The sequence below is a fragment of the Malania oleifera genome, chromosome 7, assembly GCF_029873635.1.
Source record: "Malania oleifera isolate guangnan ecotype guangnan chromosome 7, ASM2987363v1, whole genome shotgun sequence".
NCBI classification, from domain to species: domain Eukaryota; kingdom Viridiplantae; phylum Streptophyta; class Magnoliopsida; order Santalales; family Ximeniaceae; genus Malania; species Malania oleifera.
The window spans coordinates 72,254,048-72,326,136 of record NC_080423.1 but is presented as its reverse complement, the minus strand read 5'-3'; the positions used below and the strand labels follow the sequence as shown (position 1 = coordinate 72,326,136).

The following is a 72,089-nucleotide window of genomic DNA, read 5'->3' as shown; positions in this document are numbered from 1 at the left end:
TTACGGGCTGAACCCAACCAGTCTCCCTTACGGGGCAAAGACTCCCCAACTCAATTAACGAGTTGAACCCAACCAATACAATAAAAATATTTTTGTACATATTACAATGCTTCTGAACACAAGTAGAAATGTACACATTAAAACTCAAATACATACACTCTAATATGAAATGAGTTATGCTTAGTAGAGAAATGATGTTTATCAAATAATATTTGTACAAATAAAATATATGGACATAAATGATTATTATGTTTCCCAACAAAGATTTTTACAAATAAAAGTATTTGGAAAATTTGGAGTTTAAGTTCAAGAAAATATTTGTGCTATAAATAATTTCTCCCAAGAATTTTTATCAAGTAAAATAATTGAGAGAAACAAAAGCTACTCTCAAAAATGTTTTTAAGAAATCAAAGTATATGTGAGAGTGAGTGCTCTACAAATAAATGCCCACAATAAAAATACACTCTTCTAAAATGATTTTTGAAATGAATAAATGAAAAAGAGTTTGAGAGAGATTTTAAAACATATGCTCCAAAGAAATTATTTTTGTAATTAAAAATGGTTTGGGGGAACTTTGATTAAAAAAAGATTTGAGAGAAAAATTATAGCTAATCAAACTTGCTAATCAAAGCTTATGAAAGGGTATTTATAGAATTTCAAGAAAATATGACCATTGGGGATACAGTTGGAATTTTTGAATTTTTTTAATTAAAAAATTAAACCTATTTAGCGCTTAAAATTATCGCAACCCGAGAGGTTCGGTTGACCAAGGGAAAGGGCTGGTCAACCAATCTGTGTAAACTTTGAGTTTTCAAACAAAGCTGGGTTAACCAGAGAAGCATGATGGTTGACCATTGCACGGCAATTCTGAAACCTTTTTCGGTTCAGTCGACCAAGGCAAAAGGTTGGTTGACCATTTATGAGGTTCGGTCGACCAAGGCAATTTTGAACTATAAGGTCGGTTGACCAAGTAGTTAGAAAAGTAAATTTTCATGGTTTGGTCGACCAAGGAATGTTAGTTCGAAATCGGTCTATCGACCAATACAAGTCAAACATTGACTTTTAGCCTACATTGTGTTTGGTCGATTGAGGTGTTTATAACTGAAATCAGTCGGTCGACTGGGCCTAATTGAAAACTCAAATTTGGCCCTAATTTTGACCCTAACTGATGAAACCTTTTGTATGCTTTTGGTTGTTAATAAAAAAGTTTTTCTTTTGCCACATTGGGTGTCCTAAGGTCTGTCTACGGTCAATCTGAGCATTTAATCATATCATGCAGATGCATGCATTATTACAGACCAATTAATAAAAAATTAAATGCAATACAAATAACATCAAAATGTCTTCTTCTCTTGCACTTCATTTTCCATGGAATTCGCCAAGAATGTGTGAGCTTTATGTCCTTACTAGCTTCCATTTTCCAGTATCTTATGTTCGTTCTAACATGTAAATATGTTCACACACTAAATGCACACATAAGATACATGTGCTTTGTCAACATCAAAATAGGGATCGGACTCAAAAAGTCAACAATCTCCCCATTTTTTATGATGACAAATGCACCATATCAAAATAGGAACAACCAAAAAGGATCGCCCTAACAATATGCACAATGTAAAAATATAGACAATACAACACAAGCATAGCACAAAAGAAGACATTACAAAAAATATGCATTTAAATTTTTGCATTAAGCACAAGCTCAAATAATTGTCCCTATATGACTTGCCGTTAAAAACTTCCCCATTTTTGGTCACAAACATTTTGCACATAAAATTCTCCCCTTTTTGGCATCAGCAAAAAGGGCTAAATTAAGTAGAAAGGTTTGATCATTTAGAACAAACTTGGCTTAAAAGAGAACTCCCCCTTTTTAAAATAATTTTTCTTAGAAAAACTCTCCCTCTTTTTGGCATAAGATTTGGGCATAAAGAAATTTTAAAACTATTTAAAAACATTTGGCAATATCGCACACAAAATATTTTATCTGGTCATTTAAGATCAATGAACCAGTTGAGCAACACCCTTTTTTAAAAAATAAATAAATAAATAAATTTCATGACATCAAGATTTCAATACAATACTAGCACAGGCATGAAAGCATTTAAGCACATAAGCAAGAGATAAAATATATTCTATATAATTTCATTTCTTGCTTATAAATAAATATATATATATATATATATATATATATATATATATATATATATATATCCCCTTATGATTTTCAATAAACACCGGGTAGCTATGCTTGGTGAAAAATAAACTTTAATTGAAAGACCAAGCAAGCAATGTTTTTCTAGTTTGGCATTCAAGAACAGTACATTTCAATAAATACCCAAAAAAACAACCACATGGATCCTAAATATATAAAACAAATTTTAAATACAGGGAACATATGGCAAAACCTAAGACATTGTAGCTAAGAAATATATTATAGATTTTCAATAAAATTATCATCATTAAGCACAGGCCACAATAACTTCAAAATCATATCTAAGCCTTAAAATGTTGGCGAGCATAACTATATATGAATTTATTTTCAGATGCTCCCCCTATCAATTTGACTACGTGCTTAAATATTGTCAACTACTTATGCTGATACTAATTGTAAAAAATTCATTAAGTGTTTAATCAGTATAAGTATTGAAACAATTTGGACTCAAAAAGTAGAAAAAATAATACTATGAATCCATGGGGCAAGTGACCTAAATCATTTTTCAAGAATGGGGCTTAAACTCCCCAGTATAATCTCGAGCACACATAAGTGCATTTATGTTCAAGGATAAATTTCATTTTAAGCACATCCATTATATGTTCACCTTACTTAATAAAACTTAGCATGCAATAAATTATAGACATTAAGCACTTATTCATTTTTCCTAAACGTGGGGCTTAAGCTCCCCCTGTATATTTGCGTGTACACATACTTGCATTATAGTTCAAGGATGATAGTCATTTAAGAACATTCCTCATATATTCATCCTTTCTAAGGATTTAAGTATGCAGCAAATATTAGGCATTTAGCACATAGCATGACATATTGCTTTTCAAGTTGAAACACGATAGCCAATCAGGGCTATACTCAAGGTAATGCAATAGGGGTTCAAAGCAAGGATAATACAACTCAGAATACTCAACGAGTGTGTGACAAAATAAAAGACTCCCCCTAAGTCATGCAATTGCCTTAGTCACATGCACTTCAAATTTACGACGTGATTACTAACCATGTAGGTCCAATATGAAGTTCATAACTTAAAGATTTTGGACCAAACAATGTCCATGAACTAAGTTATCCTAGGACAGTAAAATGTGTACGTGTTTTCAATTTAGCGCAAGCATATACGATTCAACATGTACTTGCCTATTCAATTATCCAGCATGCATTATCAATCAAGTATAAAGACTTAATATTCTTTTATGATTCACTCATCCTTTTAAAAATATTTTAACGTGCATTAAATTATTATCTTAATACATGGTTTCATTTATGGGAAAATTTTTACCAAAATTTGGACGGCATGCCATCTGTAAATTGGATATTTTCTCATTTTTCCATGTACCTAAAACCTGATAGATTCACGCAATTAATTTATAATTTAGTTCAAGCATGTGAGAACCTATGTCCATTACTAGCATGCAATTCACATCACTGCATCCGCCATGTAGGAGACATTCAATACATACATGCATTCAGTAGTTCAATCAATATATCAAATAAAATATAAACTATCCATCAGAAGATATGATCTTTAAGAAAATAATGGATAGTGACATACAACTCAATAAAAAATCATCCATCAAATATGATTAAGCATTTACGTGAAGGATTGATTGAAAGCATTGAGAGCAATGATTGCAATTAAAACTATCCATTAAAGGATTTAGACATTTCACAATTTATGGATAGTGATTAGCAGTTCAAGGACCATCCAATATGAAATAATAATATATTTATAAAATTAAGCACATTGCAATGAAGAGCTTATTGGATGAAATTTTAAATTTTATGCTCCCCCTTAGTTATGCAGTCGGGGAATTTTATATTCAATTATCAATATTTTGCATGACTGATATTTTCTGTTATGGGGATGAGCTTATGAGTTCCTTATATTTAAACTAACATTTAAAAAAAGATTAATCGTTTAGGCTCATTACTATGCGAAGGACAAATTATGCTATATTTAAGATTTTTAAATTTAGACATATATATATATATATATATATATATATATATATATATATATAGCATTAAGAATATAATGACGTTTAAAATCAATTTGTCCATTTAAATGGGATTTTATTTAAACATGCTTATGAGATTTGATTTAAGAATTGATAGTTTTGTATAAGCATGTTATAGCCAGTGTTATTATGTATTAAGCTTAGATTGGATATATCAAAAAGACTCACATATTGGCTAGATTTTCTTAGGACTCTCAGTATGACAATACTACCTATTAAGGTTTAGAATTTTAAGCATTATACACTAATTAGGCATTTAAAGTATTCTAACCCTATTTACAACAATTTCTAAGATCTTATGAGTATAAAATTTCCTTGAAGTATTTCTCATAAGATGACATGATAGCATTAACCAATATATTATGATTCATAAAGATTTAACACAACACATATCATACAAATCATGACATAGAATTTTCAATAAATTTGAAGGAGAAAGATGTACCTTTACAATTTACTCCTCCATAATTGTTTATGCTCAGAGTGGTGTCTTTTTCTCTCTCGATTTTTCAATATTCTTATGATTCTCAAAATCCTTAGCACTTAGAAAGATATAAACTTGTAAAAGCATTAGAGACTAAGGCACAATAAAAGTATGCATGGCACACAAGATGGTATGCATTAAGAAACAGGTCATGCACATTCAAGTCATTTTCAGGTTTGGGAAACTTTACATTTTAAAAACATTTTTATGTGATATGAAAGACTTCGATAAACATTTTCAAATCTTCCAATCATTTGATTCTACAAAAATCATTTTCAATATTCAAACAGTAAAATCTACACAATGAAAACAGTGAAAGATTTGCAAATTTTTAACCCTCAAAATAGGGAAACGCTAAATATGAGTCATTGCAATCTTTATGCAAATGCGGTTAAGGTTATTGTAATCGGACTCTGATACCAATTGTTGGAATTGGTGTGATCCTAAGAAGGGAGGTGAATTGGAGATTTAAAAATATTTTGGCTAATTTAAATATTTGTCAATTCACCACAATTCATATCTCATTTAATATTAAAAGCGTGCATATAAAACGATGAAGCTATCAGTGCAGACATACACATGTATCTCATTTAAAATAAATGTGCATGCAAATAATTATAACGATAAAATGAAAGCATACACATGCAAAAATTTAAGTGCAAAACTATAAATGAGATAAAGAGAGAGTGACACAACATTTGTTATCGAGGTTCGGCCAAACCAGCTTACGTTCGCGCCTTGGGCATACCTCCCAAGGATTCCACTATCCATGCTCACTTAAATGGATGAAGCATAAGTCGTTACATTCTCTCCTTATGCGGTGAGGTAAATCCCAACTTAATTACAAAGCTGAGCCCAACTGGTCTCTCTTACAGGGTGGAGACACCCCAGTTCAATTACGAGTTGAACCCAACCAGTCTCCCTTATGGGGCAGAAATTCCCCAGCTCAATTAACGGGTTGAACCCAATCGATATTATAAAAATATTTTTGTATATATTACAATGCTTGTAAACACAAGAGATGTACACATTAAAGCTCAAATACATACACTCTAATATGATATAAGTTATGCTCAATAGAGAAAGAGTGTTTATCAAATAATATTTGCACAAATAAAATATATGAATATAAAATTATTATTATTATTTTCTCCAACAAAGATTTTTGCAAATAAAAGTATTTGGAGAATCTGGAGTCTAAATTCAATAAAATATTTGTGTTATAAATAATTTCTCCTAAGAAAAATTATCACGTAAAATAATCGAGAGAAACTAAAGCTACTCTCAAAAATGTTTTTAAGAAATCAAAGTATATGTGAGAGTAAGTGCTCTACAAATAAATGCCCAAAGTAAAAATACCCCCTTCTAAAATGATTTTGAAATGAATAAATGAAAGAGAGTTTGAGAGAGATTTTAAAACATATGCCCCAAAGAAATGATTTTTGTAATTAAAAATGGTTTGGGGGAACTTTGATTAAAAAAAGATTTGAGAGAAAAATTATAGCAAATTAAAGTTGCTAATCAAAGCTTATGAAGGGGTATTTATAGAATTTCAGGAAAATATGACCGTTGGGGACATGGTTGGTATTTTTAGATTTTTTTAATTAAAAAATTAAAGCTATTTTGCGCTTAAAATTATCGCAACCCAAGAGGTTCGGTCAACCAACCTATGTAAACTTTGAGTTTTCAAATAAAGCTTGGTTGACTAGAGAAGCATGATGGTCGACCATCACACGGCGATTTTGAACCCTTCATGGGTTCGGTTGACCAAGGCAAAAGGCCGGTTGACCATCTCTGAGGTTCGGTCGACCAAGGCAATTTTGAACTACAAGGTCGGTTTACCAAGTAGTTAGAAAAGTAAATTTTCATGGTTTGGTCGACCAAGGAAGGTTAGTTCAAAATCGTTCAGTCGACCAAGATAAGTCAAACATTGACTTTTGGCCTATAGTGTGTTCGGTCGACCGAGGTGTTTATAACTAAAATGGGTCGGTCAACCGAGCCTAGTTGAAAACTCATGTTTGACCTTAATTTTTACGCTAACTAATGAAAACCTTTTGTATGATTTTGGTTGTTAAGAAAAAGGTTTTCTTTTGCCATGTTGGTTGTCTTAACGTCTATCTATGATCAATCTGAGCATTTAATCATATCATGTAGATACATGCCTTATTATAGACCAACTAATAAAAAATTAAATGCAATACAAATAGCATCAAAATTTCTTCTTCTTTTACTCTTCATTTTTCATGAAATTCGCTAGAAGTGTGTGAGTTTTATGTCCCTGTTGGCTTCCATTTTTTAGTATCTTATGTTCGTGCTGACATATAAACCAAAACAGGGATCAGACTCAAAAAGTCAACAAATATGCTTGAACTATAAACGTTAAATTTTATTTGAATGCATATTCTCATGAGGAGTCTTTTCAAGACTTGCCTATTTTTGCTTATTGTATTTTTCATCATCAAAAAAGGGAGAATGTTGACTCTATGAGTCTGATTCCATTATGATAATGACAAATCACGTCATTTCGTACCTATTCATTGATCTTATGAACAGGGTTAATTCTTAACACGCATGGTTGGTAAGGACACAAGGATGCCATAAGAAAGACAAAGATCATATCACGTGATTGGCACCTGAAGAGCAAAAGGGGATGAAGACAAATTTTCTTTATTGTAATTGCAATTCAATTTTTGGTCTATAATATTTATGGTTTGTAATAATGCATTGCACAGTTGATAGGATCTTATGTTCAAAATACCATAGAATGACCATAGGTACCAAAACCCTTTAAGATAAAATGTCATAGCTTATTCACACATGGTTGGATAAGTTCACAGATAAAAGTAGGGTAAAATATGCATTTTCAAAGAGCCCCAGTCGACCGAACTTTCTATGTTCAAATCACCTCGGCTGACCGACGATTATTTGTTAAATATTTTAAGTAGGATGGGCAACCCTCCTAATTAACACGTATCTTCCCTGGGCGCCCAAAACCAAATCCCACTCGGACTCGTCTGTCTCGGTAGACCGGCACTCACGATCTAAAAGTGGTTGGCCGACCGAGCTTGACCATTCAGGTAACCGAACCATAGGCTAGGCGACCAAACCTACAAAGGTTTGGAAAAACGCCTTGGCTCAACCGACCAAAAAAATGATCGATCAACCGAACCATCAAGTTCTTTCAAAATTACTATGTCTGTTCGGGCAATCGGCACATGGCTCTAGGTGACCGAACCTCTCAAATTAGCACATTTTTACTGCATTAAACGGGGGTTATTTTTAATTAATCTTTTCCAAAAATTTCCTTCATGTCCCTAACGATCCAAAATTAAGGGAATTCTATATATACCTCTCATTTGTCCAAATTAGCACACAATTAGCATTACAATTAGCAAATATTCTCTCTAAATTTTCTTGAGCTACTATTGTCTATACTTCAAATTTTCAAGCCCATATTTAATACTCTTTCATACTCTTGCTAGCTAAAATCTTTTCAAAATAGAGAGTATTATTTTCTTATACTCCTCAATTGCAAATTAATTTCAAGTTGAAGGGTGTGTGATTTTTAGTGTTGTGTGCATACATATTTATTTTGAAAGCTTATTACTCTCACATTGTTGTATTGTTTGATTTTTTTTTTTAGAATAAGCTAAAGTTCTTCTCACCGTATTTAATTGATAAATATCATTTGGGAAGAACTCATACTAGTTTCTGAGTCTTGGCATCCTTATTGCTAGATTCTAAAGTTTATTTGTGCTATTTGATAAAATACATTTTTGCAAGCTTGAACTCTAATCTCAGTTGTACTTAATACTTGAAAAATATATTTTGATATATTCACTTAGAGTTTCAAATCTCCTTTGATTATATACTGATTACATTATCTTGAATCAAAGGTAATCACTTTCAAGTATATACAAATATATACACATTTATTGAGAGTTGGAATATTGCTTAGTCAAATCTCACTTGAGCATAAAATCTCATCATCTGTAAGTGTATTGATTGTATTGCGCTTATTGGTGTACGTATCTACTTAGCTTAGAAGCATCTGTGTTGTACACGAAACTTATATTGATTGATTGTATTCGAAGATTGACTTGAGGTGGGTCTTCTCCACCCCTTTAAGGAGAGGTTGTAAGGTTGGGGTCAGCTTTGTAAATTTGACCTGTGGTTTCCCTTGCCCAATAAGGAAAGGGGGTTGTAATTGGTGTCGCTCCACCTGCAAGTGAGCTTTAGTGGAATCCTCAGGCTTGCGAGCTAGAGGCGAGGATGTAGGCACAATTGCCGAACGTAGATAACACATCTGGTGTTATCTTTACTTTATCTGCTTTACTGTCTTGTGCATGCTTGATTAATTTATTTGGAGCATATTATTTGTGAATTCATCTATCTGTTTATCTCATACGAGCTTTAGATTGACTCTAGGTTTGTGAAATACTGCTTGCCGAAATATCTGACCTAGAATTTTAAAATCACCAATTCACCCCCCCCCCCCTTGGGATTACACTAAAAACAACACATTGTTTTGTCCAGTTAAGTGAGCACTTAGTAAAATCCTTGGGTTGTTGACCTAAGGAGGGGATGTAGGCAGGATTGGCTGAACTTCAATAAAAATAACTATGTCATTCTCTTTCCCTCTGCTCTTTACTTTCTGCACTTGTATGTTTATGCTTAAATTTTCATGAATGATTGATTTGTTTTAAATATATGTATACATTAATATTTGTGGGAACTGATGTTGGCCTAATAGGGCTTAGAATCTTTTTTTGATGATAAAAAAATCAAAGAAACTAAACATATTTTGTTAAATGAAGTTTCAGGATTCATGTCGATAAAAGATCAAGATCAATGTGATTGAAAAGTCTTTTGAAAGCTTAAACTTAAAGCTAGAAGATCTTATGAAGTTAAAGACTATTGAAGCAAGAAGTCAAGAAAAAAGTAAAGAATGGAAGCAATGCACGAAGACTTAGTGATTAGAAAGTTATAGTTTTTAAGAAGTCTCATTTAAGTACTTCACAAATTTCAATATAAATGTTTGAAGCACTTAGGAATTATTGTTGACTTGGAGACCCGTTTTTGAAAACCACGAAAAAAAAAATTTAAGTTTCATTTCAATATTCCAAGTTTAAAAGCTTTTGAGTTTTTGGAAACAAATTTCTTAAAAGCATACAAGTTGCAAGGACATGCGACTAATGAAACATCATCAGGCGACTGAAATTTTTGTGCTGTTAGAAATTGAATAGACAGAATCGACACAAGCAACTGGCCCATTGGGCACAGGCAACTGATCCCATTCTGTGTTTGAAAAAATACATTGAACTTAAGAGGCATAGGCGACTGACCTCAGGTCATAGTCGACTGACCTTCATATTTTTAAATTTTTAAACAGCAAGGGAAAGTTTCTAAAATTGATTTCTTAGACTCCAAACTTTGAGAAAACTTAAGAAACACTACAAGTAACTTAGGGAATACAAAAATTAACTTTTTATATCTATAAATACATGTTAATCCCAAAAATTAAACACAACGACAATCATCATTCAAGAAAATTCTTTCTATTCTTCAAAGCTATCTTGCTAATACTATTGCTAAAGTACTTACTGTGTTCTTGAAGATAAAAGCTCACGATTCTTTGATTTTTCATTGAGATTTTTAATCTAAGATAGAATCACAGTGATATTTACTTGAGCTTCAATCTTTATATTGTTATATTTCTGACGTATATTGTTCTTCAATCTCTAACAGAGATTTTTCTTGTACGACACAAAGTTTATTTTTTTGTTATTATTTTTTACGATTCAAGGGTATTGGATCATTGCCTAGCAAAAAAAGATAATCTTGTTAGAAAGAGGTCTCCACCTAAGAAGGAGAGAAGTTGTAATATGCCTATTAAAGAATGTATGAAAGGAAAATTCTCATAGAGGTTGCTTAGGGCAAGGACGTAGGCTTTTAGCCGAACCTTGTAAAAAATGTAGTTCTCAGCTCTTCTCTCTACTCTCTTTAATTTTCTATAAGAATATACTTTGCGTGTATGATCTCTAAATCCTGCTAAATTTTTGGAATTGCTAGACTTTTGATTTTAATCCATATTTGAAATCAGCATACTATGTTAACTATGGTGCAATCCCAAGAGGGGGGTGAATTGGTATTTAAAAAATTTTATCCCCTAGGTCAATTCACTAATCAACAGTGTTACACAAGCCTAAGGTTAATCTAGTGCATGTAAAATAAATCAATGCAAATATACAATGAAATTTAAACTGCAATAGAAATTTAATCAAGCATGTACAATAAAGCAGTAAAGGAGACGACACCCATAAATGTTATCAAGGGTCAGCCAAATTGCCTACATCGCTGCCTTGGCTAACAAGCACAAGGATTACCACTATAGGCTCACTTAACGGGTTGAGCAGCACCTGAACAACTAAGTCAATTAGCACAGGGCTGACCTCAACCTTTACAACCAGGTCAATGAACACACGGCTGACCTCAACCTACACAATCTTTACCGGGTTGGATTACCGACCCTTTAGGTCATGCCTGGAAATACAAAAATATTCACTCAATCAAATGGTACAGTGATTGTGCTTTCATGTAAAGCAGATATGTACCAAATACGCGCAAGTACTAATCAATTCACACCAAACATGTAGGAACTGTAAGCTCCATGGTGTTTGTGTGTATTCTATACTCAATATAATGATTTTATCTAATCAAGCACAAGAGTGTTCAAGCAAGCTAATCTTTGAAAACAAAGTATATGAAATCTCAATATCAGCTTAGTGTTTCAAAGATGCTAGCAATGATAATAAAACGAACTCAAAAGTATTTTCTCAAATATATTTAGCGCAAGAGTTGTTTGAAATCTAACTTTGTAAAATATTTTGCACACACAAAACAAGTAAAGCTTTAAGAAATCTTGCAATGAAAATGCTAAGATCCTCAAGCTAATGAGTTTTTTCCCAGCACAAGATTTATCAAGTAAAATCTGTGGGATAACTCTTTGCTTAACTCCCCAAAATCAATATCAAATAAACAACCATGCAAATGGAAGTATGAGCAAACTATATTAATCAATAACACAATATAAAACTCTCACAAGGATAGGATGTATCAAAGGAATGAATGTTTGAGAGTATATGGAGTGGAATAGGAAAAAATAGGTTTTTGAGATTGAAAGGATTTTTGCTAATTATTTTGGCTAATATCATGCTAATTATTGCAAATGAAGCCCTATATATAGAGATAGAAAATATTATAGCTGTTAGGACATGTAGGGTATTATTATATTTGTTTTAAAACATTTTAATCTTATTAATCCTGTTTAAAAAATTAAACCGCAGTAAAAAAAAAATGTCCAACCCGAGAGCACCGGTCGACCAGGACAAGTTCGATCAACCCAAGTTCTTATGGTTTGGTCGACTGGGCAAGAAATGAATTGTCGTCTCAATCAACTAAAAATATAAGTCCAATGGTGATTTTCCAATTTTCGCGAGGTTCAGTCGACTAGGCTGATTTTGAATTAAGCTGATCGGTCAACCAGACCATTGAGTTTCCACACGTGGGAACTCGGTCGACCAGGTTGGTGATAATCAAAATATGCTCGGTCGATCAAGAAGTCAATAAAGTTGACTCCTGGGGTGTTCGGTCGACCAGGGTCAAATGAACTACGTGAGTTCGGTCGACCGGTATGTGGTCAACTAGTTGACCCAGTCTGGTTCGGTCGACCCGGAAGAATTGTACTTGAGAGTACAGTCGACCGAACATATATTTTTCATACATTTGGTTCTTTTTAATTATGCAATCACCCTAATCAAATGACCAAACATATATATGCATAAGTGAGTGTCCTAGGATCATTTCTAGGTCTTTTTCATTTTAAGGACACCGAAAAAATTCGGTGCCTAAAGTCCATCTATGGTCTTGAGTCTATCTATCCTACCATGCAGGTAAGGCATTAATTATTACAGACCATGCTCTCTTGATTACTATTATAGACCCAAATAAATGATTAAATTACAATATAACATAAACAGGGTCTTGAGGTCTTCACTTCATGTGTCGTGTGCGTGCACCATATGATACTTCCGATTGGTCCTGCACACAAACTCATTAACCATTAAATATTAGAGTATTTGTCATAATCAAAACCGGATATGACCAATAAGATCAATAATCTCCCATTTTTTTATGATAACAAATATTTGTCTACTTCTCTCCCTTTTTGTAACAGCAAATAGGGCCTAAATAAACATATAAGCATATAGGCAAATAATCATTTGAATACAGGAAATGTTTGGGAAAAGGTTTTTTGAAAATTTGACAACATGCCGTTTGAAAATAGAACATTTCCCAAAAAATTTTGTATGCAAGTGACCTGATTGAGTAAAATATTTTCAAGATATCTACAATTATGTACTCAAACAGTTCAGTATTCTCAAATCATGAAATAGAAGTATAATCTTTAGTCATTCAAGAGATAGAATAGTCATATAATGCAAAATGAATGACAAAGATAATTTCAGCAATTTTGCACACAAACAACACAACTAGTTATTTAAATGATTTAAATGACATGAAAAACAGAGTTAGACCATAGATATGCACAAACCATTTTAATTGATACAAATCATAAGCCCCGTGAAATATTTGAGCTAAAAGCACACGGCATATGATACCAAAAAGAAGGTTTGAGCATAGACACTGTCTAACTAGTTCACATGCATTTTTATGTGAAGTTACTGAACCAGTTATGCGACTCTAAAACCATATATGATAATAATAATAATAATAATAATAATAATAATAATAATAATAATAAGGCAAGAGAAAATGTTTGAGTTTTGAAAATAGTTCTTGCCATAAAGTATTACAATATATATATATATATATATATATATATATATATCCCATTTATGATATTTGCTTAAAAATTGGGGGTTGCTTGCTGAAAAGAGACTTTAATTTATGCAATCAAGCAAAAATTTTCTAGTTTGACAATGAGGCACAAACAAAACTATAACCATAAAATCACAACCATGATGATCCTAAAGATTTAACAATCACATGCATGATCATATGGCAAACACAAACACCTTGTGGCAAAACAATAAGTATTAACATAAGGTTTTCACAAAGATCATTTCATTTAAGCACATGCCACACTATATTTAAAACATATCTAAGCCTCAAAAGTGTGTGAGCATAATATGATAAGCATTTTAATTTTGAATGCTCCCCCTATCAATTTGAATTAATGCCTAGATACTACAAATTACTTATACTCTGTAAGGGATTGATTTCATTGAATATTCCAATGTATAAGTGAGCACACAAACCATTCTTCAACAACTATACTGGATATTTATTAAGTATATTTATCTCTAATCAGTATAGTCATCCCCAAAGACAGCAAGTGCATCAAAAAATAGATATTAAGGCATTCTATGCAATTCATGACCCAAGAACATTTCATATCAAATCATGGAACTTTACGTGCAGGATATAATGTTCAGGGATATTAGAAGAGCCTCAATATTTCAATAAACGATAGTGATGTATGTGAGTCCTATAAGTTCTTTCTATAGGGTAGGTGCTCAGCTCTTTAAGTGCATGATGATTATGTTAAGATGAAACTTAATTTTCAAATAATTTTCACTCATACTTTCAAAAATATTTTAACGTTAATTTTATCATAATTATCTTTAACGCAAGGTTTTATATGGAAAAATCCTGGCGAAATTTCGGTACCATGTCGTTTGTATATAGGACATTTTTCCATAAAACATGTACCTAATATATTCAAGCAAGTAATATATAGTTCAATTTGAGCATGCAAGAACCTATAATCCATTACCAGCATACAATTCACATCAACTACATCCGCCATGTAGGAGGCATTCTAAACTAAGCATGCAATCAGGTAGCATAATCAATTGTCCATATAAAATGTAAACCATCCAATTAGGTACCATGAACAATAAATAACCAATGATGGTTAGGATGGACATTTGGACATGACATAAAATTATGAGAGCATTTTAATTTATATAATCATGAAAGAATATATGCTCCCCCTGAGTTATGTGCTAATTCATTTTACGCTTTTTCTTATTTTTCAAGTTCTTTAGCTAAGTGTATTAAGATTTTCAATGATATATATATATATATATATATATATATATATATATATATCTTGGCTTTAAATGATTTCAGCTTTGAGGACCAAAAGGTCACAATAAATATTTCTTTAAGAGTTTTAAGCCTATATTTGCCTCTTTTCTTATGATTTACAATACGTGAGATGCCTAAGATCAAATGGCTTTGAATGTTAAGGTTTGTGCATAGGTTTCTTTGAATTTTGTTTTATCATCTAGATTGAAACCTATATTAATCATTTTACCCATTTAACTTAATTCATGAGGATGAAGCTCTAAATGATTTTATATAAAGTTTGAGAGCTTGGAGGAAAATTGAATACTCTTAATATGTAAATTTCTATTATGTTCAGAAGAGTATTTAAGATAGGTAAGACATTTTTCAGGATAGGAAGTCTAAAGATATTGTCCTAACCGTTTTAGCAAAGAGCTCTAAAGTATATGAATTTTGACTGTAACTCTTTGGTGATTGGAAAGTATCCTTTAAGTATGATCACTGTTTTGAGTAAAGATACGAACCATAGAATAGGATGAAAACTTTACCGAATGTGATCGTGGTTGGTAAAGATTCCCTATAGATCAGATAAACCAAAATTAGAGGATTTTTATATTTTTGGTTCAAAGGGAATATTTTGATTTAATCAATAAAATTTGAATCCCTTAGTGGTTGCCTCTTATTTTTATTATGGAAGGATGTCTTTTAATAAGCACCATAAATATTTGGAATTTGTAATCAATAGTGCTTCAAACCTAGAGTGATGACTAAACATTTTATTAGGCATTTTAGGCTCTTAAGTTCAATGATGGGTTTAGGATTAAATGATATATAGAGTGAGATAGATTCCCTAAACCACAAGCTTGTGCAATAGACAAAGTATGCTTAACTTAAGATATTCATATTTAATCGTAAGTTAAGCAATTTAAAATTTAAATACAAGGCAAACATGCAATGTCCATTTGGAAATGGATTTTTATTCAAGCAGCCAATAATTTCATATTTTAATCAATGAATATATGCATTAAGTTCATATTGGTTATATACTTGGATTTGCATGTTGGCTTGATTTTTCAAAATACTTAGTATGTAAGATTTTAAATAGTGAACATATACTAAGATTTTACATTTTCAGCTCGAACCACTTCCTAAACCCTATGGCTAATCCTAAATGCTAAGGAAGAATTATGTAATCATGTAATTCCTGTTTGAGTAAATTCATCCTTGAGTTTCAAGGGATTTTCTTTCTTGACAACCCATACGATTTTTCTATCTTTGATTTTTGACGGGTTAGGATTTGGTGATTCTTTGACTTTCCATACTCGTTTGGGTTTCACACCTTTTCTTTTAAATAGACAATTAAATTTTACGTGCCCCTTCTTTTTACATAAGACACATGTGGTGTGAGTGTATGGACTAGAGAAGGTACTAGCATAATGTTTTGATTCTTTTACAAAGTACCCTATGTATAGGTTCTTCCTTTTCTTATTTTCAATTCCATTAAAACCTATACCTTCTTTGTCTAAGGTCATCTTTTGTAAACCTAATAATTTATCAAAGTTTTCCTTGCCTCTAGTAAACGTGTAGATGATCTTAGATTGGTTTTCTATTTTCTTCTCTAGATCTTGAATTTTTGAGTTATTTAAATCTTTGCAAACATTCTGAAGTTTTATAAGTTCTTTAGACATATTGTTTACTTTATTTTCAAGATCTGCAATCAAATGGTCCTTTTTATTATCATTAGAAACTTGAGATTTCAAAACAGTTAATTCCTTTTCTAATGATTCATTCTTACTTTCCAGTCTTTTAATTTTCAAATTGTTTTCTCTTTCAACAACAATTTTTGAGTCACATTCTTTAATACATGCATCATACTTGTTTTTCAGCATAGAATATTTCTTACTTGATTTAACAAGTAACTTATGAGTCCTAACATATTCACGTTGCAATTCATCATAAGTTGGCATGCTTTCACTATCACTACTATCATATGATTCACAATCAGACGCATCATTCAAATTACCACGTGAATCATTTTCATAATTATCTACTGAAGCAGAAGGAACCGAGATAACCTTATCATCAATTAAAGCAACAAAACACTAGTTACCTCCCTCGAGATCAGTGGAGCCTGAGTCGCATGGAGAGAATACTTCCTTTAGCGTGGACGCATCATATCTCCTCTCAAGTTCATCCCAAATCTGCTTAGCACTACTACAAGTCATAACCTCATATAAAACATTAGAATCTAAAGCATGCAATAAGGTATTCATGGCACCAAAATTTACATGTACTAAGTTCTTATCATAATCATTCAGTTCACACTCAGATTTAGGAACATCAATACACCCAGTAGATTTCATAGGCACACAATCACCCTGATCAATGACTTTTCAAAATTTCCAATTTAAGGCTTTCATATACACAGTCATTCTGAATTTCCATACAACATAGTTATCACCACAGAATACTGGTGGGTGTGTGATCAATCTACCCTCACACGAAGGGGATGCACTAACACGAGTCATCATGATCTTTTACTAAATAACGTCTAAGTCTAAGTTACGAATCTCTGATACCAATTTTTAGCTTTGGTGCAATCCCAATAGAGGGGTGAATTGGTATTTAAAAAATTTTATCCCCTAAGTCAATCCACTAATCAATAGTGTTACACAAGCCTAAGGTCAATCTAGTGCATGTAAAATAAATCAATGCAAATATACAATGAAATTTAAACTACAATAGAAATTTAATCAAGCATGTACAATAAAGCAGTAAAGGAGACGACACTCATAAATGTTATCAAGGGTCAGCCAATTTGCCTACATCCGCGCCTTGACTAACAAACATAACGATTACCACTATAGGCTCACTTAACAGGTGGAGTGGCACCTGAACAATCAAGTCAATTAGCACAGGGCTGACCTCAACCTTTACAACTAGGTCAATTAACACAGAGCTGACCTCAACCTGCACAATCTTTACCGGGTTGGATTACCGCCCCTTCAAGTCATGCCTGAAAATACAACAATATTCACTCAATCAAATGGTACAGTGATTGTGCTTTCATGTAGAGTAGATATGTACCAAATACACGCAAGTACTAATCAATTCACACCAAACATGTAGGAACTGTAAGCTCAGTGGTGTATGTGTGTAATGTACACTCAATATAATGATTTTATCTAATCAAACACAAAAGTGTTCAAGCAAACTAATCTTTGAAAGCAAAGTATATGAAATCTCAATATCAATTTAGTATTTCAAAGATGCTAGCAATGATATTCAAACGAACTCAAAAATATTTTCTCAAATGAATTTAGCGCAAGAGTTGTTTGAAATCTAATTTTGTAAAATATTTTGCACACACAAAACAAGTAAAGCTTTAAGGAATCTTGCAATAACAATGCTAAAATCCTCAAGCTAATGAGTTTTTTCCCAACACAAGATTTATTAAATAAAATCTGTGGGATAACTCTTTGCTTAACTCCCCAAAATAAATATCAAGTAAACAACCAAGCAAATGGAAGTATGAGCAAACTATATTAATCAATAACATAATATAACACTCTCACAATGATAGGATGTATCAAAAGAATGAATGTTTGAGAGTATATGGAGTGGAATATGCAAAAATAGGTTTTTGAGATTAAGAGGATTTTTGCTAATTATTTTGGCTAATCTCATGCTAATTATTGCAAATGAAGCCATATATATAGAGATAGGAAAAATTATAGCCGTTAGGACATGTAGGGTATTATTATATTTGTTTTAAAACATTTTAACCCCATTAACCCTGTTAAAAAAATTAAACCGCGGTAAAAAATAATGTCCAACCCAAGAGCACCGGTCGACCAAGACAAGTTTGGTTGACCCAAGTTCTTAGGGTTCGATCGACCGAGCAAGAAATGAATTGTGGTCTCGGCGGCCGATTGGACATATAAGTCCGAAGGCGATTTTCCAATTTTCACAAGGTTCGGTCGACCAGGCTGATTTTGAATTAAGTCGGTCAATTGACCAGACCGTTGAGTTCCCACACGTGGGAACTAGGTCGACCAGGTTGGAGATATTCAAAATATGCTCAGTCGACCAGGAAGTCAATAAAGTTGACTCTTGGGGTGTTTGGTCAACCGGGGTCAAATGAACTACGTAAGTTCGAACGACCAAGTTGTGGTCAACCAGTTGACCTGGTCCGATTCGATCAACCGGGAAGAATTATACTTGAGAGTACGGTCGACCGAACATGTATTTTTCATACATTTCGATTTTTTAAATTATGCAATCACCCTAATCAAATGACCAAACATATATATATATATATATATATATATATATATATATGTTATGCATGAGTGAGTGTCCTAAGGTCATTTCTAGGTCTTTTTTTCATTTTGAGGACACCGAAAAAATCTAGTGCCCTAAAGTCCATCTATGGTTTTGAGCTTATCCATCCTACCATGCAGGTAAGGCATTAATTATTACAAACCATATTCTCTTGATTACTATTACAGACCCAAATAAATGATTAAATTACAATACAACATAAACAGGGTCTTCAGGTCTTCACTTCATGTGCCGTGTGCGTGCATCATATGATACTTCCGATTGGTCCTGCACACAAACTCATTAACCATTAAATATTAGAGTATTTGTCATAATCAAAATGGGATATGACCAAAAAGGTCAACATGCTATAATATTGGTTATTGGTTGATTTGATATATTCAATTAAAATTCTGATTTATCAACGTCTAAAAGGCATTTTAAGTTGCAAGTTTTACAAAATCAAATCTTTGAAACTATATTTCATTAAATCTGAGTTTTAATTCAAAAGATTTTGAGATTTGTTTCTAACAATTTTAAATTGAAACTCGGAATTTATCAGCTGGGCTTTAACATCAACGAATTGAATTTGGATTGAATATTAACTAAACTTGGTTGATTAATCAATATTACATTATTTAAGTGATTGTTGAAGGTTGATTAATTACTTAAAGTAAAATTTTGTTGAAGATAAAACTCAACTAAGGAACTTGTAATACAAAGCAAGCAAAGAAATTTTTAAATCCCAATTCATCTCCCCCCCCCCCCTCCCCCCGGCGGCGCCTCTTGGGAGTATGCCTAAATTCTCAATTGGTATCAGAGCACTAGGTTGTAGTAAATCTTAAACTAGAAGTTGCATAAAGATCCCTATGGCATACCTAGGTGTATCTCCCTTTACTGAAGGACAATCCTCATCTAGACCACCTATCTTCTGCAGTATTAACTACACCTTTTAGAAACAATGAATAAGAATATACTTGCAAACTATGCATTGGAAATCTTGGAAAGTAGTCACACATGGTGACCTCACCCCCACTAAAACCATGGATAATATTGAAATACCTAAAGAAGAAAAAGAGATGACTGATAACGAACTAAAGATGTTGCAAGTAAATTTTAGTGCAATGAATACACTATATTGTGCTTTACATGTGAATGATATGAGAAGCAAATTAGCTAAAGAAATATGGGATAAATTTGAAGTAACCTATGAAGAAACGGTTGATGTAACATATAGTAGAATTGACGTGCTCACTAGTGAGTATGAGGCATTTAGGATGAATCCTGATTAAACCATCACTAGTATTACACTAGGTTCACCCACATAATAAACTCTCTCAATGTCTTAGGGAAAAACTACTCTACATGTGAGATAATCCGGAAAATCCTTAGAAGACTTCCACCAATTTGGGGACCCAAGGTCACTGCAATTATGGAAGGAAGAAACTTAAAAAACACCTCCCTTAATGAATTGATAGGATCGCTCCTCACATATGAGATGACGATAAATGAAAGAAATTCTGAACTTAACAAACACAAGAAATCAATAACCCTTAAGGCAGCAAAAGAAAGTTCTAGTGAAGAAGAAGACAACGAATTAAATGATAATGATATAGCCTTCATTACTAGAAGACTTGGAAAAATTCTTCAAAAAGAATAAGAAGTTCACTCGAAGATTTAGATGTTCACAATATGATAAAGGGGAAACAAGAAAAAATGAAACAAAGAATTAACCCCCTACATGTTACAACTGCAAAAAAGTTGGACATATTAAACCTGATTGTCTATAGCTTAAAAAAGGTGCCAAGAAGAAGAAAAAGAAGGCGATGAAAGTTACATGAGATGACTCAAGCTCAAATGAATCAGAGAATGAATCAAATGATCAATACATGGCAAATCTCTATTTCATGGAAAGAGATGTTAAGGTAAATTCTTACACTAGCTCATCTGAAGAATCTAGTGATGAATCATGTAGTGACTCGAGCGAAAGCATGCCTTCATATAGAGAAATTCATGCTGAACTATTTGCTTTGCATAAATTAAAATTAATTAAAAGAAACTTAGCTTTGAAAAAACAAAATGAAATGCTCAAGAATCAACTAGAGACTTCAAAATTAACTGAAAAGGACTCACACATTGATGATCTTATGAGTAAAATAAACAAGATATCTCAAGAATTATTAAAGCTGCAAGTAAATGGTGAAAGTAAAATGGACTCAGAAATATGTAATATCAAAAGACAAATTGAGGATAAAGAAAAAATCATATACAATTTCACTAAGGGAAAAGAGAACTTTGATAAATTGATTGGATCACAAAGAATGTCCTTAGATAAAGAAGGAATAGGATTCAATGGGATAGAAAACAAAAAGAAAAAGAATCTCTACATGGAGTACTTCGTAAAGGCATCAAAAAATGCTTTACAAGCACATCTTTCACAAATGTATATGAACATGCTACTTTCACTATATGCTCCTTAAAACTGGGACGGAGCTTTCCATTACAATCCACTTCTTACCAAGGCGAAGCCTCTCTTTACAATCTGCTGCTTACATGAGGTGTAGCTACCTCTTCTCGGTTCACAACCCGAGCCGTAAATACAAATGATGTGAAATTTTGCGTACAAGTAAAATGCTTCTCAATTAAGCTGATTTGTATAAATAAAATTCTTAATGCACTCTCAAATGATTTTCAAATGAAACTCGGTAGAATATGATAAAACCTCTCAAAAATATTTTGCAATTAATTGAGTGAAAGAATGGAAAATAATTTTATTTTCAAATGACCTTTGATAAATCAAGAAGCCTCTCAAGCAATTAATATATGAGTTAAAATATACTCAAGACTTTTTGTAATACTCAACAAGAATTTTCTCCAAAAATGATATTTCAAATAAAGAATAAGAGATTAAATTTCTTCAAGATTGACCTTTGAAAAGCATCAAATGGCAAGAAGACTTTCAAGCAATGTATATTGGTATAAATATATGCTCAAGTTCAAGCCTTACTTGTAAACCCCAAAAATAATTTCCCTAAAAAGATTTTCAAGAACAAGAGTAGGAAAAATAAGCTTTGATCTTCAAAAATGGAGCATAAAATATATTTGGAAAAGAGAGAATATGCAAAAATGCTCCCAAATGGTTTTTTCTAATATTTTTCAACTGATTTAGGCTCGTGTTTATAAGGAAAACTCATCACTAGTCGTTTTATGGCCGTTAGGGTATTAAAATATAATTTAATTTGAAAACTAGCAGTTTTTCGACCGTTGGGACGCTTTCTGCGCGGACACCCTTCGATTTTTCATACATAACTTTTTCTATATAACTTCAAATTGGACATTCTTGGTATCAACAGAAAGCTAAGAAAAAATTCCACAACTTTCATGTTGAACACATTTAAGGATAAGGAGTTTTCGATAAAGAAAATTGCTCATCAATGAAATAAAAGAAACATGAAAGGGAATTTTTTTACTGCGGACACCCTTCAGTATTTTGAATATAACTTTTCTATACAACTCCAAATTGAATGTGTTTCGTATCAACAGAAAGTTAAGAGAAAATCCTATAACTTTCATGTTGAACACTTTTTAAAATAAGAAGTTATTGATAAAGAAAAGTGCTCATCAATATGATAGAAAAAAACATGAAGGGGTCTTTGAAAAGCTTGTTTTAGAGTTTTTCATTTCAAAAAAGATTTTTGCACTTGAAATAATTTTAGCACATTTGTAAAATGATTTTCCATGAAATATAGAGTGCCTAAGGTCAATCTAAGGTCAAGTTTGAGTTCCAAATTAAATCATGAGATGCATGCACATTTAAACCTAATTAATTATTACAACCTAAAAATAAATAAAGTCTTCAAGTTTGCTCTCTTGATTCCCATGGAATACGCCAATTGGTACGAGCTTGAAGTGCATTTACGGCTTCTATTTTGCATTTTTCACTTATGCTTGCAGAATTATAAATTTGTGTATTCACTAAGTACACAAGTGAGATGTTGTTGTTACTCATAAATAAAATAGGGATCGGACTCAAAAAGTCAACAAAACGTAAGGTTTCTATTGAGCAAAACGCAAGAATCAAAAAAATCTTGAATTCCATAATTCAAGAACAGAATTCCAAAGCAAATACAAATTCTAGAACATAATGTATGCATGAAACGTAAGAGTAGAATTCCATATCAGAATTCTAGAGCAAGATATGCAGCATTGCAGAGCAAGAAATTCCAAAGCAGAAAATTCCTGAGGAGAATTGTATGCGGAAGCAAGAATAAAAAATTTTGCTTTATTACCATGTCAATTTTCTGATGAACACTTGAAAGTAGAACAAAAATAGAAGCAGAGAAGATGAAACAAAACTTTCATGTAATTCACTTGATGAATTAATACAAGTACAAAATGTATTTATAGAGATAAAATACAATAACAGAAATAACAAAACAATAACTAACTTTCTACATTTGTTCCTACTTTGACATGTGCTTCTTTAGACTTTAATTTCATTTGCTCAATCAGTGAGGCTATACTCCAACAACTACGTCAAACCAAAACCTGAACGTACGAAACCATAGCCCACATTAAACACAAAAATCTTATTAGTACCTTAAACCAGAATTGCATCGAAAAACTTAAATTCAACCTTAAAACACATTCAAGGCACGCAACCCTATTATATCAAAACATAACCATCGGCCAATCAAAACTTAAACCCAACTTTAAAGCCCAAATACAATAAACCTATGTTTGAGAGTTTAGATTTCAAAACTTAAATTTGGACAAAATAAAATAGAAAATTGTATTGAGTTTCATTCAAATCTATACAAATCCAAATCCAAAGCATTAAATCCATACACTCTCAAATACTGCTTAAAAGTAGTCCAAGACCCAGTCGGGCCAAAAATGCAGTTGAACCCAAACCTTAACTCAAACCCATAATTCAAAATCAATTCTAAAGTCAACACCTTACAGACCTCCAGCAGCTTCATGATAACATTTTGTTGCTAAGTCCTACTCTATGCCCTAATTTTCTTAAAGAAAAATGATACCCCTACACTATTGGTTCAACCATCTCAAATTATATTTTACCATCACAATGCACTTTACCATATATTGCCACGCATTATTTAGAAACTTGACAGATAGTCCACATTTTTATTAAAAAACTATAGAATTAATGCGTCAAGATTCTAGAGGGGGCAAAACCAAGATGTAACTGTTTGAATGGGCCAAAATAATTAATTAATCAATTCAACATAGGATAAAAAGATATAAAATTAAATCAAATATTTTAAGCATCTATTACAGAATTTGCTCTTTCTTTCTAGTTCGCTAACAAGAGCAACAATCTATCCTGGGGGGCCTTTGGCTTGAGAGCAATGCAAGAAGTTTCAATGATCATTCCACCTCTCCGCTATAGCTTGCTTGTTATGGGATAGGGTGGCGTTTCGTTTGGCTTATTTTGGAGGCTATCTTCTGTCCAACCTTCGAAGAGGTTGGAAGGCAGCTTTAGCATAGCATGATTGTATTTTATATCTTTTACGCTGCTTTTCGGAGGTCATCTCATCCTTCTTACTTTATATTTTGTAAATATATTCTTCTCTTATCAAAAAAATTATGGATGAATGTATTCATAATAACGTGTGGCAATAATATATGGTGAGGTAAAGTACATTACTATGCCATTTTATGCATACAATAATAGTACAATACATGACACTATGATTTGATATTTTATAAAAATAATATTACTTCCTATTTTCAATATTATAACGACCTATATTATAAATATCATAATAAATGGATAAACAATGAGAATATTTTTGTGCACTAATTTGGTCATCTGTTGAAAGTTGAAACCCAACTCAGAAGGCAGGGAAGGAACAAATTATGTGTTTTGTGAAAATAACACATCCTAGAGTAATAATATTAGGCATGGACACATTGCTATAGTGAATTAAACCTCAACATTCCCCCACACATGCACCCTTATCGCATGTGGAGAGGTAAACAAACAATGGGCAAGGCCCAACATGGGGAACTAACATAATTTTTTTGACAACAAAATGATAAATACGTGAGACAAGAATAAAACACAAGACTTGGCTCCATCACAACCATTTTATCTAAAAGCTTAAGCTGACAATAGGCTGTCAGCAATATAATTTATATCAAGCCTTAAGAAAAACTATTGAATTTAATACGATTTCCGCTCCTTGTGGCACGATTGAAATTGTCCAACTCTATTGACTGGCTTCCATAAATTGCTTTAATGGTATCCCTGCAGCAGCTGCAAGGAAGGAAAGCAGCAACAAATCTTAGAATGAATCCCAAATCTCTCTCTCTCTCCCGCACACAATGCTCAATGGGAAAATAATAATAATAATAAAGAGTATATAGGAGGACCTGCAGGCCTCTTTGTTGAATTTCTTCTTCTCAATTCCATATAAATTTTTGAATATATCTGGCTCCACGCGGCAAAAATATGGACGATCTAAAACCAAAGGCCCATACCGCACTAAGTTTGAGATAGAATCTTCCAGATAAAAATATTAAAAGCAAACGAGTGCTGACCGGCATAGATGGAGCATCTTCGAGTGCTCTTCTCAAAGTGTACACACCATCCATCAGGACCTATCAAGCTTCTAAAAAGCTGGAATTCCAAGAAAAATAAATAAATAACTCAAAGAAACATATAAAAATGCACCTCTCCACAAAGAAACCTTATCCACAACACCAAACCATCAAAATAACAGGCATGCATAAAATTGTAGGGCTACAAATGAATTGAGCAGCTTATGACTGTTCGAGTGCAGATCAAGTTCAATTTCCTTCAAGCACGAATAGGCCAGGCTTGAACAGAATTAAAAGTTCAATTGACTAATCAAGCTCAAATTCGAACAGGATATTGTTCTGTATGCATGCATGCACATATGCATATGTATATGTATATCTATGCATACATATTTAGTGCTGAACGTTGTTTAAAATATAACTAATTTGTATTTATGGGTTTGCTCAAGTTCACGAGCTTGAAACTCTAATTAAATCAATTTGAGTAGATACCTAAACTCTCACGCTTTACACCAAGATGAACTGAATCAAAGTCGTCTAACTTTATATTTGAATAAGCACCAAAAAAATCAAAATTTATTGAGTTGATGGCAAACATTTAACACTTTGGGTCAGGGCTGGTTCATCTGCACTCCTACTCTCATACAACCATCTATAAAGACGAAGATATAACTTTAAAAAAGCCAAATGCAAATTGTAGGGCATATTTGGTTTGTTTAGACTTTAGTGGGTAGAATAATGATTATGCCTAACCCATCATTTCTATTAATGACTGCAGTGCATAAAAGATGATGCAACTTTCATGGCAATCAGCCAATAAAAATACGCAAAATCACTCTCCCATGATAATACAATGAATGACAGCTTGTGAACTTTAAGCTTCAAATCACATTAATCAATGGATGAATGGAGCAAAAATAAATATCACAATCGACTAATTAACTCTCATGCTACGGGTCAACCAACCATTAACCAAACCAAGCACCTTAAAGTATGATTAGTGGAGGAGTACTTTCTCTGTATTTAAAAACCCAAGAAATCCAACAACATAAAACTTGGTCATATGGCTCACATCCATTGATGTCATTTATTTTATTTTCCCGAGGACAGGCAGCTCTATCGTATTTGTATATGGCAATTGATATGTCATGCAGTGAGATTGATTGGTGTGGGTAGGTGGGGGGAGGGAAAAACAAGGTGATTGGCTTTAATCCAATTCAGCACGAGTAGCTCAAAACTGTTTAAATCCCTAATAACTGTTTTATAATAACACTTAAATTTTAAAAACATACAACCGAAGGCAACACTTCAAAACAAGACATCTAATGCTCATTATCTTTGTTACAGAGATAATTTAGGATAATTAGGCTGTAAATAATTTAGTTGAAATATTTTAATTTATATTTAGATTGTATATAGCAGAAAATTAGGTTGTAAATAATACTAAAAATTTGGCAGCATTTAGACATTGCTGGGAGAGGGAGGAACAAGTTGCGATGTTTCAGTTGTAAGGAGTTTGGTCATATTGCACACAACTATCCTAAGAAAGTTTGTAACTACTGCAAGAAAGATGGCCATATCATCAAAGATTGTCGAGTGCAGCCTCAAAATCGCCAATCCCAAGCTTTTCAGGCTGCTATTTAGTTCTCTTCTTCTTCTTCTGCGCCACCCACTATAAGCTCTGATCCTTCTGTTCTCACACCCGCAATGGTCCAACAGATGATTGTGTATGCTTTTTATGGCCTTAGTCCTGCAAGGTATGGCTACTAACTCAACTTCTTGGACTGTTGATTCGGGCGCTTCTAATCATATGACTGGTAATATGACGAGTCTCCATGGTGTTCGTAAGTATAGAGGCATGCAAAATATTCAGATTGCTAATGGCAGTACTCTTCCAATTACTGCTGTTGGTAATTTACGCTCTTCATTTCGCGATGTTTTTGTCTCTCCTGGATTGTCTACCAATTTGATTTATGTTGGACAATTGGTAGATAACAACTGTGATGTTCATTTTTCTCGTGGTGGTTGTCATTGTGCAAGATCAGGTTGTCGGGGATGGTGATCGCAAAGGGGCCTAGAGTGGGACGATTATTTCCTTTACAGTTTTATATTCCTAATGTTGTTTCTCTTGCTTGTACGACTACTACCGATAATAATGAAATCTGGCATAAAAAATTGGGTCATCCTAATTCTGTTGTCTTGGCTCATCTTATGAAACATGGTTTTTTGGGCAATAAAGATTCCTTTTCTTCTTCTCCTGTATCTTTTGATTGTGCTACTTGTCATCTTGGTAGAAGTAAAACTTTACCTTTTCCTGCGCATGGTAGTCATGCTTCTAATTGCTTTGAGATTGTGCATACTGATGTTCAGGGTGTGAGTCCTCTTATTTCTCATGGTCAGTAATATTATTTTGTGACATTTATTGATGATTATAGTCAATTCACTTGGATATATTTTCTCCAATCTAAAGCTTATGTGTTTTCTATCTTTCAAAAATTTGTTGCGTTTGTCGAGACACGATTCAGTACTTGTATCAAAACTTACGCTTCGACTTAGGGGGGGGAGTACATGTCTCATTCTTTTTAGACTTTTCTTCAGCAAAAAGGGATCATTTCCTAGCTTTCTTGTCCTTATACCCCTCAACAAAATGGAGTCGCTAAGCATAAGAATCGTCATCTCTTAGATGTCGTTCATACTTTGTTGATTGATTCTTCTTTACCTTCTAAGTTCTGGGTACAAGCTTTATCTACTATTGTCTATTTGATCAATCGTTTGCCTACTACCACTCTAAATTATGATTCTCCCTATTTTCGATTATTTGGCATATCTCTTGAGTATCAATCCTTTCATACTTTTTGGGTGTGTTTGTTTTGTTCATCTACCACCTATTGAGCGTCACAAGCTTGCTGCCCAGTCTATCACGTGTGCCTTTATGGGATATAGTCCTACTCAGAAAGGATTTGTTTGTTATGATGCTCATGAAAACAAATTCCAAATCTCCCAAAATGTGATTTTCTTCAAAAATCAATATTTCTTTCAGTCTCAAGTTGTTTCCAATACTCCTATTACACTTCTTCTTCCACTTTTGATGATGTGTCTTCTTCTATTGAGCGATTTAAACCAGGTGTGGTGTATCATCGACGTCCTCCACCTTCTTCAACGCCCCTTCCAGACACTAATCCGTCATATGATTCTGTGATTCGTTGGCGCTCCACCTAGATTACACACCCACCGGATAGTTATGGTTTTCCTCATACCTCGCTTTCTGCCACTCTCAACATTGTTTCTGTTCCTTATCCATATACCCAGGCAACCACCCAAGCATGTTGGCAACAGCCATGCAAGAAGAAATCCAAGCTCTTCAAGATAATCACACTTGGGATCTTGTGACTTGTTCCTCTAGTGTTGACCGGCATAGATGGAGCATCTAATCACACTTAGTCAAGTTTCGGTCTGATGGGTCACTGGACAGATACTAGGCTCGTCTCATGACTTTTGGGAACCAGCAGAAGTATGGTATTGATTATAAAGAGACCTTTGCACGTGTTGCCAAAATGACTACTGTGCGAACTATCTTGGCACTTGCTGCGTTGCAGGGGTGTTCTCTCTGGAAGATGGATGTGAAGAATGCTTTTCTACATGGGCATTTGAAGGAAGAAATCTATGTCTCCACCTCCCGGCATGTTTGCTACACCTTCCTCAGAGGTTTGTTGGCTACGCCAATCCTTGTATGGACTAAAACAGGCTCCGCATGCATGGTTTGATAAATTTCGCTCTACCCTGCTTGCTTTTCATTTTACTCGGTCTGTTTGATTCCTCTCTTTTTCTTCGCAATACTTCTGGAGGAATTGTATTGCTTCTAGTATATGTTGATGACATTGTGATTACTGGCTCTGATACTGAGTTAATTAAGCAATTACAACAGCATATCAAGGCCTCTTTTCACATGAAAGACCTTGGTTCCCTGCAGCACTTTCTTGGCCTTGAGGTGCAGCTTACTCCGACTAGTATGTTGTTACACCAGCACAAACACGCAGGAAGTGATTTCATTGGCTGGTCTCCAGTAAGGTAACTCTGTTCTTACTCCCTTGGAGGTAAATCTTAAGCTTCGTAAGGAGGAAGGCGAGCTTCTATCAAATCCATCCTTGTATCGGCAGCTTGTTGGGAGTTTGAATTACTTAACGATTACTCGTCCTAATATTTCTTTTGATGTGCAGCAAGTCAGTCAATTTATGCAGGCTCCCCGACATCTTCATTTAGCCACTACCTGCCACATTATCCGATATCTAAAGGGCACCTCTATACACGGGTTGTTCTTTCCTAAGGAATCTTCCTTACAGTTGGTGGGGTATAGTGATGTTGAATGGGTCGGATGTGTGGATACTCATCGCTCTATTACTAGCTAGTGCATGTTCTTAGGCAATGCACTCATTTCTTGGAAGAGTAAGAAGCAAGACAGAGTTTCCAAGTCCTCCACTGAGTTTGAGTATCGTGTTATGTCTTCCGCATGGTCTGAGATCACATGGCTTCATGTGTTATTAGGTGAACTTGGTTTTTCTCACCTTCATTCCACTCCTCTTCATGCTGATAATACAAGTGCTATTCAGATCGCCGCTAATCCTGTCTTCCATGAGCATATGAAACATATCAAAGTCGATTGCCATTCCATACGTGAATCCTTTGACAAACTAGTGATTACTCTTCCTCACATTTCCACCGAACGTCAAACTTTAGACATATTCACTAAAGCTCTTTCTCAACACCAGCATCAATTTTTGGTGACAAATTGATGCTTCTTGATCTACCAGCATCAATTTGAGGGGGGATGTTACGGAGATAATTTAGGATAATTAGGCTGTAAATAATTTAGTTGAAATATTTTAGTTTATATTTAGATTGTATATAATAGAAAATTAGGCTGTAAATAATGCTGAAAATCTGGCAGCATTTAGGCGCTGAAAATGTGCTGAAAATTAGGCTGTAAATAATGCTGAAAAATCTGGTAGCATTTAGGTGCCGAAAATGTGCTGAAAATTAGGTAACAACTATGTAAATTTCTTCTATATATAACGAAAGCAAACCCGATGGAAAGGGCATTCAGACCAAAATTAACAATCTTAAAAATAATGATCATGTCTTTAAAAAAAGATGGAGCATCACCACTGCAGAATTTTAAATGCTTATAGTGCAGATATAAACTTAGAAATTAAGATTTTTATTTTGTTTTGGAAAATTTTTGTTATTTCTAGAGTCTTGTCCAAGTAAACCGCTTGTGCAACTGTGTTACATCAATACGACATCCAGAATTTTGGAGCAAAACAATAATACGGGGTAAATTTTAGGAATTTGGGAAACACTTTCCCATGTTCAAAGAATGTCAACCATACATACGAGACAACCAATTTTTCATTGGACATTACGATGCAGGAAGAAAGAAGAAGATTTGAGATTTAATTTTTTTTATTTTCAACTCGTTATGTCGAAAATTACCATTCAATATATTTATAAACTTCATGTAAATATTACCCTCACTTGGTTCACAAAATGGAATTGAAGTAGTAAAAGGGTCAAGAAAGGAATGGAATCACAAGAATGTGATTACAGTATTTGGTTAAAAACACAAAATGACAGTAGGAATCACAAATTCTAACCTTTCTAACTTTTAGTATTCTTCAAAAATGCACCCAATACAAAATCATTTAATTTTATAATATTTCAAATATATGAATTCAATTCAACATTTTTTTTATTGAAAATGTATGCATTTTTTGGATCATAACAGTTATACATTTTCTAATGATAATAATAATACCTAAATGATATTTTTGTTTGGATATTGTTGTTATCTTTCAGAAGTAGTAGTAACAACAACAACAACAACAATATTGATAATAACAATAAAAATAGCAGCAACAACTACTACTACTACTATTACAGTATTACTACATAAATCATAAAAAAATAACAACAATAAAAATTATTGTTAAATTTTATTATTCTTGTCATTATTGTTGTAGTATTATTTTTTATTGCTTTATAATAATAACTATTTTTTTTGTTGTTGTTGTGAGAGCAAGCCTTGGATCAACAATAAAGTTCCTCCTTTGAGACCAATTGGTCACGGCTTCAAGTCCAAGGAAATAGCCTCTCTACATAAAAGCAGGGGTAAGGCTGCATATAGTATGACAACCCTCCCGCTACCGTCGCAAAGCAGGAAGCCTTGTGGCAGGGGATGCCCTTTTTATTGTTGTAGTTGTTTTCATTTTAATTATTGTCATTGGTGTTGTGGCTGTCGTCATTTAATCATCGTTTGTTAGTGTTGTTGTACAGTAATAATTTATATTAATGTTGCTATTGTTCTTATCAGTAATAGCACAGTTGAGAGATGGTCAGCTTGTGTTTTTTCAGAATGTATTATTTAGTTAGGGTTATAATTGCTTTCAGAAAAAAGGAGGCAGGAATGAAATTGTAATTCATACATATAAGAAGTGAAATCACCATTTCATTCAATGGGAGAATCAGCATTCTAGCCCAAATGTGATTCCATCCTCGTTTATGCAAACTAAAAATGGGAACAGGAATTGGGGTTAGAATTTCGATACTACTCAAGCCCTAGTTCCACAAACCAAGCGAGGGGTTAAAATTTATTCGCAAATTTTATTTCTTCAAGGATTTAGTATTATTTCTCTTTATTTGTTTCCTTCTCTAGGTTAGGGTTTAAGCCTATATTTATTTATGTTTTGTTGGAGTTGCATTCAATTTCAAGAATGCATATTCCGTCCACCACAAATCAACTCCCCATCATCATGGCCACAGTTCTTCCCCTTGAGACAATGATCATTCATGAGAGAGCCTTTTCCAGGGTAAATTTCACGCATGGTCACTGAACTTTAGCCTTAGTCTCAATCCGGTCACTTAACTATACACAAAATTTTGTATATTGTTCCATTGTTACCCAACATGCAACAGTCATCTGATTTGACTGACGAAATGCTCTCCTGGCATCCTCCTAGTCAGCCCTTGTGCAGCACCCACACCCATTTACCACTACAAAATATATATTACGAAGAAATCAACAAAGCGTTAGTACCAATTAACAACTCCTTATAGTATATAACAAAAATTTATATATTTATATATACATATGAAGGGGGCCTTGGAACGATGGTAAGGTTGCTCCTTTGTGACCAGCTGGTCACAAGTTCAAGTCCAAGAAAACAACCTCTCTGCATAAGTAGGGGTAAGGCTGCATACACTGTGATGATCCCCCTACTCATGCAAAGAGGGGAGCATTGTGACCAGGGAACACCCTTACACATTCACACATACACATATATGCATACTGTCACTTGCATGTATCTATTGCCACTTGTTAATTAGTACCAATATGCAACAAATCAATGTGTAGAGTTCAATGATCACTTTGAAACTAGTGCTAAAGTTCAGGGGCCATTTATGAAACTTACCCATCATTTCCCTCCCCTTTTATTGTGAAATCCTTAAACCTGTTTTTTTTTTTTTTTTTTTATGCCAAAAACAATACTCTGTATTTGACCCAAATCACCTATTCTATTTAATCCAACACAAGGGCAACAAATCCAAACCCTTCTGCCTCAGTTAAACCATAATCCAGCCCAACCTATGAACCAAGCCCATGTTGAACCTCTAGCACAAACAAATCAGACCCTGTTTTGAGCCTAACAATTTTGATTCAGATAGCCAAAAAAACATGGAGAGAGAGAGAAGAATTGAGAAAGCTTTAAAAAAAATAAAAAAGAAAAGAAATTTGGAGCACTTGGATTTATCCTATGAGATTCTCACACACTTCAAGGAGCCAAAGTCAACATGGATATTCAGATACATATTGTCTCTCAGACTCGCTAGTTGACATGGAAAATTATGTTAATTGTTATTCAGGTCCAGTCTATAGACTGTCAAATCCAAGTTTTTGTGGTGTTGCGAACAATCTTTGAAATAGGTGGAACAAGACATAAAATTCTATGGGGAACAATCTATTCCCACATGGCATGAAATGAAAGACATCTCATGAGAGAAGTTTGTCCCAACATCTTTTACAGAGCAACATGTCAAAAATTATTTCAAAATAAAAAATCTAAAACTAAAAACCAAAAACAAAAAAACTTAAAACTTAAAACCAGCAACCTGTTTCGTTAAGGCTTATGGGGGCTCTCTGTGAAGCCAGCGATGGATCTTTGGGGGTCAAAGAGGATTAACCTTTAGAAAAACAGAAGACGGAGTTTGTTTTAAGATTTTTGATAATGATTGAGGAAGATACATATGCTTGAAGAAGGAGAACAAGGAAGATTCCAAGATGTGCACATTCCCAAGGGTGATCAGAAAAATGGTGGAGGGCTTTTCGTGCTGCTATGTTGACTTATCGTCAACTACAAACAAACCTTCCAAACCCAGCAGGGGCAGTTTGATATGTTTTAATTGTTGTTCAGTGAATGTGAGATTAGGGGAAAGAGTGAGACAGCAGCGTATTTCAGAGACTTTCACCTAATACCACCTCCACCCGACTCCCACCTAGTATCACTTCTATTGACATAACCAGAGGGGCTCCGCCAACAGGGGTGAATACAGAAAAGGAAACCTCTCATGATCACAGGGACTGCAGAGACTTCTTTCCTATGGAGAATCCTAATTCCTCACGATCAGTCGGCAAGGATGCGGGGAAATTTTTTAAATGAAACAAAAGGCCCTTTTTGGGGCCGAAAATATTGGGCAAGGCTGGGCCAACAATTCTATGGCCCAAAATATTTGAGCAGAAGAAAACAAAGCCAATATAGGTAGTCAAAAGAAAGAGCACTGAATCTATGGTGGCTGCTGATAAGAGTTCAGCACAAGTCACGCAACTACAAAGGCCTGCGGAAGAGGTGGGAGGGGGTAGATCAACACATACGCAAGTCTGGTTAACTCGGCTGGGCAAAAGTTCAGATGCTTCTTTGGCCGGAGAAGTTCCAGAGGCTAAATGCAATGGATTAGAGATACCCACTAACAGCAGGAAGCTGATCGAAACCAGCAAACGGTTTTCTCCATTGTCCTCGGTTCCAAGGGAGAAGATGTTAATGGGATCAGCGGGGGGAGAGGATGAGGGCTTGTTTTATGATTTGGAAGAAGAAATGGGCAGCATGCTTATTCTGAAGAGTTACTGGTTGATCAGAAGAGATCTGATCTTTAATCAACAAAAAAGGATGGTCTATTCCAGCTATTTGAGGGACACGGTGGAGAGATTGAGGGGAAGGGGCTAGCTAAGAGTGTCAATCTTGTAATGATCCCACAGCAGTTGGAGGACTGCTTTCAGCCAGATCCTGAAAATGCTCAAGAAGGTGTAAATCTTACTAATCATAATCATTTGAAAGTTTTAAATGATGAGACTTTGTCTTCTGGACTTGACCTTGGGCTCAATATTTCTCCAACAGTTAATTCGGCTATTCGTTCTGGTGGTGCTGTGGGGTAACTTCACGAAGAGTGACTTTCTCACAGAGCATCCTTGTCCACCTAGAATTAGTAAAGTCTCCCTCTTCCCACTGAACTCATTCTTTCTTCAGAAATTGTATGCCAAAGTGAGGACTAAAGAGGGAGGGCTGTAGGTTTAGCTATGAGGGAGATGAGAGAGACAGCCTAGACCTGCAAAAACTCCTTGGAGACCTAGGCCTGGAATTATTAGATCCTGCTGGAAATTTGGTAGGATGGGTTTGAGCCCAAGGACGTATGAGAGGCGGAAAAAGGAATTTCACAAAGAGCTTAAAAACCTGGTTTCATCAATAAATTATGAGGGCAATAAAGGGTTTGGAAAAAGCGTGCCCAATTATGAAGATAGTCTGTTGGAATGTACAGGTTTTGGGGGGATTAGGAAAAGGAACTTGATTAAGGAAGTTTGGGGCAAGTACTACCCTGATCATCCAGGAGATTAAATTGGAAGCAGTTGAAGGGGAGGTTGTTACAAGTATTTGGGGCAGTTGTTGCAGAGATTGGGAATTCTTACCCTCGCATGGTGCATCGAGTGGTATCCTTGTCATGTGGAATTCTTTGTTTGTTTCCAAATTGGATACTGTATCAGGGTTTTTTCCCCTTTCTATTGTATTCAAAGTGAGAGGGAGGGGTTAGTGGTGGGTTTCCTCTGTAAATGAGCCTTCTGGACCAACTCTTAGGAGTTCTTTTTAGGAGGAGCTTTATTTTGCCTTTTGTTTCTACTCCCCCAGGTGGATTGTGGGGGGTGATTTTAAAGCAATGAGATTCCCAGAGAGAAGAAAGGGGGAGGTAAAATTACAGCGAAGATGCAGAACTTTGATCTTGTCAATCAAAGATAGTGGTTTGAGAGATCTCCCCCTAGGGAAAACTTCTTTTACTTGGTCCGTGGCGGTGGGGAGCTAGAGCAGTGGCTAGTTGACTGGATTTATTTTGCAGTGAATGGGAGGGTGAATTACCGAGCCTTACTCGAAGAACTCTCCCAAGGACTGCATCCGACCATTGTTTTATTTTGTTGGAATCTAGTAAGGTGGTGTAGGCCCTACCCCTTTTAGGTTTGAGAATATGTGGCTGGATCATGCAACTTTCAAGCCTTTGGTTAGGGATTCTTAGGGAGAGGAAATGAAGAGAGGCTGGGAAGGCTTTAGATTCATAAGAAAGTTGAAACGTTTGAAGACGCTGAAAGTATGCAATAAGGAGGTGTTTGGTGATGTCAAGATTAGAAAATCTAGCATTTTGGCCGCCTTGGCTTCATCAGATTGGAAAGAGGAGGGGTATAACCTTTTGAAGAGTGAGCAGATAAGAAAAGTGTCCTTGAAAAATGAGCTGGAAGAGGTTATCTTCCAAGAAATGAGTAGTCAGAGGCAAAAGACCAAATTCAAATGGGTCAAGGATGGTGATTGCAACTCTTCTCTCTTTCATAAACTAGCTAATGGGAAAAGGAGTAAAAATTTGATTAGAGAGTTAGATGTGGAGGATGAGAGAGTCTCAAATAACCAACCTCAGATTGCATCCATTGTTACTAACTTTTTCCAATATTTGTATTCAGAGGAGGACCACCGTAAACCAATGTAAAAGGGGTTAAGAGTGGAATCCCATATAAATTGATCAAATGTGTTTGTTAGAGAGATCTTTTAAAATGAAGTGAGGGGGCAGTTTTTGGTATGGAGAGGGATAATGCTCCAGACGCGGATGGCTTTAACATTGCTTTCTTCCTAGATTGTTGGGAGGTAGTAAAGAGCAAACTGATGAAAATTTTTACTGAGTTCTTTGGTAATGAAATTTTGAGCAAGAGCATTAATAGCCTTCATGCCCAAAACGTTCAGATCTAGTAAGGTTGAGGGTTCTAGACCTATTAGGGATCGTTTGAACTACTTTGAGAAAAGTACTTTTCTAAACAAGGTACTTATCTAGAAAGTACTTATTTAAAAGTAGTATGATATTTACTTATTATAAGTAGTTTTTCATGTAAGCACCTTTCTGAAAAAATATATTTTTTAGAAAATATTTACTTTCCTAAAAAAAATAATTTGAAAAAGTACTTTTTGAAATAAGTACTTATTTAGGTGTCAACCAAACACTACTTATTGACACATTTATTTAAGTACTTTTCATAACAAATACTTATTTTTTAAGACGTTTCAAATGGGGGCTTAGTCTTGTCTTTAGTCTGTATAAGATTATCACTAAAGTTTTAGCTAATAGATTGAGTGCAATGCTTGGTGATACTATCTCTAGTACATTTGTAGGAAGGGAGGGGGGGGGGGGAAATAGTGGTAGTGGAGGATATTTTGATAAGACCCTAGGGTTTTATCGTGGAGAAATTGGGAAAAATTTTAAGAAAGGAAAATAGTAAGAGAAAATGGCACTTGATCACTTCGAAGGGATCTGCCTCCAAATTAGCCAAAGGCTATGAATTATGTTACTGCTTGGATGGAAAAGCCCCATAGGGTTACATATATATAGGGTTAGGAAACTTACTCCTATTAGGAATGTAAAATATTCCAATCCAAGTCCTTAATGGACTCGATCCCAATTGATTTGGGAATCCTACCACAACAAATAAAAATCCCAACATTAAATAATCCTAACATTAAACAAAACTCATTGGGAATCATAATAGATTAATTAGAAAATCCCATTTGATTTGGGAATCCTAACATTTTTTCTTCCTTCAAATCAGCCTTGTTGCAGAAACCCGAACGCGAAAAATAAAGGAAATAAATAAGAAAAGAAGGAAGGAAAAATTTAGAAAGGAAAACAGCAGGATTCGTCGACGAATTCCCTGTTTTCGTCGACAAAGGTCCTTCCATGACTCATCGACGAAATTCAGGCTTCGTCGACAAAGAAATACCAAGAGGAATTTCAGGCATACGGTTCGTCGACGAACACCCTCTTTCGTCCACAAATGTTCTTCTGCAATTCGTCGACGAAGGCTCCATTTCGTCGACGAATTGTGTCGGGTCAACAGCCTATAAATAAAATTCTAATTACTTCTTCATTAAGAAAACCTAAATATTTCTCTCTTTCTCTCTCTAACCCGCGCCCCTCACCTTCTCTCTTCGATTTTTCGCTGTTCATCACCCGAATCGGCAATCGGAAGTTACCACGAGAATCTAGGGGCGTTTCTCTACAAGTCTAACGGAGTGGATTTTTGAACTTGGTCTTTCCAAGCATCATCCCAAAGTTAAGATAAGGGTAGAAATAAGCTATTTGTCTACAATTTAACTGTTTAAATGGGGTGTACGAGCCTGGGGATGTTAAATGATTATTATTCTAGAGTGGAGTTGATTAAACTGGGGGAAATATGTTTTCAGGGTTTTGGGCTCCGTATCGTCGTAGGGTGGGCTTTAGGAGCATTGTAGGAACTCTTTAAGCAAACAGGTAAGGGGATTAAGTTAAGTCAGGATTTTACTAAAGTTGAACCGATTAAACTGCTATATATGTATATTTATGTTTTCAGTTGTTATTTCGAAAATCAACCATTCAAAATGGACTTTTCAAACCTAAGATATATGATATGGTATTTTGAGTAAAAATAAACGGTGGAAAGTTTGGTTTGGCGTTATAAACTAATTATACTGTATTTCTTGGTTGCCTACGGGCTATATTCAAAATACTGAAATTGTGTGGCAGGTGAATAATATTTGGGGATTATTGTATAATCGAATTTGTGTATGGTTGTGGAAATACTGGAACTGCTTATAAAAAATATAGGGATTTGATATGACGGCTAGGGGCCGGGATTTTATTTAGCAGCTGTGAGCCGAGTGGTATATGACGGCCAGGGACTAGAATTTTATTTAGCGGCAGTGAGCCAAGTGGTATATGACGGCCAAGGGCCGGGATTTTATTTAGCGGCTATGAGTCGAGTTGTATATGATGGTCGAGGGCCAAGTTTTATAATATGACAAGTTTTATACGAAATGAGTTGAATTACAGTCTTTATTACTTAAATTGCATGATATGCTTTAGGAACCCTGCGGGCTAATTGTATTATAAGCACGGTGCCGTTGCTAGAGATTCAGTAGTTGACCATGTGCGCCCACACTGTTCTAGATAAAAGCGTAGGGTGGTTTCAGCCGATTAGCCTATGGAGAGGTGGTACCTTCCCTGGAAGTCCGGACCAGGAAGTGGTAAGGCAATCGGACCTGCAACTAGGTTGCGGATGCCTACAGTTGTATTAGTAGACGTATGATTTGACTTAGTCTGGGTTGATCCCCCAGGACTAAGTCTAGCCATCGGGCCGCACAACCCGTACCATGGGGGAAGTAAATGGTGTTTAGTCCCAGGGAGTGTCTTTTATGCATATCTGTAGATTTATGTAAATGATGTTACTTATTTATAGAACTGTTTATACTAGGTAAACGAGACGAGTATTTTCAACTGTGTAAAGTGAGTACAATGTAAAATAGCTATTTTTGGTTAAATGGAGGATGAAAGTTTTCTGTAAACACTAAATGCATGCTGACCAGACACTGATATTAACTTAATCTTCCTTACTGAGAAGCGTCTCACCCCAATATACAAATCATCTTTTCAGGATACACCAAGGATCGTGCATAGCGGACTAGAGGGGCTGACTTAGAAGTATAGTGTATGTACGTGGGGTGTATGGATTAAGCTGTTTTTGTTTGTACTGCTTTAATGGGTTTCTATATGGATAATTACAGACTATTGTGTATAAAGGTAGTCTAGAATTCTAGTAATGGATTTTGGAGAATGTTTTATTTACTTCCGCTGCAATTATATAATAATTATGGTATCAGGTACACAGACGTCACTAAAGTAGCACCCCGGGCCCACGTGGCGGGTCGGGGCGTTACAGGTGGTATTAGAGCCTAGGTTTGCTAGGTTCTGCAAACTTTGATAGTGGATCATTACCAGAGTATAGGTTGAGATAAGATAAGGATAAGAGTTGGCAGATTAGGCGAGTCTTGCTTTAGAAGCTTAGAGACGGTGATCCTTTGACGGTCTCCTGTGTTTTTCCTGAAATAACGATTTCAGGAAAACCACGGTAAATCCATACATAGTTTTGTTTCTAGGTTGAGAGACTGGAACTTGGAAATGTAAGTGGGAACGTTAGGTCGATTGAGTATGTGCGTAGTGTCAGTGTTATGGATAGAGGTCGGTACCTTGACGGCTTTGTAGAAAAATTGTGTAAATGATTCCTTTAATTGCAAACTCAAATGTTATATTATTTCTTCATTCCATACTTGCATCAACCATGATAAATGTGGAATTTCTAAGTCGATTTCTATCATATCTTCAGGATGGATTCCAGGGGAAAGGATATCATGGCTGGAGGGGATAATCATGTGGATACCTCCAGTGAAGATGACGTCGATACCTCAGCAGTGCGCAGTATAACACAGCAGGCTAGGAAGGAAACCCGGAGGGATTTCCGAGAGCGGGATCAGCTATTGGCTGATAGGGGCTGCACATTCCAGCAGTTTACCCAAGCAAGTCCATCGCTGTTTTCAGGAGGAGCGAACCCGATTGCAACTGAAGATTAGGTTCAGGAGATTGAGGAACTACTGGGTGTGCTGGCGTACACACAGAAGGTGCAGTTTGCCACCTTTAAATTAGTGGGGAAAGCAAAGAGGTGGTGGAGATCGGCAAAACTGGTAAAGGAACAGCGCCCAGGACATGCATCTATTACCTAGAGCCATTACAGATACTTCCCTGCTGCCACCCGAGAGGCGAAGGCAAAGGAGTTCCAACATCTGACCCAGGGGCCCATGACTGTGCAACAGTATGCGGCCAGGTTTGTGGAGCTATCCCGTTTTGTTCGGCACATGGTCCCAGATGAGCCAAAGAAAGCTCGAATGTTTGAGAGAGGTCTGAGGCAGGGTGTACGCGCCCAGGTGGTGGCGTTATTGATTCAGAGTTTCTCTGAGATAGTGGACAGGGTCATGGCGGTCGAGACTAGTATTCAGGAGGGGAAGAGAGCAGCAAACCAAAAGAAGAAGCCCTTGCCTTTTGGGATTGCTGGATATGAATCACGTACGAATATGAAAGAAAAAATTTTCTTCCCTATGAGTTCGAGTCTCAATAAGAATGCTAGTTCTTACTGTTCATATGTGAATATACCACCCCAATTTGTTATGTATGGATGATGAGATTCCATTGATACAGAGTCAATTCCAATAGACTTATTGGATTGGAGGGTCTAATTGGCGTGCATCCAGTAGGATAAGGGTTTCGGTCTAGCACTAGCCAGAGTTCATGGAAGCGGCCTGGTAATTTTACGAGCCAACGATAGGAGATGGGATCTCGAGCCCCTCAGGGGAATTCTCTGCATTCTACCTGTCCCAGATGCCATAAGAGGCATTGGGGTGAGTGTAGGGCTGGATCAGCTGGCTGTTACCGGGGCAGGACATCAGGCGCGGGACTGTCGCGCGACATTGAATTATGCACCTCCACAGCATTGGTATTGGGGAGGTAACCAGGCACCCCGAGGTGGTCACCAGAAGGGCATCGCCCAAGCACGGGTGGAGATGCGGAGAACACCGACGATGTGGTGACAGGTATGATTTCCATTATGTCAAATAGTGCTATTGTGTTATTTGACTCAGGTGCGACGCACTCATTCGTGTCTTGGAGATTCATTAAACTATGCGGGGTAGAAACACAGTTGTTAGATGCCGAGCTAGGTGTGGTCACGCCGATAGGGTCAATTATTGTATGCAGTAAGGTGATTAGAGACTACCCAGTGGAGATTCAGGGGAGAAGGCTACCTGCTAGTCTAATCGTCTGTGATATGCATAGATTCGACATTATTCTGGAGATAGATTGGCTAGCATCCATCTATGCGAGTATCGACTGCTACAGGAAAAAGGTAGTGTTCAGACCCCCAAGGGAGCATGAATTCAAATTCGTTGGGTCGTGTGTGCGCTCTGCACCACAAATCATTTCAGCGATGTAGGCAAGAAGGTTACTTCTGGAGGGTTGCCAGGGGTACCTAACATATGTAAAAGAAGCACCGAAGGAGGGACCTAAGCTGGAGATTATCCCAGTGATAAGGGAGTTCTTGTATGTGTTTCTTAAGGACTTACCGGGATTGCCTCCTGGTTGCAAGGTGGAGTTTGCTATTGACTTAGCTCCAGGGACGGCACCGATTTTTAAGGCGCTTTACAGAATGGCTCCAGTTGAACTAAAGGAGTTAAAGGAACAGTTACAGGAACTTCTGGACAAAAGTTTTATCAGACCGAACGTACCGCCCTGGGGAGTGCCGATGTTGTTCATAAAGAAGAATGATGGGTCGATGAGGATGTGCATCGACTACAGGGAGATTAATAAAGTGACCGTGAAGAACAAGTACCCGTTACCTCGTATTGACGACCTGTTTGACCAGCTGAAGGGCACACAAGTTTTCTCTAAGATCGATCTACGATTTGGGTATCATCAATTGAAGGTGAAATTGGAGGATGTATTGAGGACTGCTTTCCGAACCCAGTATGGCCATCACGAATTTTTGGTTTTGCCGTTCGGTTTAACGAATGCGCCTGCAGCATTTATGGACCTGATGAACAGGGTGTTCCATGAGTACTAAGATCAGTTCGTGGTGGTATTTATCGATGACATCCTGGTTTATTCGAGGAGTCCTGCAGAGCATGAAGCTCATTTGAAGCTGGTACTTCAGGTACTCAGAGAGAAGAGGTTATTTGCTAAATTTAAGAAATGCAAGTTCTAACTAGAATAAGTTGCATTTCTGGAACATGTAGTGTCCAGGGAAGGGATCTCAGGGGACCCGAGCAAAGTAGAGGCGGTAGTTGATTGGGCGAGACCGAAGAACGTGCATGAGATTAGAAGTTTCTTGGGTCTAGCAGGGTACTATCGCCGGTTCATTGAGGGTTTCTCCAGACTGTCGGGTCCTCTGACGCAGCTTACTAGGAAGAATAGTAAGTTTGAGTGGACTAGGGAGTGCGAGCAGAGTTTCTAGGAATTGAAGCAGCGACTAGTCACAGCCCCAGTGTTGACCATTCCATCAGGGGATGGTGGTTTTGTGATTTACAGTGACGCATCCCAGAAAGGACTCGGGTGTGTCTTGATGCAACAGGGAAAGGTTATCGCGTACGCTTCTCACCAACTCAAGGAGTACGAAAAGAATTATCCGACACACGACTTGGAGTTGGCAGCAGTAATTTATGCGTTATCTAGAGGCACTACCTATACGATGAAAAGTGCAAGATCTTTATTGATCATAAGAGCCTTAAATACTTTTTCACCTAAAAAGAATTGAACATGAGGCAGAGGAGATGGCTTGAGTCGATTAAGGACTACGACTATACCATTAGTTACCACCCAAGAAAGACTAATGTGGTAGCTGATGCTTTAAGTTGTAAGTCGGTGGGTGCGTCAGTTTCAGCGGTTGTTTTACAGCATCGGATCAGGATGGACCTGGAGAGGTTGGGTGTAGAGTTAGTGGACGGGGATCCACAAGCAATCATGGCCAGTTTGATCATTCAGCCAACCTTACAAGAGAAAATTAAAGCCGCTTAAACAAAAGACGCAGAGCTAATGGAAATTGCGTAGAAAGTACAAAGTGAGCAGCAATCAGACTTCAATGTTTCAGAGGATGGAGTTCTCAGATTTCACACCAGATTGTGTGTGCCTAACGATGCAAAGATTAAAAAGACGATTCTGGAGGAGGCTCATCGCTCTCTCTATACTATTCATCCGAGAAGTACGAAGATGCATAAAGATCTACGAGAATCCTTTTGGTGGAGTAACATGAAGAGGGAGATTGTCAGATTTGTGGAACAATGTTTGACATACCAGCAGGTAAAAGCAGAGCACCAGAAGCCAACGGGACCACTTCAACCACTTGACATTCCTAAGTGGAAGTGGGAGCATATCTCAATGGACTGCGCATCGAGATTGCCTTCGGCGGTGCATGGGCAGAATGCTATCTGGGTTTCTGTGGATCGGCTGACGAAGATTGCGCACTTCGTTCCGATCAGAGTCAATTACTCTGTGAATAGGCTGGCAGAGCTTTATGTACAGGAAATTGTACGACTCCATGGCATCTTAGTTTCCATTGTTTCAAATTGAGATCCACGGTTCACTTCTCGGTTCTAGAAGAGTTTGCAGGACGTCTTGAGATCCCAACTCACATTCAGTACTGCATTTCACCCGCAGACAGATGGACAATCCGAGAGGACCATTCAGATTCTAGAGGATATGTTAAGGGCTTGTGTGCTAGATTTTGAAAATAATTGGATTCGATATCTACTGCTCGTAATAACAATAGTTATCAGGCTAGTATCGAGATGGCACCATATGAGGCCTTGTATGGTCGCGGGTGTCGATCCTTGTTGTACTGGAATGAGGTGAGCGAGCGGCAGATTTTGGGACCGAAACTGGCTCAACAGAACTCTGCAAAGGTTGAGCTTATCAGGGAGATGATTAAAGCAGCATAAAGTCGGCAAAAGAGTTATGCGGATACTCGCCGACGGAAGCTAGAGTTCGAGATTGATGATATGATATTTTTTAGGGTTGCTCCGATGAAAGGGGTGACAAGGTTTGGAAAGAAAGGAAAGTTGAGTCCTAAGTACATTGGGTCATTCAAGATCCTGGAAAGGATTGGTCCAGTTGCCTATCGAGTGGCGTTACCCCCAGCTTTGTCTAGAGTTCATAATGTTTTCCACGTATCAGTGCTGAGGAAGTACGTGTCAGATCCTTCGCACGTGATAAGTTATAAGCATTTGGAAATCGGAGATGCTCTGGCATATAAGGAGGTACCAGTTCAGATCCTGGATCGGAAAATACAAGAACTACGTACTAAGGACAAGCCGTTGGTGAAAGTACTGTGGCAAAATCACGCAGTAGAGGAGGCTTCTTGGGAGTCAAAGTTAGAAATACGCCAGAAGTGCTCACAGCTTTTGAGAGAGCTTCAGCATTAGACAGGTAAGTGTTAGTTTTGTTTATAGGTTGTGTAAGGTAGGTGTGTTTAGTAATATTAGTTGTTATGGTTTCCATATATGAATGGTCTTTGGGAGAGTTGATATTGTAATCTTCCAAGACACTATGTGTAACCACGATATTCCTCCGCCATAAGTGTGGGTATTTAATAAACTTGAGACCGAGCCGCTATGTGGGTGGCTACCGACTCTTCGGTAGAGATGGATTGTGAGATAAGGATGTGATTGGTATCAGTTAGCAATATCGAGGACGAAATTTTTATAAGGGGGGGAGATTGTAGAAACCCAAACCCGAAAAATAAAGGAAATAAATAAGAAAAGAAGGAAGGAAAATTTTAGAAGGGCAAACAGCAGGATTTGTCGACGAATTCCCTGTTTTCATCGACAAAGGTCCTTCTATGACTCGTCGACGAAATTTAGGCGTCATCGACGAAGAAATACCAAGAGGAATTTCAGGCATATGGTTCGTCGACGAACCCCCTCTTTCGTTGACGAATGTTCTTCTGCAATTCGTCGACGAAGGCTCCATTTCGTGGACAAATTAAGTCGAGTGAAAGGCCCATAAATAGAATTCTAATTACTTTTTCATTAAGAAAACCTAAATATCTCTCTTTTTTACTCTTTAACCCGCACTCCTCACCTTCTCTCTTTGATTTTTCACCGTTTGTCGCCCAAATCGACAATCGGAAGTTACCACGAGAATCTAGGAGCGTTTCTCTGCAAGTCTAGCGGAGTGAATTTTTGAATTGGATCTTTCCAGGCATCATCCCAAAGTTGAGGTAAGGGTAGAAATAAGCTATTTGTCTACCATTTAACTGTTTAAACGGGGTGTATGAGCTTGGGGATGTTTAATGATTATTATTCTGGGGTAGAGTTGATTAAACTGGGGGAAATATGTTTTCAAGGTTTTGGACTCCGTATCACCATAGGGTGGGCTTTAGAAGCGTTGTAGGAACTCTCTCAGCAAACAGGTAAAGGGATTAAGTTAAGTCAGGATTTTACTAAAGTTGAACCGATTAAACTGCTATATATGTATATTTATGTTTTCAACTGTTATTTTTAAAACCAGTCGTTCAAAATGGACTTTTCAAACCTTGGATATATGATATGGTATTTTAAGTAAAAATGAACGATGAAAAGTTTGGTTTGACGTTATAAACTAAATATACTGTGTTCCTTGGTTGCCTACGGTCTATGTTCAAAATACTGAAATTGTGTGGTAGGTGAATAATAATTGGGGATTATTGCATAACCGAATTTGTGTATGGTTGTGAAAATACTGGAACTGTTTATAAAAAATATAGGGATTTGATATGACGGCCGGGGGCCGAGATTTTATTTAGTGGCAGTGAGCCGAGTGGTATATGACGGTCGGGGGCCGAGATTTTATTTAGTAGTTGTGAGCCGAGTTGTATATGACGGTCGGGGGCCGAGTTTTACAATATGACAAATTTTATATGGAATGAGTTGAATTACAGTTTTTATTACTTAAATTGCATGATATGCTTTAGGAACCCTGCGGACCAGTTGTATTATGAGCACGGTACCGTTGCTAGAGATTCAATAGTTGACCATGTGCGCCCACACTGTTCTGGATATAAGCGTAAGGTGGTTTTAGCCGATTAGCCTATGGAGAGGTGATACCTTCCCTGGAAGTTCGGACTAGGAAGTGGTAAGGCAATCGGACCTGCAACTAGGTTGTGGATGCCTGCAGGTGTATTAGCAGACGTATGATTTGACTTAGTTTGGGTTGATCCCCCAGGGCTAAGTCCAGCCTTCGGACCGCACAACCCGTACCATGGGGGAAGTAAATGGTGTTTAGTGCCAGGGAGTGTCTTTTATGCATATTTATAGATTTATGTAAATGATATTACTTATTTACAGAACTGTTTATACTAGGGAAACGAGACGAGTATTTTCAACTGTGTAAAGTGAGTACAATGTAAAATAGCTATTTTCGGTTAATTGGAGGAAAGAAGTTTTTTGTAAACACTAAATGCATACTGACCACACACTAATATTAACTTAATCTTCCTTACTGAGAGGTGTCTCACCCCAATATACAAATCATCTTTTCAGGATACACCAGGGATCATGCATAGCAGACTAAAGGGGTTGAGTTGGAAGTATAGTGTATGTACGTGGGGTGTATGGATTAAGCTGTTTTTGTTTGTACTGTTTTAATGGGCTGTAATATGGATAATTGGAGACTGCTGTGTATAAAGGTAGTTTAGAACTCTGGTAATGGATTTTGGAGAATGTTTTATTTACTTCCGCTGCAATTATATAATGATTATGCTATCAGGTACACAGATGTCATTAAAGTAGCACCCCGGACCCACATGGCGGGTCGGGGCATTACACTTGTCCTCAAGGCTGAGCAGCAATAAACTTTGGGCATACTTGTATTGTGACAGAAAAATACCATGTGAACCAGTAGTAATTTCTAGACCAAGAAAATATGTAAGAGATCTCAGATCCTTCATGTGAAAAGAGTCCTGTAAATACTACTTTAATTGGGAGATCTGAACCGAATTAGTTCCATGATGATTATGTCGTCAACATACACCAAGAAAATGACAACACCAATCTCAGTTTTGCGAAGAAACAAAGATGCATCATACTTGCTTTTGAGAAAAGCAAATTGGAGTAGGGTAGAAGTAAATTTCTCATACCATGAACGAGGGGCTTGTTTGAGACCACACAAGGAGCGACGCAACTTGCACACTGCCGACGTAGGGGTGGAAAGTAAAACTGCAAAAGGACGCATATAAAAACATCCTCCTTGAGATCCCCATGAAGAAATGCATTCTTCACATCCATTTGGTGCAAACCCCAATTTTGAGAAGCGGCAATAGCCAAAATTGTGCAGATGGTGGTCATTTTGGCCACCGGAGCAAAAGTTTCCTCGTAATTTACTCCATATTCTTGATTATTTCCAAGAGCTACTAAGCGGGCTTTATACCTGTCCAAACTACCGTCAGACTTAACCTTAATAGAATAGACCCACTTACATCCAAGTGGAGTCACACCTACAGGACAATCCACCACATCCCAAGTCTTATTAGCCTCAAGAGCACATAGTTCCTCCTAGATGACCTACTGCCAGCATTTCTCTTTGACTGCCTGTGAGTAACCAGTAGGAATAGCAATAGAAGATAGAGTGGTAGACAGTGTAGAAGTACCTGCCTTACGTGACGAGAATCCATACGGTCAGGAGGACCAGATACTCTAAAGAAGCAGCGCAAAGGAGCATATGGCAAGACAAGAGCAGAAGGGGGCAGCACTGGAGGTCTCCGTTGGTATACCATGCCTGGCCGGAACCTTTCAACATGAGTACTAGGTGCACTAAAAGTGTTATCAAAAGAAGGCAAGAAAGCAACGGAAGACTCCGGTGAGGAATACAAAGGAAAGAACCATTTATTTTCAAAAAAGAGCACATTCCTTGAAACACGAATCCGATTATAGTTTGGATCATAGCATAAATAACCCTTTTGTGTGATACTATATCCCAAGAAGGCACAATGGATGGATTGGGCAGAAAGCTTGTTTTTGTTCGGTGGGGGAAGATGCATAAAGCATACAACAACAACAAAACCAAGCCTTAGTCCCACTAAGTGGGGTCGGCTATATGAATCCTTTTCCGCCAATTTATGCGATCATGAACCATTTCTTTTGATAGATTCAAGGATATTAAATCCTTACTCATTATCTCCTCCCAAGTTATTTTAGATCCACACCTACCCCTTCTACTGCCTCCCCCCCCCCCCAAAAAAAAATAACTAAGTCACTTTTCCTCACAAGTGCACTATGTGGCCTACGTTGCAAGTGTCCATACCATTTGAGTCGTCCCTCCCTTATCTTATCTTCTATAGGAGCTACACCTAACTTACCACGAATATGTTCATTCCTTAATTTATCTTTCAATGTTATACCACTCATCCATCTAAGCATTCTCATCTCGGCAACTTTTACTTTTTGAATATTATGTTTCTTTGTCGCCCAACATTCCGATCCATATAGCATAGCTGGTCTTATAGCTGTCCTATAAAGCTTGCCTTTCAATTTTAAGGGTATTCTACGTCACATAGCACACTTGAAGCACTTCTCCATTTTACCCAACCTGCTTTAACTCTATGCATAAAGCATACACACCCAAAATTGTGAAGATTTGTATAGGTAGGATTGTGATGATAAAGCCTGAAATATGGACACTTGAAATCCAAAACTTGGGAAGGAAGTCTATTTATAAGAAAGGTTGTTGTGGTAAGTGCTCCTACCCAAAATGTAGGAGGAACCTAAGACTCAATGAGCTTGGTCTGGACAACATCTAAAAGATGACGATTCTTTCGTTTAGCTACTCCACTTTGTTGTGGAGCATATGGACAAGAACGTTGAGAGATAATACTTTTAGATTGCAAGAAAGATTGGAACTCATGAGACATATATTCCCCACCTGAGTCGGACCAAAGAATTTTAACAGCAGCTGAAAATTGAGTGTCAACAAGAGCAAAGAACAGTTTGAACATATGAAAAACTTTTGATTTGTGCCGCAAGAAATACACCCATGTATATCTATTGTAATCATCGATAAATGTCACAAAATATTTGTATTGGGCATAAGAAATAATAGGACTAATACCCTAGACATCACTATGAATGATCACAAAACTGTGGGTAGTTCTTCCTTCAGAAGGAAAGGATAAAGTCTTACTTTTGCCAAATTTACAAGTTGCACAATCAAGAAACATAGTGGAAGAAGAATGCTCTTTATTATTCAATAGACCAGATTTCAACAAATAGATAGAACCCTAGAATTAGGATGACCAAGGCGCTTATGCCAGACTTCATTTGACATTCTAGACTTATTACAAAGTAAAGACAGTACAGAGAAAGAAGGTAAGCTTCGTGGAACAGGTAGTTGTAGAGAAAAGAGACGTCCATGCTTAGGTCCCTCCGCTATCAACTGCCCTGACATTCATAGTAGTTAAAACCGCGCCTCAACACAAGGTGCAAAAAGGCGAGGCGACCAGCAAGGCAAGAGGCGCAGTGAAGCGCGATGAGGCGTAGGGGGGCGCCAGGCGATGTGAGGCATGCCTTGAAAATTTTGACCCTGTTAAATGAAGAAATAGCCAAAGGCCAGAGCCCTAGCCCTCATTCGACTCGAACAACAGGAGCCCTAGCCCTCTTCAACCCTTCGAAGTCCCACGACCCTTCACAAGTTCTTCTTGCACATTTCGAACCAACAAGAGCCTTCACGAGCCTTCGAACCAGCAACGTGAGTTCGTCTTCAACATTCAAACCCGCACGACCCTTCGCGAATTCGTCTTCCACATTTCGAACCAGCAGGAGCCTTCGCGACTTTGTTTGATAGCCTTTGAACCAGCAGCGTGAGTTCGTTTTCGACATTTCAAACCAACAGCGAGCTCGTCTTCTTCTTTTCTTCTTTTTTCAGTTCTTCTTCTTCTTCTTTCTGGTGCAGTGCTACTTGCTGCCTACAGCTACTTCTCATAATATTATACGTAATCAAATATGTAGTTTAATGTAAGTTTATAACTAATACATAATACTTCTTTTACTAAATTTAGCTACTGTTTTTTAATTTGTTTGGAAATGCATTATACAAGTCTCAAATCTTAAATGGGTTATTGTGTGTATTAGGCTATTAACTACTAATACAAACTGAGTCATTGCTTGAAATATATGATAGTATGATACATTGTTTTTGCAACTAGGATACCAAGTCTAAAATCTTAAATGGATTCTGGAAGTGGAAACTCTGACTCTACAAAGAAAGATCCAGCATGGAAGTATGCACATTTGGATGATCAGAAAAATAGAAATAATTTGACTTGCAAGTTTTGCGGCAAAGTCACAAGGGGAGGAATATTTTGGGCAAAACAACATATTGTCGAAGGATTTCGAAATGTAAAAGAATGCTCTAAGTGTCCTGCTCATGTACGTGAGGAGATTAAAGAGTATATCTTGAAGAAAGATATAGAAAATAAGGAAAATGAGTTATTGCCTGACTTTGATGATATAGATCATTATGGTGAAGATGAAGAAGATGAAGTTCAAGAAATTGACACTCGTGGCAAAAGAGTGCTTATTGATGGAAGTAGAAGTCAAAGTCAAAGTTCATATCAATCCAACTTGAAGAAACCAAACAGAAGGGGCCTATAGACTTGTTTTTTACTCCTAATCCAAAGAAGGCGGTTCAAGCTAGGAAAGAAGGGAAGATGAAGCAAACATCAATAAAGGAGGCGTGCAAGAAAGAATTAAGAAAAAAGGCAATAGTAGATTTTGCTAGGTGGATGTATGATGCTGAAATACCATTTAATGTTATACGTTTGAGCAGTTTTGCAGTGGCGCTTGAATCAATTGGACGATATGGTCTTGGGATAAAGCCACTTAGCTATCATGAAGTGAGAGTTCCTTTCCTAAAGCAGGAAGTTAGTCGAATGAAAGAGTTGTTGAAGGTTCATAAGGAGGAATGGGCAAAATATGGCAGCTCGATTATGTCTAATGGTTGGAGAGATTCGGTTGCTAATAAAGACATAATAAACTTCTTAGTGAACTCTCCAAGGAGATCAATGTTCATCAAGTCTATTAATGCTTCTAATCTTGTCAAAAATGCAGACAAAATGTACAAATTACTTGATGAGATGGTACAAGAAATTGGAGAATCAAATGTGATTCAAGTAGTAACTGATAATGCTTCAAACTATGTTGCAGCAAGTAAGAACTTATTTCTAGAACTACATTCTATAGTGTACATATTGTTTAATTTAATATTTTAATGGCTTCACTCCTTCATTTTTGAACAGGAAGATTGTTGGAAGCAAAGAGGCCACATTTATATTGGACACCGTATGCTACCCATTGCCTTGATTTAATTTTGGAGGATATTGGGAAGATGCCTTCAATTCAGGCAACTTTGAAAAGGGCAATGTTTTTGAATGGTTATATTTATAACCGTATTGGTGTGGTGAACTTGATGGAGACAGTTCACTGGAGGAAAGGAGTTACTAAGGCCTGCAGTTACAAGATTTGCAACTACCTTCATTACCCTTTGTTCAATCCACCTTCAAAAGAACAACTTGAGGAAGATGTTTACTTCTGAAGATTGGAATATTTCTAAATGGGCAAAGGGGGCAACTGGCAAAAGAGCAACTAGTATTGTTTTGATGTCTACCTTTTGGAGCACCATCATCTATGCTCTTAAGTTGACAGACCCACTTGTCTGTGTACTCTGTTTGGTTGATGTGGAAAAGAAATCTGCGATGGGATACATTTATGAAGTAATGGATAGAGCTAAGGAAGCCATAGCTAAGGCTTGCGGTGAGAGAGAGGATAAATTCAAGAGGTATTTGAAATTATTGATACAAGGTGGGGATGCCAACTCCATCAACCATTGCATGCAGCTGCACACTACTTGAACCCGGAATTTTTCTATTCAAACCCCAACATTTTGCAAAATGAAGAAATTATGGCGGGTTTGTACAAATGTATTGCAAAGTAGTAGCCAACCCTTGAAATGCAAGATAAAGTTGTACGAGAGTTGGAAAAATACAATAGCATTGGTGGCGTCTATGGAATTCCTTTGGCAGTGAGACAAAGGAAGATACAAGCACCGGGTAAAGTGGCATTTTTACTACCTCTTTCTTTTTAAAATTATTTTTGCTATTTACCTAGTAGGTATTCATTTAAAATTTGGTTTATAACAGCTCAATGGTGGATGTTATTTGGATCATCAACTCCAAACTTGCAAACGTTTGCTGTGAAAATTCTTAGCCTCACGTGTAGTGCTACCGGCTGCAAAAGAAATTGGAGCATATTCCAACATGTAAGTCATTAGTATATCGTGGATTAATTATTAAAGAACATGAACTACCAGTATACTGCTTTTTAGAATCATTATTTACCATATTACTTTAAACCTTTTGCAGCTTCATCGCAAAAGGAGAAATAGGCTATCCCAGCAACGCTTGAATGATTTGGTATTTGTGAAATATAATCGAACTCTGAGGCGTCGATACGACAAGCGTGACACCATTGATCCCATCCTCCTAAAGGACATTTATGATAGTAATGAGTGGTTGATTGGTAGGATGGATGGCGATTCCGATGAGGATGATGAATTTGTGTTTGAAGATGATATTTTGACTTGGAATTATGTTGCTAGAGCTACTGGACTAAATAACCCCCTGCATCACACTAGATCAAGAATACGTGCAAATATGTCATCATCGTCTAGAGGAAGAGCTTCATCTAGCAGTGCAGCCAGTGCTAGGGCCGAACCACAATATTGGAACTTGTAGATGAGGATGAAATCCAAGTGGATAGTGCAAAGGAAACAGAAGAGGAAAAAGATGTTGGAGAAAACAATTTTGATGATGAAGAGGAAGATGATGATATCTTGGTAGAATTAGTTGATGATGAGTGATGAGTGATGATTGAGGAGGATTTTTAGATTTTAGACTTTGAAATCTATTATTGTACTCTTTTATTTTGATGTTGAACTATGTTGAATTGTTGATGCTTTTGGCCTTGGCAATTTCATTAAATTTCCAATTTTGCTATTGAATGTTTTGGCATTTTAAATTCTAATATTACTAGATATTCATATTTTCATATATCAATTACCCCAAATAGGCATTTTACAGCATTTTAATAGTTGTGCGCCTCACCTTCGTGAGGCGCGCGCCTCGGCTTCAAATATCCTTTGCACCTCGACTCGCCTCGCACCTTTGACTACTATGCCGACATCTGATCCTGCACAACACAACCACCATGAGTAAAATGTACATCATAATTTTGGTCCACAAGCTGGCCAACATAAACAAAATTCACAGAGAGATTAGGTAATACAAGGACATCCTTAAAGGAAGAAGATACATCACCAACTGCCACAATGGGTAGAGCACTACCATTGGTTGTTTGAATATGTGAAGTGCCACAATATTCTCTGACATTACTTAAACCATGGAGAGAATTAGTCATTTGGTCAGAAGCACCCAAGTCAAAGATCCAAGAGGGAGATGAAGAACCAGTACCTTGAAGACCCAATGCTGAAAATGCACTCACAATCATTTCTTGCACCGTTTCTCAAGTTAGAAAAGGTGTTGGAGGCTGTAAAGCAACAGCAGAGGTTGCAGTAGCTGGCTGTAAGTCACCAATAACAACAGCATGATAGACCTTGTTGGAGCGTGAAGGACGAATAGTACGGTCCTTAATAATGTGCCCTGGCTGCTTGCAGTAATTACAAAATTTCTTAGGACAGTTGGGGGCAATACGGCCATATTTCTTGCAACTATAGCACTGTGTGGTGCTCATGTCACGACCCTTCCTCTTGCCATGAGCAGCATAGGCAACTGAGACAGTATTAGAAGCAACACGAAACTGCTCCATAATATTTTGAGTATTGAGGTGTTGCTCCTCACGCAAGAGTTCTCCAAAACAGGCCTCCAAAGTTGGAACAGGATCTCTATTCACTAGAGAGGCACGAATAGATTCAAAGTCAAGCCTCAATTTCATTAGAAATTGGTCTCTTTGGCTGGTTTTATGTACGTGTTGTACTATCACCAATCCTGCCTCCAATCCTTTTGCAGAGACCGTGGGTGTAACAAGGTCGGAATAATCATTCCACAAAATCAGAAAACCAGAGTAGTAGTCTTGAACTGATAGATCCCCTTGAGTATAGTTAGCAATGGCCAACTCAAGCTGGAAGCGCCTAGCATTGTTGTTTGGTTATAGACTTGCTTGAGATAATTCCACATAGCCTTTGCAGACCTATAAGGACGCAGAGAAAGAATCAGGTGTAGCTCCATAGAACCAAGAATCCAGGACATGATTTGATTATATTTGGCATCCCAAGTTAACTTGTCAGCCACAGACCTTTCCGCATCCCCTTTGCTGCTGCCATCTATATGTCACCACAACTCTTAACCCTTGAGAAAGGTCTCCAATTGATTGCCTTGTCAGCCACAGACCTTTCCGCATCCCCTTTGCTGCTGCCATCTATATGTCACCACAACTCTTAACCCTTGAGAAAGGTCTCCAATTGAAACCCCCAAGCAGCAAAATTTTTGCCAGTGAATCTAACACAAACATTATCTGACTTCTCCATGAGTACCAAGGCTATGGCTAAGAAAACCAGGACTGAGATTTCTTAGAGAATGGCTCTGATACCATAACAGAATGCTTTGAATTGTCCTCTCTTTTGAGAAGGTCTTTCATTATATAGGCAAGACTGTCAACTATAAAAGGAAACTTAAATCTGTACATACTAATTACACAGAGTGATCTTAGGAAGCTATATATGGTAAGCCAGCTCATTTACATAGAGTGATCTTAGGAAGTTATACATGGTAAGCTAAATCTCCTCTCCTATTTATGAAAATATATTCAGCCTAGATTAATAGCTATTAACAAGGCACAATTTATGGCCTTCTATTGATAGTTTGTGGAATAGTCCAGTCAGTCATCACTTGTATTATGGAAGGGTCAATTGAAACATTTTCTTCGGAAACAATAACCCCAAGGCATTCCACATGTGGTCGAGCAAAACTGTATTTAGATTTCTTCACAGTGTTCTTGTTTAGTGCTCGATAATCAACACACATCTGCCAAGAGTCATCCTTCTCCTTCACCAATAAGATAGGAGAAGAATATGGACTAGCACTTCATTAAATTATGCCCACATCTAACATTTCACTATCTTTTCTATTTCTACTTTTTGAAAATAATGATAATGTTAAGGACAAATAGTAGTAGGGACACTACTAGGCCATAGGGAAATACCGTGATCATGTGTTCACTGAGGTGGCACTCCCTATGGCTCTACAAATAGGTTAGACAATTTTGGGGGAAAAAAAAAAGACTAGCCCTTCATCCTGGCTAGATTGATGTTGTAGCTCTGGTGCTCAAAGTTGTACCAAGCAACCATATCGCTCATTTTTAAGTAGATTCTCCATACGATGGCTTGAAAGTGTAGTGACATTACCACAACGTTTGCCTTTAAGATTCACGACAAACTTTATAACTAGTTTAAAGAATTTATAAGCAATATCACCTGAAGTCCTTAACCATTCAATACCCAAACCCACTTCATAGTCTTCTAGTGGCAACAAAAAGAAATCAACGTACAAGTCATGGTTTTGCATAGTAAGTTTAACCTTCGAACACTTGCTCTGACATGTCAAGGTCCTTCCATCTGCAACCTTCAAATCAAACTTTTCACATTGCTCCATAGGATAGGCTAGTCGTTTAGCAATTTTAGTGTCCATGAAATTATTAGTGCTTCCAATATCAATTAAGATAGTAACAGGTTGAAGTTTTAGCAAGCGACTAATTTTCATGGTCTAAGGATTAGCATAACCAACTAAAGCATAAACTGAAGAAGTGATAGATTTATAATTATCAACAGATTCCATTCTTTTCTAATTTGAATAAGGGGGGAGATCCTTAACCTCTTCTGGCTTCTGCACTAGTTCAATCATCAGCAATCATCCCTTTTTGCAATAGTGCCCTCTATGCCACTTTTCATCACAATGGTAGCACAAACCTTTTGTCATTCTCTCTTTAAGTTCCTCCTGAATCAATCGTTTGGCAAGAGGATTGCAAGGAGCAGGTGGTGTGATAGTGCTGCAGACATTTTGCTTGCTAATGGTCTTATTGGAGCAACGTCGTTCTTCTCCCAAATTCTCTTCTTCTAACCGTGCAAAGGAAATTGCAATAGTCATAGTTCATGGCCAATGTACTTTGACCTCCCGCCAAACGTCAGGTGGGAGACCTTTAATAAAAGTACCAACAAGTTGGATTTCATTCCAACCTCTAGTCTTGTTTGATAGTTGCTCAAATGGTGTCAGGTACTTTAAGACAGTGCTAGTTTGGCGTATTTTAGCAAGCTCTCCTTTGATATTCTCATATCTAGTGGGCCCAAATCGAACAATTCCAAAAAAAAATTATGCCATGAATGAATTCCATAAAGGGCTTCAAACCAGTCATACTATTGAATAGCATCCCTATCTAATAGAAGCAATCTCAACTGTAGATGTTTGGAGTGCAGTGAAAGCAAAAGTATTTTTCAACCCTAGAAACCTAACCGGTAAGGTCATCACTGTCCCACCAAAGAAATTCCACCTTCATACAAGAAGGATCACAATCACGCTCTCCTTGGTAACCTCCTTCGTGCATGTACGGTTGCTCCCTATGATGAACTGATATAGAGACATGATCTTCTCTCTCTTTGTGGGAAGAGGTAATGAGTAGTTTAGAGAGCAATGCCTAGATCTCTTCAAATTGAGACTTAAACATACTGCTAAGTTCAGCCTTTAGCCTAGCTTCCATATGGGATGCTGAATTTTCTGAGGCCATTGCGTATAAGTGAAGATCAAGAATTCCAAAATCTTGCTTTTGTTGGCAAGTTAACATCATCCTCAAGAACTTCGGCTTTGATACTAAATGATAAGACCTTAGGATTTTATCAAGGAGAAATTGGAGATATTTTAGGAAGGGTAAATAGTAAAATAGGGTTTGATCACTTCGAGAAGATCTGCCTCCAAATTAGCCAAAGGCAATGAATTATGTTATTGCTTGGATGAAAATATTAGGAACGTAAAATATCCCAATCCAAGTCCTTAATGGACTCAATCCCAATTGATTTGGGAATCCTAACACAGTAAATAAAAATTCCAACATTAAATAATCCTAACATTAAATAGATTTCATTGGGAATCATAATAGATTAATTAGAAAATCCCAATTGATTTGGGAATCCTAACATATTCAAAGGAATAAGAAGAGGGGGTTTGTCTTTAAACTAGATTTTGACAAAGCCTACAATAGAGTGAGTTGTAGCTTCTTGTGTAAAGTCTTTGCAAAAAAGGGTTTTAGTAAGCGGCGGCATCATTGAATTAGGGGTTGTTTGTATTATGGGTGCTTCTCAATCATTGTGAATGGAGAACCTACATCCTAGTTTAGTGCTTCGAGAGGCATTAGACAAGGAGACCCTTTATCCCCTTTTTTTTTATTTGTCCTTGTAGCAAGCGTTTTGAGTAGGATGCTGGATAAGGCGATGGAGAGGGAGTTGATTAGAGGATTAGAACTAGGATGATATGGAGTGATGGTTTCTCACCACCAGTATGCTAACAATACCATTTTCTTCCTAAATGATCACAACTTTTCTTTTAGGAAAATCTTGGGTATTCTCCACATTTTTAAGAGGGTGTCTGGGCTTAAAATTAATATGGGAAGAGCGGTTTAGCAGCTTTGAATGTGCCTGTTGAGCATGTTAGGCAGTGGGCTATTGAAGCCTTTGACATAACTAGGGGTTTGGGGAGTAAACCTAGAACCGCATATTTTTGGAACTCAATAATGGAAGAGTGACAAAGAGATTAGATGGTTGGAAGGGACCTTTCTCTCTTAGGGGAAGAATAACCTTGATCTAGGCTTGTCTTTCTAGCATTCTATTATACTTCCTATTTTTTTTTAAGATTCCAATGGAGCTTGCTAGCAAGCTTGAGAAAATTAAGAGAGACTTTTTGTGCTATGGTGGAGGGAGTCAATAGGAGCCATATAGTAAGATGGGATGAGGTTTGTAAGTCGAAAAACGACGAAGGTTTGGGTCTTGGTAAGTTGATGTCTAAAAACACTGCCCTTTTAGCTAAATAGTTATGGCACTTCCCTCTAGAAGAATTGTCCCTTTGGCATAAAGTGACTAGAAGTTAGTTTGGGTTGGATAAGAATGGGTGGGATACCGATGTTAATTTAAAATATTCTTTGGAGAGTCCATTTAGGTCCATTTCTCTTAATTATTCTTCTTTCACCCCTCAGACTAAATTTGAGGTGGGGAGGGGTTCTCGTATCTGTTTTTTGGAAAGACCCTTGGCTGGGAAATGCTTCCTTTTCCACTTCTTTCTCGAGTCTTTTTCTTTTGAGTTTTGAGCAAGATAGAGCATATCTTTCTTTGTTGGCAATTTGAGCAGCCCTTTGGTTTCCTAAAGCCTCCATTTTAGGAGGCCTCTTAATGATAGAGAGATGGTGGAGTTGTCATCTTTGTTATCTTTATTGAGTGGGAGTAACCTTTCTTTAGAGAGGGATGTTCGTTCTTGGTCTTTGGATCAATCAGAAGTGTACTGTTGCAAATATTTTTTTAGAATTCTTGATCCTTTCCAACTCTTCATTTTCACATCCTACAATTTGGAAGTTCAAGGCTCCACCAAAAATTAAGGCTTCACTTGGTTGGTTGTACTTAATAAGATAAATACAACTTGCTGCAAATTAGGAGACCTTTCAAGGCTCTCTCGTAATGTATGCGTACTCCGTTACAAAAACTCTAATATAGCTTCTCATCTTCATTTGCATTGTGAATTCGCTATTTCACTTGGAAGATTTGGAATAAGCTTTTTGGTATTATGGGAGAGATTAGGTATGTCCTTCAACAGAAGACTTGTTAGCCATTTTTTTTGCAGGCTTTGGTACAAGGAAGGATAATGGAAGTGTGGTATTTTTGCAAGCTTTATGGGGAATATAGATGGAGTGTAATGCTCAGACTTTTCTAGAAAAAAAAAATTTAATTAAATTGGGAGCTGGTTTGAGACAAAAATTCAATATTTGTCCTCACTGTGGTGTGTCGAATATAGATTTTTCAAAGGGTCTAGCTTTCAAGAGTTACAAAGAGATTGGAGGAACATGCTAGCTTGTTGATATCTTTTCTCTCTTCACTCTTGGTTATTTTTAATGGTTTACTTCTAGTTTGTCCCGGTTTTTTCTTGGGAGATGTCTCATTCTCTCTCTTGTAAATTATTTATCTATTAATGAAATTTTCTTTTGTTATCAAAATATATATATTTCTAAAATTCAAACAAATTAAAAAATTGATTAAACAAATGCTCATTTTTGTCTTTGAATCAGATAACAATTAAAAATATAATTAAAATAATAAAAATATAAAAAGAAGATAAATTTAAAAATTTTATAATAAAATAGAAATTTTTACAATTATTTTACTAAATCATCATATTTCAAAACTCATTATTTAGTGCTCTACAAGAACAATCTTATTGTATGTGAGAATTGAAAATCCTTCATTGTGTTTTTCCAAATTTTTAGAAATTTTATGGATATATATATTTTTTTATGTTAATTCACATGGTCATTTTGTTTCAATTTTAATGAAAATCATGTATTAATAAATTATTTAATCCAAAAAATTTAATTATAAATATTAAATAATTTTAGCAGCAGGTTGCCAAAACAACTAAAAACCATAATCTGGTTTTCAGTTTTTTCAAAAATAGCTAAAAACTGACAACAAAAATAAAAACAAAGAATGTTAACAAACTCGCTGCATGAATCTATTTCTTCACTGTATATAAACGAAACAGAAAACAGAAATGATACAAACAAGCCCTTAAGTTTTTATCAAAAACCAAAATGGGTCAGTCAGCCCTCACCTGGAGGATATCAAAGTGGGCATCAATCCATGCAAAGTGTTCATGAAAAGAATTACATTACGGGAGTACTTATTTCAAGTCCTAATGAATCCTTATGCATGGAACTTCAGGCTTATATTAATGATGCCTATAATTTCAATGCACACATTTCCGACCTTGTCATGGATGGAAAATCCAAGACTAATGCCTCATAACAAGACATGAATGCTGAATGTGTGGAACAAAACCCCCTTTTCAAAAATAAGTTCTAGAATTGTGTCTAGAAAAAGGAGCTACTAATGCTCCCAAGAGAGACCACCATTTAGTAACACCAAGTTGTCACATAAATTTTATTAATAGTTTAGACATGCGATTAGCCGATAACGCATTCAAAAAAAAATCCAATTTTAACCCGTTCCCTCCATAATTGATAGAACACTTTAAGTTTTCTAACTCTTGCTTTCCTTTTTTGCCTTTTCTTTCCACAATCTAACATGACTTCCTAACCTCGAGGAGCTGACAACCACAATCTCTTAAGTCTTATCCAAAAGTTATTGATCACCAATATCCTTCTCGCTAACCACCTTAACTGGAGAGGCAGGCGTAGCAAGATATGATCTACTTTAATCTTAGCCATCATGTCCTCCACATGACCATTATCTGTCTTTTTAGTATATACTCCTCACTCTCAAATATAGGACTGGTTCCAACCCCACTGCAGGGGGTCTCAGACAACATGAGAGTGACCTGCAGATTTTGAAGATCCAAGGTATAATCATACTATGATAAGTCATCCACTAATAAAGGACCACCACAGGAAAATTCACTAATAAATTCACTCCCCTCATTGTATTCATCACCTCATTTATTACAAAATTCAAACCATCCACACAGCTCTTTTCTCGCTAACCACTCTTTTTTTTTTAAATGGCTACAAGATAAGAACAGCCATCATTATTCCTTTTTCTGAACATTATTAGTATAACTTTTGAATTAAGGCATTATCGTTAGAAAATTTTTCACATTTCAAAATCCAATTTCATTCTCCTTGAACAATTATCACCCATACCAATTGCACCCTTTTTCCACTTGCAATTATCCGCTACAGCTTGCACATCTTCTCCAATCGGAAATAACAACCTCCTTCCAGACGCAACATTGTCCCTACAAACCTGAGCCATCAACTCATTTTCTGTACAAAATTGTCACAATGAGCAATCGAACTTCCATCCAGAACTTGTACAGCCATTTCCATTGAGCCCACCTAGCATAAAGCCATAAACATGAAACCATTTCCACTTGCAGCCTGCTTCATGAATCTAATCAACGCCCAATGATCACCCTTCCAATTCTAAAGCATTTAAATTTAAAACATCTTCCAACCAACCAGAAACTGAAGACAATCCATTAGTAAACCACTTTACTGCTGCCAAAGAAACCCTCACTCAAAGACTATGAATTGAATTTGGTGACTGGTCAAGCAGAACAACAAAATCCCCTTCCCCCTACTTCATCTCAAAATCTTTCCCTTTGATCCCTTTGATCTGCATTCAGTACCTGAAAACCCTTTCTGTCATAGCACGCAACAACCATGGCAGTATCAATCAGTGAAACAAAATTGCTAGAATGGAGAAGAGAAAGTAAGTTTCGCAGTCAATTTTTCCCCACAATAAAGATTTTCAACAGTCTTCAAAATTAACATATCAATGGCTTAACCTACCATCACTATGAAAACTGAACTAATAATGTAGTTTGATTCGCAAAAAATTTATAAAAAAAAAAATGCATTAGTAGTTTGCCCTAAAAAAATACAATCCTATCAATCCATAAATATATGGTCTGTACTAGTATGTCAGGGATGAAATGTGACATCATATGGTGGCTTTCAACTATTTGTTCCTCTCCATGAAATATTAACCGCAGGAACCACTCTCACATGGTAATACTTCAAGCAATTTTCAGCCCATCAGTAATAACAATTATGAAAAGGCACCAATCCTTAGCATTCTTACATTACCATTTGGATGGAAGAAACATGAGTGTAAAAAGAAGATGATGCAGCATTGGGTCATGAAAGCTGCCTTTCATCTGGTGGAACACAGAAACAGCAATACAAAAAGAGTATAAAGCCAATGAATGCTAGAAAATTGAAGGGAGCATAAAAAGAGATTAGTCTTTAGGGTTTGTGACCATGAGGCAGAGCTCATTTTCCAATATTTTATTACTAAATTCTGAGAAAAAACTGAAAGTACAGCCTCTAGGACAGGGTTTGTACCTAGTTATAGAAAACCTTAAAACCCAACCCTTAATACCAACCCATAGTTTGGGCGCACAATATAACATATTTCGAACTTGCAAATTACAATAAACTAAAAGGAAAAGTGTGCCACAGCACTGCACTTGGTTTGCTATTTTTTGTGTTTTTTTGGACCAAAAGAAATGCTAGAACCTTCAGCTCCGTTTGGGAACCTCGATAAAATCATAGAAAGGAAAGGAAAGGGAAACCTAAAGGATTCAAGTTTGGTTATCAAAGAAAATGAAAAAAATAATTATATAGCAAATTAAGGAACAAAATTTTGATTTTTCAAAGCACTAACATTTGATTTTTTTTTTTAAAAAAAATTAATCATAATAGAACAAATTTTTATTTTTGATAGTATTTGATATAGAAGAAAATACAGTGGAAAGTAAATTTCTTCTTATTTTCCTTTCCTTCTCTTTCCTCAAATAAAATTTATCATCCAAACGGAGTCTCAATGACTAAGCCATGCCTTCCTACTTATGATGAGAGTGATCTTTTTGCTTCTCTTTGGGCTTTGGCTTCTAGAGTTATAGAGCGTTTAGTTATGGTTCTTTCAACAGATTTGCAAAGGGATTGGGTTAGTTCTTTTGCAATTGTTTTATTTTTAGATGTTGGAGGACATCTTGTTCTCAAGCATCTATATGATTTCAATGCGCATTCTAGCTTTAAAAGTTCTTTGTGGATGAAATTCCCACCACACACCCCCCCCCCCCCAACCCCAAAAAAAAAAAAAAACCTCTTAAAGTGCTAAGCAGAAAAAGAGTAATGAACCCGCGTCCGCAAGCAGGGCATTTGCCCAACGCATTGCACAAGAGAGAAAAATCAAAATGGCAAAACGCACCTGGACGTCAGATGGGTCATGAAAGATTTCTTCAGGGGTGGCGAAGGCGGGGCCTTTGTCTAGCTTGCAGCAGGCTCCGCAGCCCTCCACGCACTTCCACACCTGTTCCTTCCCTCGGCCGCTGAAGCCGAGGGCCGCCGCTTCGCAGCTCCCGCTGTCTTTTACTTGCGTCTGAGGCTGTACTCTTGGTCGCCGGGAAGGAGTAGCCGCCCGGACCGCGCTGAAAGAGTGCAGGGCAATGGCTCGGGACATTTGGAAGTGGGAAGGAGACGTTACTGGCAGCATTTGGATTTGCGTCGTGAGAATAAGTTACTGACGAGTGACGGGTCTCTCCGGAGATGACCAAAGACAGGTAATGCTGAATACTTAAACCACGCTGTGTTGGTCTGTTTTCTTTGTGTTCTATTGTACGGCAGAATAATCGTCTGAAGTACTATCAATTTTGTTTTATTAGTTTCATAATTTCTCTTTAAAAAAAAAAAATTTGACATAGTTGAAATCCAAACTAATTTTATTAAGTTAAAATTTTTCTAATACATAATCAATGTTGAATTAAAGGGTAGATATCAAATGTAACAATGTTGGGTCCAATTTAGATGAGATATTATCAATTTTACCTCATTGACTTTACATATTTGTCATATAAAAGATGTCTAATATAATTGAGTCTTAATTAATTTTATAAATTAAAAATTTTCCTAATACATATCTAACGTGGAATTGTGAGTACTAAAAAAAATGAGATAGCTGTCCAACTCTGATCTCATAATTGTTTAGTTTCAGTAACACAAATATAGCACACTTGAATGCTAATTCATATGCCTTTTGGTCATTTGAACCTTTTCAATTTCAAATATTACAAAATTTAAATTATCATATAAACAAATATATATATATATATATATATATATATATATATTACATAATGTTTGGTTGGAGCTTTCTTCATTGTATAATTTAATTTGCATATAGCTGTTTTTGTTGTGTTCTTGTATCCATGGCATGCTAATATAATTTCAGTTCGTAGACCTCAAGAAAAACCATTGAAAGATATGGTCGAATGTTAGCAATTTGCTTAATATGTTGTATAATTTTATTAGAAATATGAGAATTAGGGGTGAGCAAACGGTTGGTTCAACCAAATTTGGTTAATTAACCGAATTAATCGAAATTTTCGGTTAATGAGAACTGTTAATTGAAACGACCGAATAGAGGGGTCTCACCAAATCGAACCCGACCGAATTACCTTTTCGAGTAATTCAGTTAACCGAATTTAACCGAATTAATTTGAAATTAATTAATAAAAACATAATATAATTATAGATTTTTTTACCAAAAAATTTTTAACATATTAACAAATTAACATATTAATAAATTAACATATTATCAAATAAGCATATACTAATTAACATATTAACAAATTAACATATAGTAATTTATATTTAAATTTCAATTAATTATCAAATCGGTTATTTCGGTTAACCGAATTAACATTCCTCTTAACCGAACCGATTAACCAATTAACCAAACTTTGTAAAACCATAACCGAACCGACCGATCTTGTGTTCTTAACCGAATCGAATCGACCAATTTCGGTTTCCCCAAATTATGCTCACCCCTAATGACAATGAAGGATAGAATTTAATTAGTTATTTTGCCCAAAAAAATTGAACCCACTATGATGCATGCAATGTATTTGATAAAATGCTCATGAGAATTAGATATGAACTTTTTTACCGTTTTTATTTTTCCTCCTAGGTTAAATCGGATGCAATGAAGCATTACCTTCTTTTTCCATTCATTTGTTTTTCTCAACTGAGATATGCACAATTGCAATTTAAATATATTGTATGAATAGGGAATAATCCGTTTAAAAAAATCTAAATTTATTAGTAATAAAACTATGAACTACGTAAAAAAAAAAGAAGGGTATATAGAAGTTGCTGAAAATTTGAGAGCCACATGCACTAAGCTTTCTTTACCATTTTTAGAACCTATTTTTTAATGAATAATTTAGTGTTGATAATAGTGCTGATAAAACTTAATCAATCTGGCATGCATTGTGAACATGGAAGTGTAGTTGTATTTTAGGTTTAAATGTCATTTGTTGTTTGCAACGTTACATAATGTCTGGTTGGAGTTTTTTCTGTTATATAATTTAATTTGCATATAGGTGCTTTTGTTCTGTACTTGGATCTATGGCATGCTGATATAATTTCAGTTCCTAGACCTTAAGAAAAGCCATGGAAAGATATAGTTCGATGATAGCAATTTACTTAATGTGTAATCTTACTAGGAATTTAAGAATGAAGGACAGAATTTTTAATTAGTTATTTTGCCAACGAAAAATGAACCCTCAATATCTATGTATTATCTAGGTTTGGGATCATAGATATTATAAACCACATTAGGTACTATTGTAAATTACTTTCTTTTTTGGGGAGTTACTCTAAACCACATTAAAAAGCACATTGAGTTTTAAACACCCATTGTTATTTTGTTTTCTGTAGGGGACAATTTGTTTCGATATTGCTTATTGAGTGAATGTAAGAAAATGGAAAGAAACATAAATTTTGAACTTAAAATTTTTCGTGTGTGGGACCCAAAAATCAAATAAATGTCTGTTAGACGTCATAGCCCAAGAGTATATACTTGTGCCCCGCAGCGGATATACAATGAAGAGTTAGAGGGCGGGCGATTGACTCTTTTTGCATATTAAAAAATTCTCTCTACAAAACAATAGTCTTGGCAAGATGACAGACAATTATATCACAAAATACGAAATATAAATCATGCACAAAACGATAAAATAAAGAGTAGGGAGAGAAAATCAAAACCAGGTTTTTTACGTGATTCGGCTCCAAGCTACGTCCACGCCTTAACATCAAGTCAAGGATTTCACAATCCACTATCAACGCTCCTTCCCAGGCAGATCAAGCCTTACAACTTGGGTACACAACCCTACACTTGGGAACAAATCTCTACTTACTCACAAAGAGCCTTTACCAAGCGGTTCACCAAGAACCCTCACAATGGTTCTCAAAAAACCTTACACAAAGTAGATGATTACAATGAGAATGCTCATTAAATGAGCAAATATCAAATACAAAGCAAACCTCACACTTCTCTCTCAAGAATTGTATCAAATAAGATTGGAGAACAAGAGAGATGAGCACTTGTGAATATGAACTAAGATGCAATGTGTTAGGTTTTGGAATCAAGGATATTTTTCACTATAAGCTTGTATAAATCATCAAACCATTGTTAAACAAGTCTAAGGACTTGTATTTATAGGCAAAGTGAGCTACTAGCCGTTTTATGGTCGTTGGGCATTTAAAACAATAAAAAAAAAACTATGCAAAGTAGTTGTTTATAGTCGTTAGGGTGGAAATCCTGACGCAAACTGTCGACGATTTTCCTGAAACTGTCAAAGTCATCAACATGTGTTGACCTTATAGGTCATATCCCATTTTGATTATGACAAATACTCAGATATTTAATGGTTAATGAGTTTGTGTGTAGGACCGATCGGAAGTATCATATGGTGCACATTAGCCTAAAGAAGACAAAGACCCTAAAGATCTTTTTGTATTATAATTTATTATTATTCAATTTGGGTCTGTAATAGTAATTAGGGAAAATGGTCTGTAATAATAATTAATGTCTTACTTGCATGGTAGGATGGATAAGCTCAAGACCATAGATGGATGTGTGAATGGTTATTTGAATAGGATGTTTGCATGCTTAAAAGGAACCAAAATGCACTTAAGTTGCATGTTCGATCGACCGTACTACTCAAGTACAAATTCTCTCGGTCAACCAAATCGGTGTCATGTCAACAGTTTGACCATGGCTCGGTTGACCGAACTTCCCAGTTCATTACCTATCGATCGACCGAATCTTAGCGGAGTCAACTGATTGACCATATCCCGGTCGACCAAATTAATATAGTTCATTTATACCAGGTTGACCAAACCCCCTAGGGAGTCAACTTTTTGACCACCTAGTCGACTAAGCCCAAAATATACTCCAACGCTCTGGTCGACTGAGGGTCCTCGGGAGATGTCCCAAAGCCATGGTCGACCAAACTATTTAGTTCAAATCTTCCTGGTCGACCGAAGCTCGCAAAATTGAAAAATCGTCTTCAAACTTACATGTCTGGTCGACCGAATAAGTAGTTCATTTCTTGCCTGGTCGACCGAACCTCAAGAACTTCGGTCGACCGAACTTGTCTTGGTCGACCGGTGCTCTCAGGTTGCCCCATATTTTTTACCGTGGTTAACTTTTTTAAATGGGGTTAATTAGGGTTAAATTGGTTTAAAATAATATTAATAATACCCTACATGTTCTAACGGCTATAATTTTTAATATTTCTATATATAAGCCTTTATTTGCAAAAATTAGCAAGAGATTAACAAAATAATTAGCAAATATCCTCTAAATCTCAAAAAGCCCATTTTTGCATATTCAAGTCATATGCTACTCCTCTTACTCGTTCATATTGAAAATACTTCTTTGTAAGAGTATTCTTCTGCTTATCTCACCAAGCTTAAACTCTCTTTTGATTGTTCTGATTAAGATTTATTTTTCATAGAGAGTAAGCTTCAATTTCTCCTAGGGGGCTTCGTAAATAAGCCTTCCGTAGAAAAACTTCTTAGAGCTTCTGAGTTTTATTTTTCATTGCAACACTTAAGAGTTCATATTGGGTTTTAGTTGTGAAAAATATTTTACAAATCATTTTTCAAATATCTCTTGCGCTTATATTTGAGAAATATATATTTTGAGATATTTTCTTGAGTGTTTAAAGATCTTTGTTGTTATACCTATTGATTGAGATTATCATTTAATTACAAGATCAAATAAATATGTTACAAACCATTTTTGAATATCTCTTGTGGTTTATATTGAGAAATATTATTTGTTAAGATATTTGAAGTGTGCTTGTGATCTTTGTTTGTGCATTGTGATTGAAATATTATTTTGACACGAAGATTATATCATTTACACTCTCACGCACTAATTGCAATATTTGCATAATTATTTGAGAGTAGACACTTAAACTACACTGAACTTATCAAATCCTATCTTCTGGTAGTGTATTAATTATACTGTGCGTATTGGGTACATATCTGCTTTATATGAAAGCATAATCACTGTACCAATTTCTTTATTGAGAAATCTGTTGTATTCCAGGCGTGGCCTGAGGGGGCGGTAATCCAGCCCAGAAGGATTGTGTAGGTTGAGATCAGCCCTGTGTTAATTGACCTAGTTGTAAAGGTTGAGGTCAGCCTTGTACTAATTGACCTGATTGTTTAGGTGCCTCTACACTCGTTAAGTGAGCCTATAGTGGTAATCTTTATGCTTATTAACTAAGGCGGGGATGTAGGTAATTTGGCCGAATCTCGATAACATTTCTAAGTGTCGTCTCCTTTACTGCTTTATTGTGCATGCTTGATTAAATTTCTATTGCAGTTTAAATTCCATTGTATATTTGCATTGATTTATTTTACATGCACTAGATTGACCTTAGGCTTGTATAATACTGTTGATTAGTGGATTGACCTAGGTAATAAATTTTAAATACCCAATTCACCCCCCCCTCTTTTAGGTTGCACCAAAGCTAACAACATGAAAGTTGTGAAATTTTTTCTTAACTTTCCATAGACACCAAGATCGCTATTTTTGGATTTTTCTAACAAAAGCTATGCCCCAAATACCGAAAGGTATTCAGAAAATTTGATAGGTGCATAACTGAGGTTTTAAACCCAACCAAAAATCCTTTTAATCACTTAAAACATTCTTGGACAAAAGTATATAAAATATATAAAGTACAATGAAAATTAAAACTTGTCCAAGTGAGTTTTTCCTCAAATATAAGATATCTTGATTTATGAAAATACAATTTAAAAGATCATTTGATATCTTATATACTTAAAATGTCCTTTTACAACAATATACTTAACTTTCTTAAAGCTTTAGAGCATTAACCATGCTTTGACAAAACCGGGACCAAGTATAAAAATGTTCTTAAAACTATGATGTTAAAAGCTTGTCCCTTTGAAAACATATTTTGAGTTTAGGATTGTTTTGACAAACACTTTGAATTTAACTTTGAAAATCATGAATGTGAGTTTGTGACTTTAATGCAATCATATAAACCCAAGTGTCCTAATATGCATGTGCAAAGCTCAACTCTTGCTCAGAGATCATGCAAGAAACACGCTCGCAAGAGTTACAACATAGACTACCTTAAGCACTTCCCAAATACATATAAGACTATATTAAGCTTCTTTGGTCATGCTTGGGTCCTTTCGAGTATGAGTCTATTTGATCTTTCCTTCTTGACGTCTATTCGGTCTAATCTTTACCTTCAATCCAGTACTTCATGTACGAGTACCTGTACTAAACATAATCTACAAAGATAGAAAAACACTAGGAACAATATATAAGTTAATATCATCAAAACACTTTAAACAATGATGGTGTAGCTACCAAGGCTAACATTCTCCCCATTTTTTATGATATTTAACATATTACTAATTTACTTAATCTTTGCATTCGTATTTATACTTACTGTGACTTGATATACAAAGATAAGCTAATCTAGAACCACTAATGGGTTGTTATCATCAAAATAATACAATTAAACTTACGTAACCTCTAAGGCTAACATTCTTCCCCTTTTTTATGATGACAAACCATTGGTGTTCTCCTATTGGATATAATTTAAAACTCCCCCTTAATTTATGCATATTCTTAGATAAGACTAAAATATGCTCCCCGTTCAGGGTCGGCCTAACCATAAGGCAATTAAGGTGTTTGCCTAGGGGCCTCCAAATTTTCTTTAATGTAATAATGTTAACATTATTTATTTTGCTCTCTTCCCATACATTGACTTTCCAACTAACAAGTAAATGAAATTGTATTTTAAAAATGTAAAATAAATACAATTTAATTCTTTTTTTTTTTTCAAGTCTCAATGTCTTATGATTGTTTGACACAACTTTATTATGTCTCTAATTCTCTATTACTTTCATCTCTTTCTCTCTGCCTCTCTCAAAAAATCTCTCCATCTCTCACACACTCTCTCACTCTCATCTCTCGGTCTCTCTATGATTTTTGTTCCAGCTCTTGTGGTCATCATCTGTGGGCCTCCGATTCTTTGTAATTTTCATCAACCCTAATTTTGATTTTAGTGTTTGTGCATTATTTTTCTATTATTTTCACTCTAAATTTTTTTTTTTCTATTTTTTCTTTGATTTTGGAAGCTTTGAGGTTAGAGTATTGTATTTGACAAGAATCCGATATCTCTAAAATCTCGCTCGCCGATCGATTTGCAATAATAATAATAATCAGGTTATATTGTTTCAATCTATTATTTTTATAGATTTATTAAATTTATTTTTATTTGTTTACATAATTTGTCAATTTATAGTTAGTGTTAATTTTGAAAATAGAAGAATTAGTGTTATCGCAAAAGGGAGCCCTTGATAAATTTATTTCTAGTTCTAAACAAAATATAAATAAACAAGATGAAAATCCTCCAAGAAATGAGCAATCAATTCCAAAGATGGAATTAGAATCTAATATGATAATAATAATAATAATAATAATAATAATAATAATAATAATAATAATAATAGTGATAAAGATAACATTGATATATAAGAAATGCTAACTAATGATATTTCTTTTGAACGACATTTTAAAAATATAGAAGAAGAAAAAATAAATAATGATGATAATATTGATGATATCCAAAATATTTGGAAAACATAGATACCAAATTACGAAATTTATTAGTTGAAAAAGGTCCTATTAGGGATAATGATTTAATTTTTCCAAAAGATGAAAATTCAAGACATTTTCAAATATATATTATATTAAAAAATTATCAAATGGAGAGAAACATGATAGAAAATGACTTATATATTCTAAAGATTTAGATAGAATATTTTGTTTTTGTTGTAAGTTATTTGACCAAAAATTAAATAACCAACAACTAGCTAATAAATGGTGTAAAGATTGAAAAAATCTTAGTACTAAGCTTAAAAGTCATGAAATTAGTGAAGAACATATTTTCAAAATGAGTAAATGGGCTGATTTAGAGTTAAGATTGTTAAAAAATACAACAATTGATAAAAATATGGAAGAACAAATTAATAAAGAAAAAGAACATTGGAAAAAGTATTATTGAGAATTATTTCTGTTGTGAAAACTCTTGCTAAAAATAATTTGGCATTTCATGGGAAAAATGAACGAATTTATCAAGAGAATAATGAGATTTTTTTAAGTTTGATTGAAATGATAGTAGAATTTG

At 35.8% G+C, this 72,089-nt stretch overlaps 1 protein-coding gene across 1 annotated transcript; it reads right to left on the bottom strand.

The window, feature by feature from the left end:
• Positions 1–25,092: 25,092 nt before the first annotated feature.
• On the bottom strand, positions 25,093–64,166 carry LOC131160418 (uncharacterized). The gene is made up of 4 exons (XM_058116086.1): positions 63,770–64,166; positions 25,772–25,850; positions 25,604–25,691; positions 25,093–25,487 (listed from the first exon to the last, which is right to left on the bottom strand). The coding sequence occupies exons 1-4, from the start codon at positions 64,052–64,054 to the stop codon at positions 25,376–25,378; spliced, it is 564 nt and encodes a 187-aa protein (XP_057972069.1). The 5' UTR covers positions 64,055–64,166; the 3' UTR covers positions 25,093–25,375.
• Between the last annotated feature and the right edge of the window lie 7,923 nt (positions 64,167–72,089).

Coding starts and splice junctions, on each gene's coding strand:
- LOC131160418 (XM_058116086.1), bottom strand. CDS start 64,054: ATGCTGCCAGTAACGTCTCCTTCCCACTTCCAAATGTCCCGAGCCATT. Junction 25,692..25,771: donor AAGATGCTCCATCTATGCCG/GTCAGCACTCGT, acceptor CTTTGGTTTTAG/ATCGTCCATATTTTTGCCGC. Junction 25,488..25,603: donor TTCAACAAAGAGGCCTGCAG/GTCCTCCTATAT, acceptor CCTTCCTTGCAG/CTGCTGCAGGGATACCATTA.